The following is a 72,089-nucleotide window of genomic DNA, read 5'->3' as shown; positions in this document are numbered from 1 at the left end:
TCATTCCTGTCTCTGCTACTGTATCACAAATATCTTTCAGAGCAGTCTGAAATACCTAGATTAGGCTTTGTAGTGAGTAAATGATCTGATTAAATCAAAGAAATACTAAGATTGGAAAGAGAAATGAACTGGTAGATAATATGTGTCTTTTTTACTTGCATGATTTTAAATATAAAATCATTAGTAATTATTGATTTAGTGATTATTACGCCCAACCACTATACATGTCATTGTGGATAAAAGAGTTTTTATCTTTAAGAAACTCACTCTAGCAAAAATGTTAGAAAATAGAAATATTATTCAATGTGAAAAGTGTGAGAATAGAAATGTGCACTTGAAATCATAGGGAAACAATAGGAGGGCAAGTCTTTTACCTGGGATGAGTTAAGGCATGTCTTTAGCAGGAAATTTCATATAAATTTAGTTTTTAGTGTTGAATCTGAGTTGATGGGGTAGAGGGGAAATAAAAGGCATTCCAGTCAGGGAGAGATATCCAAGAAAAGTAAACTACTAACAGTAGCATTATGTGGGTTGACCTCAGTTATTTCCATCTTGCTTTACATATTCAGTGGCAAGAGATGATGTTGGAATGACAGGTAGGAACTGTAACATGGAGTGCCTTTAATCTTTTGCTAAGAAACATGGAATTTATTTTTTTTATAGGTTAAGTATTTAATTCCTATAGGTCTCTGAGACAAATGACATCACAAATACAAATACACAAAATGTGACTTCTGGTTTTCTTTTAACTAATTTGGATGACCTCCAGAAAGCTGTGAATTTTTTGATAATGGTGAAAACTCAATTGTTTCTGTTTCTGATTATTCAAGTTCAATTCTGATCTCTAATCTGTTTGTTCTATGTTGCTCTCACTCTCCTCAGTTCAAAATATTTATTGTTGCCAAGGTTTCCTTTTCTCTAACAACAGAAACATATCCATGAATACATATATAAACTTCCTTTCATTGATCTTTCACCTCCCTTCTCCTATACAACATTTATCTTTGTTTGCTGAAGATTCTATAGCCATATAAAACCTTGGCATATAAATTTTGCATCCCACTGTTTTCTAAGGATTTATTTTTTTTTTTGGTTTCTGTAGCTAAAAGGGGATTTATATTTCATTTCAGGTTTTTTTTTATCATATTATTGTTGTACTGTAGGTGCATTGTGACATTTACAAAAGTTCTTACAATATATCAGACTTGAATTAATCCCCTCCATCATTCTCCTCTATACTTCCCCCACCATTCCTTGAATAGTTTTAACATGTCTCAGTTTAACACTTTCATACACACATGCATAATACTTCCACTACCCAGACTTTATTATGCTGGCTACGCATTTCCTAAATATTCTCTATAAAATGCTGTAAGATACTGATAGATATTCACTACAAAGGGGTTATGTTTTCATAGATAGGAAATGTTCAGGGTGGACAAAATAAACAGTTGTCTTTTCTCTGGGACTCCTCAAGTTTCACTATGCTAATATGCATTGTAATTATCACAAAACCAAGCCTCATATTGAACATTTCACAAACACATTTGACCCCACATATGTCTTTCCTTTTTAATGAGCATAATATGTTCCTGAATTTCAGTAGGAAGAAACATACTAATATAAATGATGGGAAGTTATAAAAAAGTCAATTTCAATTGTAAATGGATCACATCATGTATGAAAATTAGAAATGAGGAAAAGGTGTAAAAAAAAGGTCACAGTACTATTGTGGAACTCCAAAAATTATGGAAGACTAAACTACTGTTATAAGAGATGGAGATGAAAGAATATATATGTGTCATGTCAAGGAAACAAAATCAAAAGAAGTATTAATCAATTGAATGAAACAAACAAACAATAAAAAGGTTCAAGAGTGAGATTTCTAATGTAGGTGATTGGTTGAATGTAGGTTGTCAATGGTAAGACTGGGGGAGTAGAAATTTATGTAAAGAAGAATGAAAGGTCATGTTGGTTTTTGAAATGTCAATTTTGAGCTTTTAGTGGAAATCCAGGTGGATATATGCAGTTTGAAGTGAGATTTTAGGACTCAAGAGTTTGGCAGATGGATCTCAACTCAAAAACAACATTTGCAAATCCATGAAACCTGTGAAAATTACCAATTACCAAAATAATATTTGTGTTGTTCCTTGGTTTCAAACTATTAATTCTTCTTTAATAATGATCATTGTGGACAATAAAATTTGAATTAAATAGTGCTTTTTAAGCATTTAAAAATGTTTGTGATTATCTTCAATTTGAAAATAAGAAAATGATAATAGCTGTTTTCAAACTCTTCTGACTAATATAAGGAAGCCAAATATTTGCCTAAAGTACATTTGTTGTTATGAAAAGGCTAAGTCTGGCCATCATGGATTAAGACATAAGTGGTTTTTCATATTGCTTGCTTTGTTTATACCTAGAGACCTGATAATGACTCATTAGAGATTCTTGTAGAGTAATTAAATATGGAGATAATAGGTACTTATCATGGTCAAACATAACTGTGTCCTAACACACATTACCAGCTATCCTGAGAAAAATGTCTAGTCCCAACTGTGATTTAAGAGTGACAGATTAGAGCAGTATAAGTTATTAATATCAACACTTCTTTCTTCATACACTATGTTTCTTATAATATTTAGAATGTATCAAGTGTAGTGATTTAGATTGCATGTGTTTAGAAATTTGCAATGGTTTCGTCTCACTTCTTTATTCCTCTGGAAAATGTCATTGCCATCTGAAACAAGTACATAATGCTTATCTAATACATTTTAAGATTATTAGTACAGGTTTTACTTGGCCCAAGTGACAATAAAAATAAGTCAGCAAAACCATTGCAATTTATTTGGGTTACTAAGATGTATAGTAAAGCTGTTTCATTTTCGTGTTCATGTACAGCATTTACTAACTTGGAGCTCTGTGAAGAAAATGAACTCATTGTATATTATCTATAAAAATAAAGTTGAAATAATAATGGATGAATATTAATGAAAAATTATTTTTTCTTATGTTAATTTGAATGTACTTCTTATTATCTGTTTCCTTATTCATTCTATAAATGCAGCATATTTAAGGATGGATTATGACTGATTGTAATACATGTAACAGTGGCATATTATTAAAAAGTTGAGATTTAGAAATAAAGAAAAAGAAATTTCTTGAAAATTGTATGAAACCAAGGTAAAGATTTAATACTTAAGGAACCACAACAATTAGTTCTGAGCACAATGGAGAGTTATCAAGCACTGTTTACTACATCCACCATGGAAATAATGCTGAATTGAGAGGTAGACTATAGTCCAACACAAAGCTGTATGAATCCTTGGGTATATTAACACTGGTTAGTCACACTGTGAACAAATGTCTTCTAGGATCAAAGATGACTGGGCACTAATGATAAAGGCACATTTTGAGAGAACTAAATGATGTTTCTGGTTGTGATATTTTTTATTCCCCCATTTTTGTAAGCTCATTAATGACTGCTAATGACTAAACAGCAGTAGTTTTTTAGTACCAGTCAGAAATAGTTGGTAATTTGTGGGTGATGCTATAGCTTGACTGAGGTCAACATACATTAATGTAATTAGAGAGGAGTATATACCCCTGATTGTTTCTTCCACTTAATAAGCAAAATATGTAATGATTATTAAAGTGTGATAACTGAGCAATCAGAACAGACATGGTTGTAATGGTAACCCACAAGGAGTTGTATATATCCCACTTCTCACCACTACAAATGATGTAGCTGCTCATGCAGATGCCTTTGTTCTAGCCAGTATTTCTTTATATCACTAGGGCAGATGGAGGTCTCAAAACATCTATTTACCATTTGTGACAGATTTTTTCCAATTGCTATAATTGTCATGGTGCCCACCAGCTGACTATAGCCTTGCTTCTATGTCAATCCAATTTCACCTCCAACCTCAACTCAGTGTGTTAGTAAATTAAAACACAGAGAAGAAAACTGCAATAAAAATCAGTAGCTGTGAAGAATTTCTGGGAAGTCTTCTACAAGGCAATATAGCCATGCTAAGTGTGAGGGGAATAGGGAGGACTGAGAATGGTTTCCTGACTCCATGGCTTTCTTCTGGGAAGACATACTAGTTTATTCTCTCTCTCTAAGTTCCCTATTCTCCAAGTTCCTTCTCCTGGAGGTATATAATTTAATATATAGATTTTTCATTTTTTAAATATGGGTGTGACTGATATATACCAGGAAAAAGAGAAATTAATGGACCAGACAAAACAGGTATTTAAAATAAGTGTTTTCAGAATTAATTGAACATATTCATACATTGGTTTCTTTGGAATCTTTAATGTACAAAATGTCTAATGGTGTTATAAGAAAACAGAAATCTCATCAGCATTTTAAAAAACTGTACTAAACTCAATTTCTTTTCCTCTTTCATTGAAATACAGCATTGTAATTTAAATAGTTTTTGTTCAAAATCATCAGGAAGTTTCTTAAAAATTGATGATCAATACCTAGACCTGAATTGGTCACAAAAGCATCTTATTACTTCAGATTTTAAAAATCAATTCTTAAGGATTTGACAATTTTTTCCTGCCTTCAGTTACATTGTTTGGCCTGTATAATGGTTAATTTCATTTGTCAACTCAGCTAGGATGTAGTGCTCCGTTGTTTGGTCAGACAGGACTTTAGGAATTGCTGTGAAGCTACTTTTTAGATGTAACAATCAAGTAAGTAGGTAATAAGTAAAGAAGATTACCTCCCAGAATGTGGAAGCTTTTATCCAATCATAATAGCTCTGACTGGTTTAAGATTGACACACCTTAATGTTAGAATTTCCAGCCTACCTGCTCTGAAAATTGTGGACTTGTCATCCCCACAATCATGTAAGCCAATTCCTTCAAATAAATATCTCTCACTCTCTCTCTATAATCCTATGTTTTCTACTTTTTCCAGAACTCTAATGAATACCACATGATTTCTACAAGTGTTTTTTGTTCATCTCAGTTACAAAATGTAACATAGTTTCCTTTATTGGAAGCTGTTTTCCTGTGTTAAAGTTCTTAAAGTACTTAGTTATTGTGCTGCTGAAGTTATTAAATTGTATTTATTACTTTAAAGATAAATATTTGCTTTATGAACAACTTGATCCTTATGTCATTGTTTCAGGGCCATGCTGTGTATACAGTAAATTTATAGGTCAGATTATGATGTCATATTTTTAATTTTAACCCCAAAAGAAATAAGTAAACCATACATGTGTTGTATTAATAGTGCAGAATTTTTTAAAAGGACAACCATATGAATATCTATGATCTAGTTCATGTGTGCCTAGGCAATAGCACCCACTGTATATAATGCCTGCTAATTGGCAGTGGGCTATTGTGAAATGGACTCAATCATTGGTTGTACCTTAGTTTCAGAAAGAAAATATGGACATATTAGAATTAATGGAATATAGTGTCTATTGAGTGATGTATGTATGGGCATAGTTAAAGGGCATAATGGTTATTCAAGGTGAGCACATTCTGTCTTGACCTTGCCCTGGAACATTTCGCGGTTGTTTGTCCCAATTTCTCCATCTCCAGCACAAGATGGCGCTGTCCCTGCTTCTCTTCCAGGAGTTTACCTTGCCTCCGGCGCAAACGGGCACCCTATAGCAGAACCAGCCAACCAGCCTGCACCTCGTCATACCCCTCACTCCCTCAGCACATAAATACCCCTGTGTGAACAATAAAATTTTGCAGCTTGATCAGAACTCTTGTCTTGCTGTCTCCTTCGTGTCTCTTGTCCCTTCATTCTTCCCCTTCTAGGTTCGCTACCCACGCTGATGTGTCCTGCAGGACGGGACAGTATATAATGCCTGCTAATTGGCAGTGGGCTATTGTGAAATGGACTCAATCATTGGTTGTACCTTAGTTTCAGAAAGAAAATATGGACATATTAGAATTAATGGAATATAGTGTCTATTGTGTGATGTATGTATGGGCATAGTTAAAGGGCATAATGGTTATTCAAGGTGAGCACTCTCCTGAAAAATTTCTGAAAGAAACATATTTTTTAAAATCAGAAAAGAGAAAAGAAATATGTAAAACCCCCATAAATGCTGTCATGTTTATTATAAAAGTTGTCCAGGAGTAAACAAAGATAAACCTGAAAAAAATTTAAAGAAGTAATGATTTAAAAATTCCTTCAATTAAATAAAAATATTGGGTCTTACATGAAAGGTTATCTACAGTTACAGAAGGCTGTTTCTTACAATAAAGAGAAAAAGAAACATTATATAACAAATATTTCAGAAAAATTTAAGTTTTAAAACAGAAAAATTATTTTTAAAAAACTGTCAAAGAGAATATGCGAACTACCTATGGAGGAACAAGTAATTACTATAAAGCTTTTCAATGCTGGGATGGATGAAGGATAATTGTGCAATAACATATTCAAATTGATAAAGAAAATGAACTTTGCATAAGAAATTTGATATTTTAATAACATACAATCAAAATCTGATAGGTAAATACATGCAGCTTAAATTTATTTATGCTATCTAGTAGGAATGGAGTTTGTATTTGGGACTCAAGCAAAATGGAGAATATACCAAACTATTTGTAGCATATTAATATGTACCTACTTGAGACACATCAATATCAATGAGTATGTGAAGATGGTAAAGAAAATTAAGAAAGAATATTTTTTAATTCCAGAGGCAAAAATTTGATTTATATAGTAGGAATCATGCAGTAGGAAAAGACACAATATTAAGCACAAAATAAGATGGCAGGAGTAATTTCTAATGTGACAGCAATTTTAAGAAATATAAATAGGCTAAACTCAGCCAGTGAGAAAGAGCCCCCCAGTGCTGAATCCAACAATATAATCCAATATTATTTTGCTAAGAAAATCCTACTTAAACAAGCACATAATAAAAAGTTTGACATAAAAAGGCAGCAAAACCTGTACTCATATAAAGCCTTAGGCCCCAAAGAGAAACTAAGATAAAAGCAATACAGAAGATAAAGAGGAGCAATACATAAGTAAAATTCTAGAACCTAGAAGGCAAAACTCTATCAACATATGAAGTGGGAATTTTAACACCATCGCCCAAATTATGAGATTGAAATTATATTTAATATCTAAAAAACAAAGCTATAAATAAGAAATTAAAATTGGGGTAATTCATATGAACGCAAACACATATTAATCCGACAAATAAACAACCATTCTTGTGGAATATTCACACACACACACATTGACCTTGGGGCATGCCATCTGCAGGGGAAACTAATACCTTTCAATTAATCATTATTAGGGAGATAACATTTTCAGACCATTCCACGAATAATACCACATCTTTATCCAAGTATCAAAAAAAGTAATATATATCTTGGGGATATTAATAGGGGATCCAGCAGCATTTTGTTTATAGTTTATTTATTTATGTTATATGCTAAATACTTCATCTTCCGTCTTCTCCTTATCCCCATATGATCTCCTCTCTACCAGATTCTTTGCTCTCAACCCCTGTTGATAATCCACAGCTCTTTGAAAAAGCCAGAGTTCTATCCTGCTGATGGCATCACACTAGCAGTTCTCTTGGTATGCGATTCTTCATCTTGTTATGAGTGGAACTGGAGGGGTAGGTGGACGGGGGGGGGAGAGAGAGAGAGAGATTACTTATATTGCTTACAGAAGTAACCTCCTTTCTGTTTTTCATTTGTCTTAGTTTGTTTCGTTTCTTTTTGTAAGATCCTGTTTTATTGACAGCCAACTCTACATTTCTTAGGAAGTAGGAGGAAGGCTTAGTGCCTTGAAACTTTCCTTTTGACTTAGCATAAATTGGAGACTATCAGATGGCTCTGGATTTTTTTCTGTGGAGTCATAGGTATGTAGCACAAGAAGCATTTACAGAACTTACATAGAGTATCAAGATTGTGAATCAACCATCGCATTCCTAAAACAGTGGAATAATTGGCTGGGGAATTTTATTTATTCTGGTGGCTGATACTAATAAACGAGTGTGTTTGTTAACAACTTATTTACAGAACCCATTGATTTCTGCATGGCCAGACACAGAAAAGAGAACGTAAATGATTTCTTCTAGATCTTTTAGGAATCTACTACCATAAGGAAGTACGTACACATTCAAGTGAATTTCAGGGTGCCCTAGTGAAATGATGAAAATGCAATAAAGAACACAAATAAGATCTGTCTGGGAAACAAACTAGCATATACTTTGATTTTTCAGATGAACAATGTAATCTGCATGTCTGATTTAAAGGAAAAAGAGCACAAGACCAAATAACATCAGCTACCTAATTTATGTGACTGACGTTGAAAATAACTGTAGTGCCTGGACTGTGTGTTGGTACAAAAGTGAAAGCTGGTTTAGTATTCCTAAATTAGTAAGGGTAATATTTATGCAAATGAATGGAACAGATGACAAATTAAGAGAAACTGCTATTTGAGTTTTTAATGTATGCCTTCTGAGGACAGTGATACACACATGAAAAGGATTAGGATAAAAAAGAAAGTATTGTATGTGTCTGGTTAGCCTTAATCAGGTGCAAATCCTAAGTTCATAGCAGGAAAAGAAACCTGTTTAAATATGTGAAAATATAAGGAAATAATTTTTATCAACTGCAACATCACTGTTTCAAATAATAAATCATTACCTGATTTTACAAATATAATGTTTGGGAAATGTTCCAATATAGGAAGAGATAGAACAGATGCAGATGAAAATAAATGGAAAGTGGGAGCAGGCAATATATAAAAAATGGCTGTTAGTACTGTTATAATATTTTTCCCTATGCTGGGGAATATACAAAAGTGATTTACCCAAAAGTATTAATAATTTGTAAAGTCTGAATTTTATTTTACTTTATGGCCAAAATGAATTATTAGTCTCTATGGTTTCTGTCAATTGTGAGCATATATCATTTCAGGAAGTAATTATGATGTGAAAATATAAAATTTTTCTAAATAAGGAAATTACTGGGAAAAGATTGTTGTTCAAGAGATTTAAAAGTCATGAAGGCATTATTCACTTTTGTTCCATGTTTATAAATATTTGAATCTAGAAACAGTGATGTGGTATTTATTATTATTCACTAAATGGCCAATTAGAACTGTTAAATCTTTTAAATACTGATCCATAGATGTTTTGAGCCAAATTTCACTGTATGTGCAAATGCAGTAATTTTCTCGCAGCTAAGCAAAGTTAAATTTCTTCACCTACACTTCACAATATGCAAACATATAAAAATACATGTACTTAATAGCATGAGGATTCTATTTGTAGTTATTTACTTTAGAGAAACTTATGCACATGTGCTTAAGGACACAAATGGATCATGATATTGTTTGTCATGATGAAAAATCAGAAACAACTTCAAGTTCCAGTGGTTACATTAATCGTGGTATATGCTTACTGTGGAGTAACATACAGTTTCAACGAGTGATCTAGATCTATGAATTAAGTTCATTTTTATTTTTATGGCTGTGTCTAAAAACAACACCTAGTGAAAAATGTTATATATCATTATTCATTATCCATTATTCATTATTCACACTCTTACACACAATATATTTATGGACATTCACAAACACACACAAACCCACACATTGGAAAGATACACACTGGCCTTCTAATGTTGGTTGAGTATGCCTCATCTGAAATGTCTGGAACTAGAAATCTAAATTTTTCAGATTTTGTAATATTTCCATATACATAATGAGATATCTTGGGAATGGTACCCAAGTACAAATCTGGAATTCATTTATGTTTCCTATAAAACCTATACACATAGAGTGAAGGTAATTTAGTACAGTATCTTTAGTTTTATTTTTTGGGGGTTTTAAAAAACTTTTTTTATTATTATTTTATTATTCATATGTGCATACAAGGCTTGGGTCATTTCTCCCCCCTGCCCCCACCCCCTCCCTTACCACCCACTCAGCCCCCTCCCTCTCCCCCCCCCCAATACGCAGCAGAAACTATTTTGCCCTTATTTCTAATTTTGTTGTACAGAGAGTATAAGCAATAATAGGAAGGAACAAGGGTTTTTGCTGGTTGAGATAAGGATAGCTATACAGGAGTTACAGTATCTTTAATAGTTTGCTGCATGAAACAAAGTTTGTGAATCCCAGCTCTAGGGGTTGAGAATTTTTATAATTTTCCCTTGGAGCACTAAGTGATCTATATACTGAGCATCTGTGCTTTGTCTATGATCCAACAGGTATGAAATTTTCTACTTGTGGCCATATAAAGTTCTGGAAAAGTTTTAAATTTAAGATAATTTGTGGATTTAGATTTTAGGTTTAAGGTTGCTTAACTTGCAGCACTTTCCTGTAACAGGGGAAGGGGAAACTAGCATGGTAAAATAAATAACTTTGTCTGTATAACATTTTCTATCTTTAATTTGAAAAAAGTGAAGGAACAATGCCAAAGAATCAACACTGCTCAATTACAAAGTGTAGGGACATGAGAATTATTGGGTTATTCTTTGAAATTATCCCATCTATTTGAATATTTTAAAGCTTGCTCTCTTAATCACCACCCACCTGAGTCATTTGTACAATATTACTAATATTATGAAAATTGCAGCATTATTGAAGCATAAAGATAAATATTAATTTAGAAATATTATAATTATAAAACAAATCCAAGAAACAAGATAAAAAAGATAATGGAGGTAAATTTTATGGAAATGACAAATCAATCTTGATATTCTAAAGGAATTTAAAGAAATAGAACAGGTGTTAGATGAACTAATATCCTGGCATTTCTTATGATTTCTTACAATTCCGGGTTTTGAATTGACCTGTTACATGTAGAATTAGACTTTCCTGCATTGGAGAGTTGCAGTGGAAACCCTTGTTGGAAACATAAGTAGTAAAGTCTTATTATTCATTGTGAAGACAAAGCCGATGTGTTCATATCAAGAAGACTGAGAAAGGATGGTTTTCAAGGTTTGTGAACTGGCATTCTCCTCACCTGCATGACCCTTAAAATGTTTAAGGAAATTTTGTTTGTGTGCTAAGGAGCAATAGATTCTAATAGAAGTACTTCACGATTCTATTATTAGAGGGAGGAATGTATGTACCACATATAACCCTTGGACCTCTAAACTTCCCTTGAAATTCTAAGGCAATATAATACAAAAAAGATGGCTATTAAGGGGGTAGGAGTTCTCTCTCTCTCTCTCTCTTTCTCTTTTTCTGTATGTGTGGGCACGTGTACAGGAAGGAGATAAACGATCTTATCTTGAAGAAGGAATGAAAATTCTTAATAGATATGTTAGTCCAGAAGAAGTGGGCACTAGTGCTAATTATATCAAAGAGATTTTAGACTTATCTGTCCATAAACCTGAAGGGATAGGGTAAAATTCATCATCAAACTAAATTAGGGTTCTGACAGGCAGAGTAGTTAGTGGTGTAACAATTACATATTATATCTGTGTTGCTTGAATATCTGCACCCAACTTACCTACTAAAGATTATTATCATCTAGACAGGCGCAGGTTGATGATATAAAGCATTTATTTTAATCTGAGAGTATCAGCTTAAATTTATGGCAAGTGGAGCTGCCTGGAATCCCAGTCTTTATTGGTAGGATTTATTGTATTTAACAATTCTATAAAAATTTCTGATGTGACTAAGTTATGTGACATATTCTACAAAAAAAAATCAGTTTTCCTTTGACTATTTCCAATATTCTCCATAATTCAGTATTATGATAAACTTTTGATATCAGAATGTATAGACAAAATATTATACATAAAATATATCAATAGCATGTCTTTTGAAGTGTGTGTAGGAAATTTTGGAATTTTCATGGCTCACTGGACAGCATAAGAAAAATACAACTACCAGTTAATTTTTTATTGGAATCAGGATATTGAGAAAGCAAATGTTTTTCTCCACGACATAATTTTTCAAAGTACTAAGTCAGCAAGAAGAAATGTATAGCATTGGTTAGTTTTTATATTTTCCCTTCTTATATTTGAAAATCTATAATTTCCCAGCAAAATGATATTTACATCTGATCTCACTAATTATTCACTTCACTGTGTTTTGCTTGCTTCTGCTGTAAAAAATAGTGAAGTATATTTTGTTTAATTTTGTTGTATTTTATTATACTTCTCACTTAGAATTAAATTTTTGTTTTGTCTTGTTTTATTTTGCTTGGATTGGGGTTTGAACTCAAGGCTTTTTGTAGAACAGGTGCTCTTCCACATGAGCCACACCTCCAGTCCGTTTTGCTCTGGATATTTTGGACATGGGGATCTCTAACTATTTGCCTGAGATGGCCTTGAACGATGATCCTCCTGATCTCAGTCTCCCAGGTAACTAGGATTTCAGATGTGAGACATTGGTGCCTGGCTCAGGATTAAGTTTATTCAAATAAAGCTCTTCCTGGTAAGGGGAGCGAGAACCCAGAGTACAAGTCCACAGGTACAACCACGAAGGAGAAAATGATTGTTGCTCCTGTTTCTCCTTGGAGTACTTCTATCTTCTTATGCTTCCAGATCAATTCGGAGGTCTGGCAAGCTCCTGTATTAGCTTCATCTGTAGATAATGCTGTGTTAGAGTGACCAGGTTCAATTTCAGGGGTCTTCATAAAGTAGACATCTACTTGATCAAAGCATGTAAATGTCAGGCTATGCACAAAGACAGGTTGGATCATGGTAGAGGGCAGAGCAAATATACTTACGAATTGAGAAAGCTTCAGTTTGCAGTTCTTAAAACAACACACTAAGCTTGATACCTGAAGAGATCTTGTCTTCTAAGTCAATTAATTTGGTTCCTAAATAATTGTAATGATTAAGGTAGAGGCTGAAGAATAGATATTTGTGAGACTTAGAAGTTAACCTTACACAAGAATCTGTTTGACATTAAACAATTTCATTTCAATTTTAATTTTGCATAAGAAAAGTTGGCTTTTTTCTTTTTATTTGTTGTGCTAGAGATTGAACCCAGGGCTTTCTGCACACTAGGCAATCTGCCTACCTCAGCTTAGATTGCTTGACAGTTATAGCACAATAGAGCTTTTATTCTTCTTTCAAGTAAATTGACAAGATAATAGCTGATGTAGTACTGAATATTGGACAAACTCGTATACATGTGTTTGTTTGTTCCATACCACTTAAGATTATTGTAAGAACAGACAGAAGAACCTTGAAGTCCAGACCACAGATAATGTTTGATGAAATTCATACTACTGAAGGTTAAACAAAAATTATAATAAAACTTAAATCCACGCCAAGCTCCATGGCTCATACGTATCATCCTAGCTACAGCAGAGGCAGAGATAGGGGGTTCACAGCTTGAGGCCTGCCTGTGAAAACATTAGCAAGACCTCATCTCAACCAACAAAAGCTGGGCATGATGGTGGGTGCCTGTCATTCCAGCTAAGAAGGAAGTGTACATAGAGGGACTGGGCATAAACATAAGATCCTATTAAAAAAAAAACCTAAATCACAGAAGAAAGAGCTGGGGGAGGGGTTCAATTAGTAGAGCACTTGCCTAGTAAGTTCAAAGCCCTGAGCTCAAACCCCAATACTGCCCCAAAAAAACCCCACTTAAATTCAAAGCATGTTCTTCAAATTGCTGGGAATTATTTTAAACCAATAACTTTAGTATATACCTCTATCTCTCCCTATCAAGAAAAATTTACAAAACATTGATTTTTTTCATACATGTGTATGTGTGCTTATGTGTATGTATATGTGAATCACCCTTTTGTGTTCTATTTGTGTTTCCTTTGGGTTGCAGCCTTTTGAATCCATATTCTCTAAATTAGCTTTTGTATTTCCAAACTTGGTAGTTATATTTACACAGTTGTTGCAATGATTAATCAGTAGGTCCTTCTTTAGCCTGACCTAAAAGACTACTGTTTTTGCTGCTGAAAATAGGCATATGGTTTCACTCCATCTTTAAGTCATATATGATGTTCACTTTAGATAAATAAAACATTGCAGTCTAACCACAGCCTACAATTTAGCTCCTGGCATTTGTCTTGCCAGATCTTCCCTTTGACCTTCTCAGGTGGTCCAGGCATAAAAGAGGCACAAAGGAAGCCAGAAGTGTAAAGGTGAGGGTTCTCTTAACCTCTGTGTAAAGTGATTCAAAAATATGGCTGAGAACTGGTAAGGAAAAATAAAACCATTAAACACTTTTAAAATGTATATTCCAGTGACCATGAGCATCTTAAATTCTCCATTTAGTGTTGAAAACACTAAGGTAGAAGAAATAGGTGGATAGAAAAAGAAATACTTTAGCTTAACTTCCACTCACATGTAGAGGCAAAAGCAAGTATAAAACAAATTAAAAAACGGAATGGAAAAATTTAAGTGCTGAAAAATTAGGGAAAACCAATTGGTTTCTTCTGAATGTGACTGAGTCTTATTGTTCAATATTAGTAAGACCTGTGAAATATTTCTAAGCACAGGGGCAGTTACCATTCTGTAGTGTTCCTTTTTTATTTTAAATTATTGGGCAGGACATAACATAGCACCTATGTGGTACACAGTAATATACATATTTTTTCATTATGTAATAGTGACTAAAATAGATTTTCAGACCATGTTAAAGACTGAATTTTCAGCAATTAGAAACTAAAAAATATCATCAAAAGAGCTTTCTATATTTCCTTCCTCACTTTTTAACCTATTCATTCACTTTGCAACTACTCTCTTTTTAATTCCAGCTTTTACATGGATCAATAATTAATTATGCTCTTGTCTCTTAGTTTAATATGAGCATAATTATTCACTTTAAATGAAGCCTTAGTAACACCTATATTTTTGAATCCTCCTTCTTTGAAATATCCCTTCCCCATGTATATTGTTTTCTAGAATTTCCTCTGACATTTATGGTCATTTTTTAGGCTCTCTTTTGGAAATGTCCCCTGCATATGTCTAATAATATAGGAACTACTCACTTTTTACTCCTAGGTCTTCTTATTTTCTCATTGTACACTCTCTCCCCTAATGGAGTGTATGAATATCTTGAATTTCCAATGATGTCTCATCAGTTCTCACCATTAAGCCACAAGTCTAGCTTTCACATGTGCCTAAAACTTAGTGTGTTGAATACTGGATTCACATTGCATCCTTTGCTATGGCTTACATATGGTTTGAGTGCGTCCCCAAGGGTCCGTGAGCTGGATGTCTGGTCCCAGATATAGTTATGTTGGAGGTGGTAGAATTTTTATGAAGTGAAGTCTACTGTGAGGTCTTTGTGTAACTGGTAACTGGTGTACGGTCCTCAGAATGGATTAGTTCTCCTGGAACTCTTAGTTAGTTCTCACGGGAACTATTATAGAAAAAGCCTATCTGGTCCCTTGTTCCTTGCCTGGTAGTGGGATCTCTTTCTTCAGCAGTTGCTTCTTGCAATGCCATCTGTTGTTACTTAGGCTCTTAGCAGAGTCAAACGAATGGGGTCCCCTGACTAGAATTCCAGCCTCCCAAACTGTGAGCTAACTCAACCTCTTTTCTTCAGGCATTTCATTATTCTGACTTCTTTGAGGTATCCTCACCAAAAGAATACTTGATACATCCATCTCTCATACCTTGTATGGATGAATCACCTTTATTTATTAATGTTGTTTTCCTTTACTGAAAAAAATTTTAAGATCAGTTTTTGTTGTACTGAGGGTACACTGTGACATCCACAAAAGTTTACAATATATCCCAGTTAAATTCACTTCCATCATTCTCCTTTAGTCTTCCTTTTCCCTGTTCTTAAAATAGTTTCAACAGACCTCATTTTTCCATTGCCATACATCAGTACATAACATTTCCACCATATTTACCCACAGTCATGGTCACATGGACCATGTATTCAGATGGACCACTGTCTCAGTCTTTGTTTGTAGAGGGGTTCCTGAGAAGTTACTATTGCTGTCATCAATTTCCTCCATTCCTGTTTTCAAACATATTATTAATAAGTTGTGTCCTTCCTGGAAACCAAGGTGACTGTAAGGTGAATGACTTAGACAAAGACATACAAAATGGAGGTTGGGATGCCAAGCTTTCTCCTGTTTTTAATTTATGAAATTAAGTAAGAAGTCAGTGCTTTTCAGCAAAAGCAGTTTAAGTGCCTGTTTACAAAATTACTTACCAATGGTTTTTACTGTCTAGCAAAGCCCTGGCACTTGGCAGGCATTTATATATTTGCTGATAAACTATAAAACACAATTAAAATACAATCTAGAGCTGTTTGAAATACTGTGCAGAATGAGATGGCAGGTCAGCAGATGCAGATTACCCAATAAAAAAGAGGAAAAGGACACAGGGCCACAGTAAATAGAGGGTGTAGATTAAAATTAAGTGTATGTTTACCTTAGCTTTAATTAAACCTATGTTATTGATATAAGCATATGAATTGTAATATAGATATACAATAGCATGCAGAATATAGAAAAATCAACTCACTGTTCAGTGAATCTCATGTAGACTACACTGCATATTTACCAATTCACTTTAAAAGTAGTTTTTGTCTGTTTAAAAATGTGACACACAGATATGGAAGTGCCACAAGGAAATTCCCTGTGTAGCTATCTGCAACAAGCAAAAATATCATTTTTTTCTTCCTTTCACAAAATCACAGAACAAGAGTGGTGGGGTGGGGGAGTGAGGGCTGGGGGTTTGATACCAGTTGGAGTGGGGAGGATGGGGGTGGGTATAAGAGGGTGGATGTGGTGCGAACACTGTTTACACATGTATATAAATGGAAAAATGATACCTGTTGAAATTATTCCAGGAATGAGGGGAGGGGAGATAAAGGAGAATGGTAGCTGGAGCTAATTCAAGTATGATATATTTGATATATTCTAAGAACTTTTGTAAACATTACAATTTACCCCAACCAACACAACGGTTAAAAAAAATGCTTCTCAAAATTTTATAAATATATGTCCACTACATCAACAATTTGGACTATGGAGTGAATAGACTTTATAAGGAATATATACTGCTAAATGATGTTTACATAATTCTCTCTCAGTTTGGAAGCTTAGAGTAGCTGACCTAGGGTTTTGGATTTTTAGGTAGAAATTTTAAATCTGTCTAAACCTCATTGTAGATTAGCATTATTGATAGCACCATGTTATCCTTGAGCAGTAAGAAAACGTTGAAGATATGTTCTACATTTGTATTGTGAATATACACACATTATTTTCTTTGGACTGCTTTCTATTCTATTGTCTTATTGGCAGAAACATGGTGTGTACTAAATTTCTACCTGTAAAGCCACGGTTGCCGCACTTTTTTAATTGTCAAGGCTTAATAAAAACAATAAAAAATCATTGAAGACAAAGGAAAAATGGAGCAAAAGGATTTGACTGCTGTTAGTTTTAAAAATCATTTTAAATCTATTTGTTCTTCTTTGTATTACCACAGTGCATAATGGCAGTACTTGGAATTAATGTACGTCCACGTGCATTACAATGGATATTCACTGTAACTTAGCAACAGCTAACTGTGGCTTCTTCAGCTTGTTGATTTCCATTGATGGACCTAGGAGGCCATAGAAAATTCAATTTACTCTAAATTTCTTATGAGCAGTTAAATGTTAAGCTTCTGTTTACAGAAAGCTCTTTTGTGAATTGCCAGTTAGAATTCAGCAAGCTCTGTTCTACACCATAGGAAATATTAGTCATTTTTTAGGGTGAATGTAGAAGAAAAGATGTTTGCTCTGTCATTTTCTTCCACCTCATATACTCTCTCCTTAAACCATGTTGGTTCCAGAATAGAATGAGAAGAATTATATCAAATAATAATATTTAGACTAGACCTTTATTGCATGTAAATTTCCTAATTCTATATGAAATAAGCATGAAAATTAATTCAGTAAAAAGATTGTCCCAGGAAAAAAGAAACTGTGTCACAGAACTTGTAGATCAGCATTAGTACTCCTCATCATTGGGCCACTGGTAGGACCCAAATTTACAGATATTTTAATTGTGTTGGTGGCACCCAGGAGATTCATAAGATTGTTAATTTTTAACCAGTAAATGTATTAAGAAAAAAGTTTACTTAATCTATATCAGCATATCCCCAAAACAAATGTTTACATACACACATAAATACATAAAAGAAATAATTAAGCTAAATATTTAATAAGGACCTTTAAATTTAATATTTTTGGTTTAGACATAAATTCCATACTTTGTTGTATTTTACTTCCAGAACAACATTGATATGTGATCTAAATTGAGAGTCCGCTGCTTGAGGGCACACCTGATTCATTTAACAGTCCCAGGAGAGATAATTCACAAATTGTACAATTTACGCAGGTAAAGTGCACAGTACAATGATGTTAATATTATTACAGGTATGCAATCAGCAACAAAATTTAATTTTGGAACACTTTTGTCACCCTAAATTGAGATTTCTTCTTATTTAATAATCCCTTCCCAATCCCAGAACTCACTTGTTTCCATTGGGGTTGTAATCCTGGAGAACTTTTCCCTACTGGAAAGGAATATTTTAATTCTAAAGGTGAAAATTATTCTCTCTCTGTCTTTCACAGGAAAAGAAGATTTTCCAGCCTACATAAACTCTGAGATTCAAAATGTTGGACGTCCTCTTTGTGCTTCAATCAACAATGTGCCCAGTGGTGAAACATGCACTCAGGGTGTAATTTCATGGTGGAATTGGAGCTTGAGGGACTAATGCATAGTAACTCTTCTGTTAGCAATTAAAAGCTTGTCTCTAATCTGGGGTCTTTTTGTTGTGATTGTGCATGCTTGTGTGTATAGTTTTCTAATCCTCTTTACTTTCTTTTAAATTAAATGAATGGTTTATAATGTGACAATGTATTTTATTGATTTTAAAATATTTTTTTCATTTTATAATATTTGTACAAGGTTTTTCCTGTGGTATTTCCATATATGTGTACAATGTACCCTGGTTTGGTTCATCCTCTCCATTATTCTCCCTATTCCCCCTCCCACTTCTTAAATTAACTTCCACAGGTTTCAATGTTCCATATTCATACATGTGTGTAGAAAAAAAGTCAACCATTTTCTCCCTCCTTTACCCTCTTTATTTACCCTCCCCTTCCAACTAGTACCTTCTCTTATACATGACCTGTTTTTCATTCCTGTCCTTCATTGTTTAAGTGTTTGTCATTGTCCAGTATGGTTTTGCCTCAGTATTTTACCTGTAAATATACTGCACTTTAATCACTCTTCACCCTCTGGTCTCTTAGTGTTTGCTCTCAGGCTGACAGTATATACTTTATTGTATCATAATCCAGATTTTTTTACTAATTTAATTCCAGACAGCTACAGGAACTACCCTTCTATAGAGTTCTTTTTTCTTCTTTCTTTTTATGTTTTTAATGTTATAATACAGAATGTTAATTGTTACATATTTAGGTATTAAAAGTTAACAATGCATTGCTATAGCTGTTACTAAATACAGTTGTATGCCTTTTGAATAAACTGAGAAAAAGGAAATTTGAAGTATGAATATGCATATATTCATGCCAATAATATTGCTAAACTAATAATTGTATTCACCCTGATTCTATTTATTTCTTCCTGACTTTATGTTTACCATCTGCTGCCAATTCCTTATTGCAAAACAGCTTCATTTGCACTTTGCTCCTATTGTGCTATTATTGTTAAATATATTATATTTCTATATGTTATAAACCCAACAATATAACTATACACATATTACATTATATAATTGCATTTAAATAGGTTATGAGAGAAAAGAATATGCAATTATAACATAATTATCCTTACTGGCACTCTTTGTTTCTAGTAGTATATTTGAAATATTGTCTATTATCACTTTTGTTTTCAGTCTGAGAAAATTCTTAACACTTGTCTTAATGCGATTCTGGCAGCAAGAAATTCTTTCAGTGTTTATCTGGGAATACCTCTATTTTCCTTCAGTTTTGAAAATTAGTTTTGCTGAATATAGTATTCTTAATTGACAGATTTTGCCTTTAATTACTTTAAATATATTATCCCATTGCCATCTGCCTCTACTTTTTTCTTATGAAGTTAGATGTTTATGTATTAATGTTCCATGGTTTGTTTTCATACACCACTTTTAAGATAGTCTTTGATTTTCAAACATATGACTATGCTTATCTAGATGTGGCTCTCCTTGCATTTATCTCAGAATTTGTGGAACCTCTTGATCATACACATTTATACTTCCAAACCAAGTTTGGGAAATTTCAGCTATTATTGCTACAATTTTGTTTTGTTTTGTTTTCTGTAAGGTTTGTCTCACTAGGCTTATTACTGTGTTAAATAGAGCTATACATTTGTCAGAGGTTGTTTTTCTTCATCTTTCCTCTTTATTCTTTAAATTACATTAGCTCTATTAATCTATCTTTAAGTTTGCTGACTCTTCTGCCCCCTCAAAACTAGTGTTGAGTCTCTAGTAAGTTTTTCATTTGGTTTGTTGTAATTCTTTAATTCAAATTTCAAATGTAATTTATCATATTTTCCTTTAAGTTTTAAAAGCTGGTTTTCTTTAGATAGTAGAGTATATTTACAGCTTAAAGTCTACTTTGAAGTCATTGTCTGCTAAGTATAAATTCTAGCTCATTTAATCACAGTTTCTATTTTTTGTTTTTGTTTGTTTCCCTGTGCACATACTTTCAATTTTATATCCATGTCTCATAATTAGTGTTGATAGCACACATCTTAGATAATAGGATGTAGCATGTATAGTTTCTGAGCTTCCTTGCTCACAGAGCTTGTTGTTTGCTTCTTTATTTTTATTGACTTGTCTAGCCTACTTAGGCTTAGTCTTTCTCCTTAGCTGTGTGTGACTGTGGAAGACACATTCATGCCCAATGATCTCCTCACCACCAAAACTGAAGACTGTAGTTTTAGCTGGAATCTCTTTGTTGTCTCTTTCCTCAGTCCTTGCATTGAGATTTGGTTGGTTTTTGTCTATTGATATTGCACTCAGCTGGAACCTACACTTATTGCTAGTTCATGACTCTATTGTTTATGACAACATCCTGGTGCACATATTACTCCATGCTCTAGTTCAGTTGAAGTCAGTCCTCCTAAGCAAGGTAGACTTTTACCAGTTTTAAAGCTTGCTTTCACCATTCTCAGAGTAGGACTCCACACTATAGAGTGGGAGCTAAAGATAGGGGCAGTTAATTTGCTCTTCATTCTGGTTCCAACTAGATGCTCCTTATGAAGCTGGAGCTATGTGTTTGTGTGTATTGAGGATTTAAAAAAAAGTACTGCCATTGGCTGGAGCCACTGCTCCATAGTCTCCCACAGTCTCAATCTAAAAAAAGGAATACACACACACACACACACACACACACACACACACAGTCAATGTTTACTGAATATTGGCATAGGCTAAAATTTACCCAGCTTAGCCTTTCTTTGAGACTGGATGATATGAACATGGCTGTTAAGTAACGATTAGACATGAGCAAAGGGAACCTAAAATAGCTAATCCTTAGTTCAGTTCATATGTGCTAAGAACTCTGTTCTCTCTTAATCCACTGCTTGCTTACATGCTGCAAGCTACACTAGAAATGCTGAGACTTAGGCTTTTCTCTGCAGCACATCCTTTTAAAGCACCTTCGAAATCTAAAAGAAATCCTAGTATTACCAATAGGGAGAAGACCTGGTACAAATTGATTAAGAGAAGGCCTTGTATGGCCAGGTTCTTCACAAGATGAGCTTTGCTCGGGAATGAATACAAATCATTTATGGCCCACTGCATATGGAAGTGAAGAACAAAAAGCTCTGGTCTAATCTGATTACGGTGGGCTACTTTGTCAGAGAGTTGACTTTTATGCATTGCCATGTCATTATAATCTCATTGTACTTCTAAATTTTTTTTTTACCACCCTGGGACTCTTATGTGGTCATGGGTAATCATATACACTGAGTGATTCTTAAGACATGTTGTAATTCTTTCACAATTTTCATGTTAATCATTCCCCATTAGCTGGGAAGGGACTTAATGCTGCAAGCCCCTAAAATTTCAATAAAAACCTCTGCCAAGGTGTTTGTGGTCACCATTCTCAGTCTCCCTTTCTGAGATGACCTACTTTCACCTCTGAAGGAAAGTTCCTTTTTATTCCAATAAACTTTATTATTCTCAATAAATTTTGCTATTACTCTATGCTTTCACTACTTGCCTGAAATCTCTCTCTTGACTCATGAATCAAGATAGCTGTGCTGAACCTCTGGAAACAGTTTCTTGACTGCCAAGCCCACCAGAACTGTTTTCTTGCAACTCAGAGGAGAGAGGGAAAGGAACACTGCTCTCTCCCTCAGTCATCCTGCCTAGATTATTTCTAAGTAATGATAATTGGAAGGGAGAAATGGTACCTCTTGGATGCAGCCACTTTCTTGATATTAACTTCCTGAAACTGTGTAAAGTGGATCTACTGATGCCACCAGCAGCTGAAATCACTTGCAATAGCTCTTTCATTTCAGGTAATGAGGAGAAACAGGAATTACTGATTGTCTGCTGAGCCATATGAAGCAGTATTTCTTTGAGACAGAGCTGTGTTAGAAAGGACATCATCTCTAGCTTAAACAACACAGCCTCTGATTCCCTTTATTGAACTTCCAGAAGTTTGTTGAATAACTGTTTCTCAATTTAACTAGGTCATTTGATTAATCATAAGAGACTTTACAAGATTGCTTTTGTTAATTCTGACCAACTTAATATGCTTTTCACTGGGTTTGTTTGTATTTTTAAGTTTCTGGCATTCCAGAAGTCACACCCGGTCATATATACCTGAGTTTGAGTGCCTTTTTAAAATAGATCTGTAACCATATTTTTATCAGGATCTCACACATTTCTTAATGAGCCTTATATGAAAAATTTCATGTGAGATCCTTCAAGAAACATTTTCAAATTTATTTTAGAGGCTTTATATGTGTGTGTGTGTGTGTGTGTGTGTATTAAAATACTTTATCTTTAATACTAAGCTGCATCTTTATGTCTCTTTCATGAGAAAAGTAGCAAAACAGAAAGGGGTATAAATAAATTTCACTTTAAGTTTATCTTGGTGAGGAAGCATATTATGCTACTATGCTGTTGCTATGTATGCTATGAACAGTGATAATTTATCACTGAGTTCTACCAAGTAAATAGAATATGTGTTTTCGTAGAGTATAAATAAAATCTTGAAAAATTAATGTAGAATTAATTTTTGGTTTATGAAAAAGTATTAATTAAACAAAAGGATTATTTCTTATAGCACTCTTTAGATTCTTATTGGGTCCTAAGAGAATGAAAGAAAATTGAACATGTCACTCGTTTGACCCAATTTATTGTATGTACATTGCTTTTTGTATCATCTCATAGAATACTGGGAAAAGATTCTCTCTCTTTACGAAAAGAAGAAATTCCCATAAGTAAAGATTTTAATTCACTCACAGTTTGCCTGTGTAGGTGTGTTCTATTTTTGAAATGATTGTATTATGTAGTCTGTAATTTTTCTACTTGAATATTCCGTTTGAACCAGCATATCTCATTGTAAATATATCTGCCAATACATCTGTCAATATATCTTTAAGGAAAAATGAAAAAATATTTTTGTATTCTTTTTCTTTCTTCAGAAACCAATTTAAAAGGTGGGGCAAAATCTTCCCTAGAGTCTTTCTGCATAATTTGATTTGGTTGTTCCCTCAAATTTTCTTGAATCTTTGTTTTGATTCTCTATAAAATATGACAAAGAAAGATGCAAGAAAGAAGGCAAGATGGAGTCAATAGGATACCTAGGGATTACACATCAAATGACATAAATTAGTAAGAGAAATCTCATTGACAGAGTAGTAGAAAAGGTTTAAAATTACGTAATTTTTTGAAAATGAAAAACCTAAGTTGTACAAAGTATTATCTGATTACTATACAATAGCTAAAATTCAATAATTAATGGAGAAAACAAAATATTTCCTTCACTTAGAAAATAAACCAGTTGATCAACCAAACAAAAATAAACTCCCAAACAAAATACAATCTTCAATTAATAGAAATCAGACTCCTCTAAATAATAGAGAGAATAAACAGTGAAAAATGTTTAGGAATGAATGCAAGGAAAGTTCTACATAGATTAGCATGCAGGATGTTTTCTCAGAAGAAAATTTATTAGGGGCACAAAAGCATTGATAACATAGCCATTTAACACAAGAAGTAAAGAAAGCAAAGAAAAAAAAGCCATCTGAAGTTGATTGGTCCAAATTAAGGTAGAAATAACTTTTGAAAAAAAATCAAATAATTAAAGCTATGAAAAAATGATGCTAAATCAAGAGGAATGATAAGAGAACATAAATAATCTGAATGAGAGTAAGTAGTTACAAATTTTCAGCATTTCATTTAGGGCACAAACATTGAACAACTAGCAGGCTCTACACATAACTCTGTGTTCTAAGATTTCGGGAGAAGCCAATCCAACAAAATCCCTATCTTTGTGAAACCTACAATCTAACATGGAGAGATAGAAATATCAATAAGGAAGATGAGTTAATAAATCTTATACCTCACAGGAAGAAGTACTATAGAGAAAAAGTAATTTTCTGTTTTTAGATAGTGTAGAAAAGGGAGATGTCACTGAGAAGTAAACTTGACTAAAGACCTAAAGTAAGTGTATGTGAAATCATTCAGATAACTTGGGAAGTACATTTATGCAATGGAACCAGGTCCCTGACCCAGCAGTTCACCTAGTATCCTTAAGGAAAAGCAGCAATTGCTAGAGTGAAATTGAGCAGGTGATTGTGCAAAGTAGAAAATAAGACTAGAGAAGTAGCAAAACACCTGTCCTATGTGACCAAGTGTGTTATTTTAAGGATGAAGTACAATTGAATTAGATAAAGTAGCCATTCAGAGCTGTAGTATGAATAAACACAACCTGAACAAGAGTTAAGGTAGGTTTGTGTGTGTGTGTGTGTGTGTGTGTGTGTGTGTGTGTACAAAACAATGAACAACAGGGTCAGAAAAAAATAAATCATTAAAAACCTTTCTTCAATAACACAATCAAGAAATAAAAGTGACTATCACCAAACTAGTGACAGTAGAACAAAGAAGTAGTGAATCATATATTTATATATACATATGTCATAACTATATATGTATTATATATAGTTATACAATATATAATATATATATATTATATAGTCATGATACAGGCTATATAATTTTTCTAGTTCATTTGAGGTAGTGCATAAGAGAAATAACAGAAGTAAAATTGATTCCAATATTTGGTTAGCAAACAGAAGAATTGGGATTCCATTTACTGACATGGGGATGATAATATGATGTAAAGAATTTGTAGGTGGTGGTTTCATGAGCTTCGTTTGAACATATTTGAATTGAAATGTCTATTGTATCTCCAAATGTAAATCTTATAAGCATACAGTTTCATATATATATATATACACATATATATGTATATTAGTCTGGAGTTGAGGAGAGATGATTCTACTGGAGGTATAAATTTGGGATTCAATATATAATATTGAGGTCATCAAAGGAGTAAGTACAGTAAAAATGGTCTAAAATCCTGGCCATTCCAAAAGTAGGGAAGGGTTGGTAAGAAGCAGTCTGTAAATGACACCACCCAGGAATGATCACAGTGTTAAAAGGAGCCAGGTAAGTGTGTGGCCATGAAGGTCAAGTGAAGTAAGCTGAGTCAAATTTTGCTGAGAGAAATGTTTCTTGGTTTAATGGAAAATCTTGTGATTTTGACAAAAGTAGTTTTAGTGTAGTGGTTGTGGAGAAGATGTCATCCAAAAGGTTTTTGTGTTAAAATTTGAGAATAAAACTAGAAAATGAGTACATAATGATAAACTTTTCAAATAATATCACTATAAAATGAAGAAAAATATGTTGGTGACAACAGGTTGGATTTTTCATACAGAAGAATGTTTTAAAGATGGTTATAATAGTATGATTTTTGTATATCTATGGAAAGCATAAAGTGGAACAATAATTGAATTGGTAATGGAGGAACAAGAGGAGAATTTCTGGATAGTCTTAAATTAGTAAAAGTGTCTGTGAACTAGAGTCTACAATAATTTTATACAAGAGTAGATAAAGACTATGATTTCAGAGATAATCAGTATAAGACACAGCAGTAAGAGAAATACAAGTCATTTTAGCAGCTGAGTATGCATGCAATGTAGAAACACAATAATTGACTAAAGAATGGGAATTTTAAAGGACTAAGGAGATGAAGTATGCTTAAGATTTGTAAGCAGGGATTTAGAATATAAATGTTTAGCCAAATTAAATGTCATTATTTAGCTGCATTAAATTTTCTGAGTGACAATAAAAAGTAAAGAGTTAAAAATAACTGAGTTTTGGTTTATCTAAATAAATAAAAGAAAGTAAGAAAGATATTATGGAGCTGAAGTTACCTGTAATTAATTATTATAGCTAGCTATAATAATTGACTATGGAGATTTAATTTAGAAAAGGAAAGAAATGAGTACATTAATTATTGAGATATAGTGCTGAGGTGATAGAAGCAATGGACTAAAGATCTTTTAGGTTTGGATAAGTTTGTAGATACAAGTGTCAGAGGAAGTAGACTGGAAAGATAATGAGATGGAAGTCAGAGGGTAGAATGTATGAAATCAAATGGATTGAATCCTCTTAGCTAAAATAATAATAATAGGTAAAGGATATACAATGATGGAAGTAAAAATTGAAGGAAATATGGAAGATATATTAATATAACTATGTGTGATTATACAAAATATATTTGAAACTATACAAAGTAGTTGGAATTTCTATGAACCTAAGCACATATTTGACTCAAAATATATGGGAAACATATCATTAATTTGAACAAAAACATATAAATATTTGACATTAAAATAAAAGATTATAAAGAAAAAGATGTGTGGGAAATATTTCATGGGTACGTTCTAAGTAATCTTCAAAATAAATATAATAAATTTAAATACATCATGCTACAACTATACACAAAACATTATGGAACCATTGAAAGAGTAAGGTAAGTTTGTAAAACAGAATGGTAATTGGAAAAATAAAATATGTTAGAATGAAAGGGTACTATCATAACAGTTGGGTTACAACATAAAGAATATAAAAACATATGAATGATATTTTATGAGATGCAAAAACTTTTCAAGTTATTCTGTTGAGAATGGATTTGGGAATCTGAAATAAAAGAAACATTCATTCAATGCAAACACATTTATTTTTATGAAATTTTTATCATGTTATTTTGATGATAATTTTTTTTTTGTGGTACTGGAGCTTGAACTCAGGGCCTACAACTTGAGACACTTCACCAATCCTTTTTTGTGATGGGTTTTTTTGAGATACTATCTTGGGAACTGTTTGCCTGAGCTGGCTTCAAACTGTGATCCTCCTGATCTCTACCTCCTGAGTGGCTAGCATTATAGGTGTCAGCCACCATGCCAGGTATGATAAATATTAATAATCAAAAACTTTTGCTATACATTCTCATTGCCTAGATTTTACACATAAATAGATAGATAGATACATACATACATACATATAAGGACAGATGATACTTAACTGAGAGGATCTTTTGGCAAATGAGCTTATAAGTTCTAGAAAATTTAATTCCTTCAATAAGTTGAAGTACATCTCTCTCATAGACTACCTTCCCTTAAACCCACTTTGAAAAAATCAATTTCTTTTTTGAATTTCCCACTGTTGACATTTTTTTCTTCCTACAAAATAATGGTGATCAATTTCAAATAACAATCATAAATTATTTTTATTCCTCTGCATTCTGAGGGTCCTATTGGGAAAAATATGAGGTTCTATTCTCTAGCATTTCAAAACATAAAGAGTTTACAGTTGAATTTAAACACTTGTACTGTTGGGCAATTATTATATTTGTTACTGATCAACTCCAGGCAATAAAACTGACATTTAATACTCTAATCACATTTGCTAATACCATCAATTTATTTCTAGCAAATGCTCATTCTTCCTGTTTTACAGAGGAATGATAGGCATTGAATTAATTTCTTATCTTCACTAATTCATTCATTGAACAGTAGAGTTTACTCTGACCTCTGGAAAATGTCAATATCATATATTGGAGAAGCAAGAAAAGAATATAGCTTCTCCTTGGATGATTAGGAGACTGACCAAAGCACATATATAAGTGCTGTATGTTTCACAGTAAATTTGTAAAAGGTATGTAGCATATATGCTGTATATACAGAGTTAGACACAAAATAATTCTGGTAGAGGACATGTGGATTATGTGTATTTATTTGGCACATATTTTGGAGCCACTGACGTGGAAAGTCACAAGTGTTGAAAACGTATACCAAGATCCAGTAATTATAGCAGTTATTTATTATCAAATCAAGGAATAACAGTTTCAACTGTGTATGTCAAAAAAGTCAATCTGAGAATTAGTATAGTGTGGCTTAGAATGTGAAAAATTGGAATAGGAATATCAGCTTGAGAAATTTTCAAATAGTTGAGAGACTAAATAATGTCTAAAATGAGAAAGACACTTAGAAAGGAAAATGAGCTATAATAGATACTGAGGAGCTAAATGGAGAAATTTAAAACTAATCAGATATAGGAGAAGAAGAGAAATAGGTCAATATTGTTGCTGTTTGCTGAGATTGGAGTACAGTAAAGAGATCTTCTTTTTCAAGGAAAGATAATGAGTTTTTTTGGCCATATTGAATTTGAGTGAGGGGATTGAGGGGAAGAGATGATGAAGGCAGTGTAAATAATGTCCAATATAAGTCTAATCAGAACTGTCACTATGATTCCCTCTTGTATAATGAATATATCCTAATAAGGAACAAAGAATATTTAAAAGAATATTTAAAAAAAGAGCTGAGCAAAATCACACACAAAAAAAGGAATTTAAACACTCAGAAGAGGCTTATAAGCACATGAATACTTTATGCCCCTAAATATAACAAGAGTCTTTCTCTCCTCAAAAATAGTTTTTAAGCAACAAAGATCTATTTTCTATTTAAATTCTCACCATTTCATACCCTATCATACTATAAGAGCTTCTTGTTTTATTTTCTTCTATTGCTTTATTTGGTGTATCAAAGTGATGTTGACAGAATGCACATCAATCTGAAGTAACTTCAGTATTAAGACTGGGATACTTGCAGAGGTCATCAATAAAAAAGTTTTAAAAAATGAAGCTTAAAAATTAACACCAAGATGGTGACTAGGGCACAGAAGCAGAAAGCATGAATTCCATATATCAAAAATCTTGGAGAGACACTGGAGCCACACTTGGTGGAATTAAAACAACAAGGAGAATCAAAACTTTGACACCCTGAACCCCTAGCCATTAGAAAGCTTCTGCACAACATGTTACACTGAGAAAAGAGGAGGGCTCCCGCCACCACCACATGTCAACTCCAAACCTGCTTGGGAGACATTCAGCAGATCAAACAGGTGAACACCAAGCATCATGAGGTATTCCCCTAGCCACCCCTGGGATAAACCAGCATAGCCACTTGGGCAGACTAACCCCCCCAAAATAAAAACCTGAACAATAAACAAGTGACTGAAAACTAACACACAGCAGAGCAGGCAGGATGCTGAAAGTGCGCCAGAGAAGGGGGTAGGGCAAGGAGCTAATCTCCATGTGAACTTCAGTAAACAAATGGTGGAAAGGCAGGAGGGCTGCCAGCGGGTTGGTGATAAGCCACTGCTTGAAACTGGGCAGGCAATGTTACAAAAAGCTCATTTCCTGAGCCAGTGAGAAACATCCAAAGTCAAACAACACTGCAAAATTGAAAAACAATCAGCAAAACATCACAACATGCTGACAGCAGGGGGCCAGCTGATGGATAACTGTCCATGCCCCAGAGAAAGGGGGCAAGGCAAAGAAACAGGCCCCTAGCAAACAAGCACAGTGAAAACTCAACTCCAAAGGAGGACAGCTGGTGGAATACAGAGCTGATCTTCAGAAACTGAGAACAACATGAAAATTTAAACTGCCACACCTCAATGAGGGCAGAGCTGACTAAGCAGCTACCACTAAAAGACAGCAGTAAAAAAGCATGACCCAACCACCTGGTGAGAAAATGAGAGATCTTCTGCTTAAATACCAACACCAGGACTGGATGCTGGAGGAGTAACACCAGCACTTAAACTAAGACTGAAATTCTATTGTTCATGAACCTGTAGGATTTTTTTTTTGTGTGTTTGTTTGTTTTCTTTTTTGTTTGTGTTTGTTTGTTCATCTCTTCTGTTGATTTCTTTGGGGTTTTTTTGTTGTTGTTATTGTCAGTTTTACTAGTGTGAATTAGTTAATACTAAATTACTCCCACACCAGGGAAAGAATTCGCACACACACACAAAGCTAAAAACCTAATACAGCCACAAAACACAATTAAGCCAGGGAAAGAAAACAGGTGGCAGAAACCACCAACTGGTCTATCAAGAACTTAGTTACACAATACAAAGTAGAGCAATGGGAAGATGAAAAAGGGATGGAAACCATTCTCCCCCAAAAATAATTTATTCCAGGATTCAGAAGGAAATGAAGAAAATGAAAACCTACTTCCAGACTTCAACAAAACAAAGATAAATGACACCAAGGAACCCAACAAACAAAGCCCACAAGAACACCTTCAAGAACAAATCCTGCAAGTAATCACTGAGAATTTCATGGAGATGTTACTAGACATATTCAATCAAAACATACAGGAGGAACACAAGAAATTCCAAAACAACAAAAATAAAGAATATGGGAAGACAAACAAACAAATAAATGAACTCATAGGAACCCTAAATAAACACCAAAGCGAAACAGAGAACACTATAAATACAGAGACAAATGAATTAAAGACAAAAATTGCCAATATAATGAGGAAGTAACTCATGATATGGAAAATCTCAGAATAAAGAATGAAACAAAAACAGAAAACACAATGGAAGGTTACTCCAGCAGACTAGAACAAGAGGAAGACAGAATCTCAGAATTTGAAGATTAAATAGAAATTAAAGGAACAACTGAAGAGCTATTAGTCAAACAACTCATGACCTCTGATAGGAATATGCAAGAACTCACCACCTCCATCAAAAGACCAAACCTGAGAATCATGGGCATTGAAGAAAAAGAAGAGGTACAAGCAAAAGGAATTCATAATATATTCAACAAAATAATAACAAAATTTCCCAAACCTAGAGAAAGCTATGTCCATTCATTTACAGGAAGCCTCCAGAATACCAAATAGACTTCACCAAAATAGAACATCCCCATGACATATTATCATTAAAACAGCAAGCATAGAGAATAGAGAAAGAAACTTTAAGGTCATAAGAGAGAAAAAACAAATAACATACAAAGGTAAACCCATCAAAAACACAGCAGATTTCTCAACAGAAACCTTAAAAGCAAGAAGGGCATGGAGTGTGGTATTCTGGGTATGAATGAAAATAACTTCAACCCTAGGATACTCTACTCAGCAAAACTGTCATTCAAAATAGATGGAGCAATAAAAGTCTTCCATGATAAGCAGAAATTAAAATAATATATAACCACCAAGCCACCGCTACTAAAGATTTTGCAAGGAATTTTGCACACAGAAAATGAAAGCAAACCAAACCATGAGAGGACAAGCAGAACAAAAGCACAGGAGAAGAGAAGACAAGGAATCAGAGAGTAAATTGATTCAGCTGCACACTCTTAAACAACAAAGACAACTATATGACAGGAATCATGACATACCTATCAATATTAAAACAATAAAGAATCGCCCAAAAAAGAAAAGTCCAGGACTTGATGGATTCTCTGCTGAATTCTATCAGACCTTTAAAGAAGAAATAATACCAACTCTCCTTAAACTTTTCCATGAAATAGAAAGAGAAGGAATACTGCATAATTCATTTTATGAAACCAGTATTACACTCATTCCAAAACCAGACAAAGACACCTCCAAAAAGGAGAACTATAGGCCAATCTCCTTAATGAACATCAATGCAAAAATCCTCAATAAAATAATGGTAAACCAAGTCCAATAACACATCAGAAAGATCATTCACCACAACCAAGTCAGCTTCACCCCAGGGATGCAGGGGTGGTTCAACATACATAAATCTATAAATGTAATACAGCACATTGACAGAAGCAAGAAAAAAAAAAACACTTGATCATCTCAATAGATGCAGAAAAAGGCTTTGATAAGATTCAACACCACTTCATAGTAAAAGTTCCAAGAAAACTGGGAATCAAAGGAACGTACCTCAACATTGTAAAGGCTATACATGACAAAGCTACAGCCAACATCATACTCAATGGAGAAAAACTGAAACCATTTCCCCTAAAATCATGAATGAGACAAGGGTGCCCACTCTCCTCTCTCTTATTCAACATAGTACTGGAATTTCTAGCCAGAACAATTAGGCAAGAAGAAGGAATAAAAGGAATACAAATAGGTAAAGAAATGGTCAAAATATCCCTATTTGCTGATGACATGATCCTATACCTTAGTGACCCAAAAAACTCTACCCCAAATCTCCTAGACACCATAGACAGCTAAAACAAGGTTGTACAATACAAATCAACTTACAAAAATTATTAGCTTTTCTATACACCAACAACAAACAAATTGAGAACGAATATATGGAAACAATTCCATTTACAGTAGCCTCAAAAAAATCAAATACCTAGGAGTAAACTTAACAAAGGATGTGAATGACCTCTACAAGGAGAACTACAAACCCCTGAAGAAAGAGATTAAGGAAAGTCTTTCCAGAAGGTGGAAAGATCTTTCCAGAAGGTGGAAAGATCTTTCCAGAAGGTGGAAAGATCTTTCCAGAAGGTGGAAAGATCTCCCATGCTCATGGATTGATAGAATCAACATAGTAAAAATGGCTACACTACCAAAAGCAATCTACATGTTTAATGCAATTCCCATCAAAATCCCAATGACATTCATCACAAAGACTGAAAAATCTACACTAAATTTCATTTGGAAACACAAGAGACTGTGAATAGCCAAGGCAATACTCAGCAAAAAGAGCAATACTGGAGGTATCACAATACCTGACTTCAAACTATGTTACAAAGCCATAGCAATAAACACAGCATGGTACTGACCAAAAAACAGACATGAAGACCAGAATAAGGGACCTGGATATGAATCCTCATGGCTATGCCCATCTTATTTTTGATAAAGTTGCCAAAAATATCTGATGGAGGAAAGACAGCCTCTTTAACAATTGTTGCTTGGAAAAGTGGTTATCTGCCTGCAAAAAACTGAAACTAGATCCACATTAATCACCCTGTACTTGTGTCAACTCAAAATGGATCAAGGACTTTCACATCAGACCCGAAACTCTGAAGTTAGTACAGGAAAGAGCAGGCAAGGACTTCCTCAATAGAACCCCAGCAGCTCAGCAACTAAGAGAAAGAATGAACAAATGGGACTACATGAAATTAAAAAGCTTCTGCACAACAAAGAAATTGTCTCTAAAGTAAAGAGACTACCCACAGAGTGGGAGAAAATATTTGCCAGCTATACATCAGACAAAGGACTGATAACCAGATTATACAGGGAACTTAAGAAACTAAACTCTCCCAAAATCAATGAACCAATAAAGAAATGGGCAACTGAACTAAATAGAACTTTCTCAAAAAAAAAAGATATTCAAATGGCTAAAAAACACATGATAAAATGCTCACCACTCTGGCCATAAAGGAAATGCAAATCAAAATCACACTAAGATTCCACCTCACCCCTGTTAGAATAGCCATCATGAAAAACTCCACCAACAGCAAGTGTTGGCGAGGATGTGGGGATAAACTAACCCTCGTACACTGGTAGGCATGAAAGCTAGTGCAACCACTCTGGAAGACAACATGGAGGCTTCTTAAAAATCTAAACATAGATCTGTCATATGATCCAGCAATCCCATTCCTGGGGATATACCCAATGGAATGTGACTCAGGTTATTGCAGAGGCACTGTACACCCATGTTTATTGCAGTGCTATTCAAAATAGCCAAGTTATGGAAATAACCACAATGCCCCACTACTGATGAATGGATGAAGAAATTGTGCATTTATACACAATGGAGTTTTACTCAGCCTGAAGAAGAATGAAATCTTATCATTCGAAAGTAAATGGATGGAACTGGAGATCATCATCTTGAGTGAGATTAGCTAGGCTCAGAAGACCAAAAATCATATGTTCTTTCTCATATGTGGATTTTAGATCTATGGCAAATGCAGCATTGTTGGACTTGGGTACCACGCTAAGGGGAGGCACATATGGGAGGAATGGGAATAAGTAGGAAACCCAAAACTTGAAAGTGTTTGATGTCCCCACTGCAGAGGAGCTAATACAGTAACCTTAAAGCAACAGAGCTCACTATGGGAAGGTGACCGGGAAGTATTGAAGAGGTCAGGTAGAGATGAATCAGTTTGGGTTGTAATATAGTTGTGCATTGAAGCAATGCTTGGAATCTCTTTGTATAGCTATCCATATCTCAACTACCAAAAATGCTATGTCTTTCTTATTATTGCTTATGTCTTCTCTTCAACCAACTTGGAGAAAAGGCAGAACAGGTTCTGCCTGGAAGGGAGGGGGTGAGGGCCTAGGAAGAGGGTGGCGGGCAGGGGGAAGAAATGACCCAAAAAATGTATGCCCATATGAATAAATGAATAAAAAAAGTAGAAAAAAAAAGAGTCAAAAAGAAGCTAGAAAGTATAGTACATTGTTGGCTTACATGTGAAAAAAAAATGAACACCAATTAGTCATTATTCCTGGAAGAGTAACCTCACAGATTTAAAGGCCACATGTCATTTTAAACGTTATTAAAAATTTAAAGAAGTAATAGAAAAAATTTATTATGTAGCAAAGATCACAAAAGTATTCCAAAAAGAAGTTAAGAAAAATAGGTGTTCTAATCTTGTACAAATGGCTTACTTTTGGCTTTGGATACAATTGGAAAAAATAGCATAATCCATGAATTCAACATTGACTACTTTTCAAATAACTCAGATGCTCATGAAGATGATATGTAAAGAAATCTGCGTGACATAAATACAAAGACTCCTTCTGATAAAATAGAATCTCATGTTGAAAATTCAAGTTTGTATAAAATCATTTCATTACTATTTATGTAATATGCAGTTTAATTATATATGTATAACCAAATTAAATAATTATGATTAGACTTGAGTATTTGATCTGTGGTCTGGAAGTAGACTACATATTTAAAATTCCCTTTGGGAATTTAGGGAATTTCTGTTTACCTTATCTGTCAGCATATACATTAAATAGATGGGAGCTCCTAACATTGGTATGTATTATATATGTGTGAAATATGGTTCCAAAGTACATGAGTATTGAATTATCAGCCTTCATTTTCCCATCACACAAGTTTTATCCTTCCAGGCATGTCAGTTCAAGCAATTGAGTTATTTCAAGTTATTATTTTCCCTTCAGTTTCCTACTATAATACAAGCCCAGCCTTAAAGTTACATAACAGAGCTAGAGTCCATAATTCTTAGCATTTTATCATCTCCTGCCCAGTTTGTTACAATTGTAAGACATAATATTTCCAACTGCTAACTGGTATTCTCCTCTAAATTAAATACGACTCTGTCGATTAAAAATATAATTGCCTTGTTAATGAAAATACAGACATTGGTCAGAGGCAACTGCTGGTATGTGTCATTCACAAATTAATTTTTTTCAGGTATTGTGGGGGCCATTGTAGCTGCATAATGAGATGTGATGCACAGACTGTCTTGGACAAGCATCTTGCAACCCTTATGAGGATGCAGGGACACTATGGAATAAAAAAGTAGAGAGATAATAAGAAACTAAGTCTATAAAAATGTTCACTTGAATTCCTAAAGTCTATTTTACTCCTTGCTATGAAAGTCAAGCAAACTTCTTTATTATTTAAGCTATTTTGAGTTCAATTTTCTTTTATATGTAACCTAATTAAACTGTATTAATTTTTAACACTCTGCATTCTTCCTTGAATATAGTCATTTTCCCTTTCCAATTGTTAAGGTATTTTCCCTGGTCTTAGTTCTTCTACATTTAGGGTACTTCTCAGGTAAGTTTGTGTGGGCATTTTATTTATTTGACTCAGGGTATCACTATGTAGCTCAGGCTGGCTTCAAGCTAGCTGCCTTCCTGTCTCTGCCTCCTGAGTGCTGGGATTAGAGACATAAGCAAACCAAGCCTGAACTTAGATGGATATTCTTTGAACATCTGTACACTCTGTTCTCTAGTAACAGTGGGTCTATATTTTATGCCAAGGCTTTTGCCATGTAGTTCCCAAGACATTCCTGGGCATTTTCTGTACCTCTGTCTAGGTTCTAGGTACACTTCCCAAAGTGCATTTAGTACATACTTTGTGGTTTCATACCTTGACCTCTGTATCAGATGTCTTTTATTCACTTTTAGAAAGTTGTCTTCTACTTATTTTTTAATACTCAGTTCAAATTTCAATTCCACTAGGATCCTCATTATCTCATGTGGAGAAAATGATTTCTCTCAGTGTGTTTCCATTGCACTCTTAGACATTTCACAGCCAGTCAATTGTCTTTTATCTACACATATTTGTTATATTATAGCTTCTGTGATTGCAGGGATTGTTTATTATCCATCTTTGTGTTCTAAGAACCTAGCACACTACTTGGCAGATCTCCATGTGTATGTAGCAAATACAGAATAAATGTTACATGACAGAAAAAGGAAGACAAAGGAAGGAAGAAAAGAAGGGATATAAAACAGGTTTTAAGGAAGGAATAAAATATGAGCATAAGAGACAGTTTTTATAAATGAGGAGTATGATAGATGACTTTTAGGAGATATTTTATGAAATATGTAAATATTCCTCCACTGGAATCAGAAGTAGATTTCACTATTTTGCCTATTTCATAATAACCAATATAATACATCTCACTCATTTGAGGGTTATAAAAATCTATTTAGTTTTAGTTTAGAGGACAAAGCATGAAGAAATCTCAAATATATTTCTTTGGATCTAATACAGATTCCAGCAATGTTATGAAAAATGAGTCATGCTAAGGGGAGGTCGCCTACAAGAAAAGGAGGGTAACAGAAGGAAGATAAGAAGGTGAATATGGTTGATGTACTTCTTACACAAGAATGAGTACAGAATTTTTAAGCCTGTTGAAATTACTGAAAGAAGGGACTAAGGTAGAAAGGAGAAAAATAGAAGAGATGAAGCAATTGTGGCTATATATATGACAATGTCACAAGGAAACCAATGTGTATCTATCTTAAACTAACAGAAATGTTATTTTTTAAATAAAAATGGAGAACTGGAAAACAGAAAGTCAGAACAGGTCCTGTCTGGTGGGTTGGTACCAGTGGAAGGGAGGATGATGTGAGAAGAAGGTTTACAAGGGTGAATATGGCACAAATATTGTGTACACATGTATGTAAATGGAAAAATTATACCTATTGAAGCTATCCCAGGAATGGGTGAGGGGGGATAAAGGAGAATGATGGAGGGGGTGTGTTCAACTATCATATATTTTAGGCACTTTTGTAAATGTCACAATGTATCCCAAGCACAATAATAATTTAAAAATCTTAAAAATAAATAAAATAAAAATGCAAAGCTGGGAAAAATATTATTTTGAAAAGTCAATTTAAAGAACCTCTGCTATGGTGCTATTATGGTTTGGATCTTCTGAAACTCATGTTGGAGTCTAATCCCCACTATGGGGTATTAAAAGGATGAAAACTGGCATAGAAGTGCATGAAAGCCTATAATTCCAGCATTTGGGAAGCTGAAGCAGGAGGATCAAGAGTTGGAGGCAAGTCTAGGCTAAAAATCTGTAAAAAAAAAAAAGGATTTGGACAGTATGGTGCTTAGAAGTGGGGCCTTAGCAAAGTTATTAAGGTAAGATAAAGTCATCAGTTTGGGGCCCCTATAATTGAACACTGGCTTTACAAGGAGAGGAGGAGGCCAAATGGATACACATGCATGCTCCTTACTTCTCATGATGGAAAGCCCTCACTTATTGGGATTCTGACAGGAAGGCCATTCATGAGATGCAGTTGTTGGCTTTGGGCCAGAACGTGAAACAGAACAAACTTGCTTTCTTTATTGCGTACCCAGTGCATGGTATTGTTATTTACAACAGAAAACAGACTAAGAGGATACCTTTCTCATTTTGAGAACTGGGTATTTCTTTGGATGATTTCAAGGTTTATAACCTTAGTCTTGGGTCCTATGATGCTTATCAAATATAATTAGAATAATAATCTCTGTATGTCTAAATTGAGAGTGTTTTTAAGTATTCTAAAGGACACCTACATGGATTGTACCAATGAATATCCTTGCCTGATGTAGAAAACTAATGTTCAAAGGAGAATTATTGGAGAACCTATTTATCAGCACTCTGGCAGGAGCTGTCTAGCCTCTTATTAGTGGCTCTGTGCACATCCACATTTTCAACCTTGGTACATTCTTCCTTCTAGGGAAGCATGGGTGGACCTATATAATTCAGTAATATTTAGTAATCCAAAGATAAAGACTTTAAATTACAAAAGTTAAATTTAATTAAAATGAGTTCCTATAAAATTCAAACTTCCAAAGGTTATACCTTCCTGTTTTAATAAATGGCTTGTTTTCAGATTCAACCAAGCCAGAAAGCAAAGTCATCCTACACTCTTCCTGCTTACATTGTTTCTACTTCCTAATTATTCTTTACATTCAACACCTCCTCATTTTTACTATCACTCTATGAAATCTCTAAATTACATTCTATAGCTGTTTTTGTTCCTTGTGAACTGATTTTCTGTATGAGACTTTCAGACATCACCCCTTCCTTATTGGGTCAAAACCTTAATTTTTTCCACATATTTCATATGTCCCTATCTCAAACTGTTCTATCCTATTAAATGACAACTGCATTCTTCAATTTATTAGTTAAAAGTCTCACCCTGCATCAAATTCATGAGTGGGTTCAACTTTTTAAATGCACTCTTGATCAGCCATTTCTCACAATCTCATCCTACTCATAGGTGACATCTTGTACAACCCAACATTAATGACTGTCTTGCTTGTTGGAATATGCCTTTGGCAGTTCTGTTTCCAGGCTTGGCTTATTTCAATCTATTCTCCAAACAAAATCTAGTAAATTCTTTTGTAAAAGCATAACTCAGATCATATCACTCTTGACTCAATGATTTCCACATCACTAAATGCCTTTTATATCACTAAATCCTTAACAAGGTTTACAAACACCTGTGTGCTCTTTCCTAGGCTGCTCTTCTGAATTTATTTCCTAATATGCTTCCTCTTATTTCATTCCAGCACTTTGGCCTCCCATACTTCTTGCACATGTCAAACCCATTCCTAACTCAAGGTCTGTGCACTTGGTATCACTTCAGCTTGGAACACTTGCCCCTCAGACAACCACTTGACTTCTCATTTCATATACACAAATATCCCTTCATTGGAAAATTCTTCTCTGAACATCTTTTTACAAAAAAACTCATTTCCTTATTTTCTGTCTCTTACCATTATTTATGTGTATTCATACTAATAACTACCTGATTTTTATTTGTTAATTTCTTCCCTCACTAGAATATATGTATGTTTCAAAGAGCCAGAAATTCACTATGATATTCACTGTATCTTTAGTTGATAATGGAACAGTACTTGCCATATAGTAGAAATTGATCAGAGTTCTTAACTTTGTCAAATCTCTTTAAAAATAATCTTTCTCATATATGTGTGTAATTATAATTATGGTAATGTATATGTATGCATATGTAACCATGTTAATTTCATCAGTGGGATTGATTATCAGCATATCAGTATGAAAACTCCTATTCACCTGTCCTCCAATGAACTTTGAGAAAATTATAAGATAGTAAGCAACATTGAAATGTTTTTGAAGTAGTAGTAATAAAAAACATTCTTAAACATCTGTTTAAGAAAACCTATGACTGGAGTGGGGGCATGGCTCATGTGGTAGAGTTCATGTGTAATAAGCACAAAGCCCTCAGCTCAAACTCCAGTACGGTGTAAAGAAAAATAAAAAAGAAAGAAAACCTATGAAAATTTGCTAGGAAAGGCAAGAGTCTATGGTATTAAAATCATGCTCTCTCCCTATCCCATTTTTACTCTGCTACATCAGGACTCCACTCCAGACAACTCCAGTCAAATAAGTAAGTCTATTTCCCTAGATTCTTTTCTTTTGTGGGGTGAGTGGGGCAAATATCAGTATTCTTTATCCTTACTTACTGGGACTCAGTTTCAGGCCTGTGGACAAGTGGTGAGAGTTCACTTTTTCTTGTCAGACCTTACTCAACTCATAAAATGGCCTGGGCCTGGCTCATGAAGTTCCATGACAAAAGAGTGAAGTCAAATGAACCTCAGGCTGCTGATCCTGCTCTCCACTGAGTTCTCAGCTCTAGGAATGGGATGTCACCCAGAGAAGTTTGCCAGCATCCTGACACCACCTCCTGAGCTTGCTTAAAAGATTTTACTTCAGTGCAAAATTATATGACATGAGATTTACATTGCAAGTAAAGCAGTTACAAAATTCAATATATCTTCTCAAAATACTGAATTCAAAAATTAATAGTAAATTCCAAAATAGATTATCATGATTTATCTCCTATCTTATTCCATCAATCATCTTAATGATCCTCTAGATATACTGTTTCATTTTATAATTCTAGGTTTTTGCACATTATTATTTTTCTTTAATTTGAATATTATTTATGATTTCAAAAGAACATTTTAGTATATATTAGTAGTACAAGTTTATAGGTTTATTATGACATTTTTATACATTTATATAAGGTACTTTGATCACATTTAATCACATCCCCTGTTATTCTACCTTACCCAGCCTTCTGGTCACCCACTGTTTTATTTTAAGATTCCATATATGACAGGAAATGTAATATTTTCTATCAAAGTATAGCTTATTTTGCTTAGGATAATGATCTGTACTTCCATCAGCTTCCAACAAATGACACGATTTCAATCTTCATAATGGCTAACTAATACTCCATTGAGTATATATGCTACATTTTCTTTCTTCAAATATTTTTATTTTTTATTATTGTTCTACTGGAGGTACACTGGGACATTTACCAAAGTTCTTACAACACACCATAGTTGGAGTCACCTCTCCATCATTCTCTTTTATCCCCCCCATTCCTGGAATAGTTTCAGCAGGTCTCATTTTTCCATTTTCATACATGAGTACATAATATTTCCACCATATTTACCCCCTTAACTCTTTCCCTACACAGGTACCAATTCCCTGTTTTACTTTCCTGTTTTGTTTTTGAAAAAGACATTTGTGTTTGTACAAGATAGGTACACAGAGAGTTTCATTATGACTTTTTCATGTATATATGTATTATAATCTGAATTGGTTCATCCCCCTATTTGTCTATTTTTTATTTTAGTCTCCCCTTTATATAGAAAGTACATCAACCACATTTGCCTTAACTTCCTTCTTGTATCTTCCCTTTCCCATTGGTGACTGCCCCTAAGAGGTGTGACCCTTTTTTCATAACATTGCTTGTAATTTTTAAAAATGTCTTGTTTCAAAATCAGAGATTAGGATGGTAAAACAGGTCCTGTCCGGGAGTTATTTCCAGTGGGTGAGGGGAAGATATAAGGAAAGGGTATAGGATGATGAATGTGGTTGAATATTTTGTTCTCATGTATGAAAATGGAAATATGAGACCTGTTGAAACTGTTCCAGGAATGGGGGAAGGAGGAAAAAGAAGAATGATGGAGAAGGTGAATTCTACTATGATATATTGTAAGAACTTTTATAAATGTCACAATGTACCCTCAATACAACTGCAATATGGTAATAATAAAAGTCCTGTTTTTAGGTGCATCCCACATCCTATTTCATGAGATACAGGGTGTCGCTATTCTTGAAATTTTATGCTTTTTGAAATTAAAATCAGCTGATTTCCATGTTTCTGTTACTACCAGGTTTTGCTTCCCTTTCTGTGACCTATTTAAATGTGTAACTCACACTTCTCTATAGTGTATCAAGAAATTATGAACAACACCTTCTCTTTATTTTCCTAGCTGCCTTATTATTATTACTATTATTATTATTGTTGTTACTATTTCTTGGCTCTCATTTTATAGAGTTTTCAGATGGAATTGTGATTAATATTTATGTACAATCCATTATGTTTACTGAAAGTTGAGTCCATGTGTTTGGATAGTTTTTATGTTATTACTATTTCTATGATATATTAGAGTGAGCATACATCTAACCAAGCACATGTTATCAAATCTTGTATTACTATAGTTCTGAAAACCCTGTTGAGTACCTATAGGATACCAAGTAATATTTTATGCATGTTAGACATATCATTAGAAAAGAGAGAGAAATAATGTTCCTCTACAAAGAGCAATTTTTTTTAACCATTAGTTGGCTATTAATGGTGATAGTAATAATAGTGATATTTTTAAGAAGCAGAAAGTAAGAATTGAAGAGAAGGTGAGACATTGGAACTCCTCTTCATTTCTGGTGATAGTATAAAGTAGGAAAGCCACTATAGAAAGTTGTATGGTGAGTCCTCAAAAAATTGAACAAAATCAACATATGACCTAGCAGTTTCACAGTTTCACTTCTGAGTATATATATATATATATGTAATATATATATGTACATGTAATATATATATAATATATATATGTGTGAATAAGAATGGAAAACATCCTCAAAGACATACTTTCATACACATTTTTTTATTATTCATTTATTCACATGTGCATACATTGTTTATGTCATTTCTCCCCCTGTCCCCCTTCCCACAGACGCTCTCCCCTTTCCCTCCTCACTTCCAAGCAGATCCTGTTCTTCCCTTATCACTAATTTTGTTGAAGAAAAGACATAAGCATAATAAGGAAGACAAAGCATTTTTGCTAGTTGAGTTAAGGATAGCTATACAGAGATTCTTAGCATTGCTTTCTTGTACCCATGTGTTATGACCCATGTTGATTCATCTCTACGTACTCACATTTTTATGTATTATCTTTAATAGTGAAAAGATGAAAGCAACCCAAGTGTCCTTCAACAAATGAATGGATCAAGATAATGCATTACATAATATATAAATATACATACATAAATATATTTATACCATATGTATGGTGTATATATATGTATTTATAGATATATATTTTTATACATATATATCATGGAATGCCATTGAGCTTTAAAATAAAGAAATTCTGATACTGGGTATAGCATGGACAAAATGTAGTGAAATTTTGTTGAGTGAAATAAGCCAGTTACAAAAAGATAGATATTGTGTGATTCCACTTACATTAAGTACCTACAGTAATTAAATTCAAGACAGAAAGTCAAGTCTTAGGTGGCTGCTATGAGAAGGGAAATGAGCAGTTAATTTTTAATGTGTACAGAGTTTAAATGGAAAGATGAAATTGTTCTTGAAGACAGATTATGTTGATGGCTGACAACCATGTGAATGTACTCAATGTTACCAAACTTTGATAACTTGTATGTATATTCTTATACAAAAACATATGCACACAATGTTTATGGTGGCACTCACGAAGAAGATGCCATATGAGCAAATACTTGACAATATGAACAGCTTAGTCAAGTCAACACTCCCAAAGAAGAAGGACTATGTCACTGGAGTGGAGTAAAGAGAAAGGAGGTAATGCACATGTGAATAAATGAATAATAAAAAGTAAAAAAGAAAAAAGAAAGAAGAAAGAAGAAAGACACATCAAGTAGACCCAGACATGGTGACAAGCAGTGCCAATGCCACAGAGTCTAAGCCATTCAGCAGGTAACAGTATCCTTTGTGCTGCTCTCAGAGGGTGCTGAGGTAGGTTCTCTTAGAAAGGGTAAATTCGTAGACTTAATGCTTTGAAAGATTAACTTAATCTCCCAAGAGATTTCTCTCAAATGAGTTTATAGGCTCAGGACAACTGATGTCAATTCACTGGCATCTTGAGAAGAAAAAACGCAAGATTTTCTTCAGCTGTTTTAATTTTCTCCAGACATTATTAGCTTGTTTTCTGCATTTTTGTGGGTGTGGAGTCAGTGTTGTGATAATAGTGTTTTTTAAAGTCTTTGAACTCTTAAAAAAAAAAGAAAGCTATGTATGTGGATCATATGTCATGTACTCTTGTGCCTGCCTTCTTTTACTCAACATTATGGAAGATTCCATATTATGAATATGTCACTTTTCCTTAAATTGATTTTGAACTAATATAATTATGTGACATTATAAAATAAATATTTGATCTTTGAAAAGAAAGAGTGAAGTCAGAGATGTAATGGAGAGTGGGGTGCATATTGTGAAGGACTTTAAAGCTAAGCACTGAAATAAACATTGGATTTGGCAATGTATCAGTCATTGTAGCAAGCAGTAGTTATTGGAAAAGAATTGGCCTCATGGACTGAATGCTGAAATACTGTTTTTAGGAGGCATACAGGAGACATTGAAGAGAATATATCCTAAAATATTAAATAAAAAAGAACCATAAATTTGGAGTTAAAATTTTTTCATTTCTTCTATCCCCACTTAAGAGAAAAAGTTAAAGAGTTCTGTGATATACTAAAGGTTTTTAGATTTGCCTAAGATTTTAAAACATAAATATGCTGTACAATGATTAATCATTTCCTGACTTTAACACAGACTTTACTGCACCAGTGATCGCACATTTTCCAATTTACCGAAGGGCTGTCTCAGTTAACTCATTTTAGTTCTTGAATTAGATCATAATTTCCTCTTTATTGTTTCCAGGGTTAATAAAATAAGGCCAAATTTTGACTTTATGTTTTAACATTAAAAGAGTCTTGAGTCTTATTTCAAATTTGTTAAAGACTTCCCTTACTTCTTCAACACTAAAAAATAAATTAAATATTCTGCAAGATTATTAATATTAACAGACTGTGCCAGAGCACAGAGTATTATACTAAAATCTACATTTGTCCTATTAGAACTATGTCATTCTTAGTGTTGTGCTGTGGTTAGACAATTAGACACAAATTTTTTTAATAGATTTACTCCAAAACATTAGCAGAGAAAAATTTCATTTTAGTTCTGTTCTCTTCCCTTGGAAGTGTAAATTATTAACTATTCTAAAAATCCATTAATTTGAATACCCTTTCAATGTCACAAGATTTTTGGTGATAATACTGAGAGATGTCAGTAAACTGACAGATAAATAGGGGTCTATACTTTTTTCTTTGTGTTTAATTGCTAGTACCATATTAAAAAGCTTTGTCAAGCATACCTGGATTAAGGCAATAGTGTCCTATTTGATTTATTTTACCTCTAGATTCCTCCCTCTCCATGACAAGGCACACATTTCTGTGTGATTAATCTTATTAAATCACAGTGCTCACTGAATCACCTCCTTTCTTTAAAAGTAGGGTTTGAAAACCAAATGCTTGCTTCCATGAATTAAATAAGGATGTAAATGTGTGTCCATTTAAAAATGGACAATTGTTTCTCTATTTAACTTCTAGACATATTTTTCACTAAATTTATAATGTCCTTAAACTCTGTTTTTCATGTCACTATTTTTTACTTTGTTTTTTTCCTCTCTCAAGTACTAGATTTCTTGTTAAAATTACAATGTGTCTTTAATGGGTAAAGATCACATATTTACAACCTGAGTAATGACTTCTGGAAGATTCGTGACTTATAAAAAGTTATTTGCAGTATCCGTTACATTTTTATTATATACACATATGCATGTATTTTTGTGTGTACACACTCATGTATGTTAAATCATGTATACACATGACTTTTCTACACTTTATCATGAAATTGTGTTTAGTTAAAATCCCACAAAACTCCATGTTAGCTATGATACTTGAGCTTCCCCTTAATTCCATCAAAGCTGTAAAGAAAGGGAAAACTGAAAAATAAGTATAAAAATTATGAAACAATCATTTTCATGCATCCAATATCATGCAGAGCAAAGGTCTGATCACTTGAATAATGGAAGTGAATGAGACTATTGTTATAATGATTTTGGCTTTCTGCCTAAATGTACTTTCCAGATAGTGAAATTTGATCCGAAGGAGAATTTTGCAATTTTGCTCAGATAATGAAATAAATACTGATTTTGAGTCAATGGGTACATCTGGAGCTAGTGAGGCAGTTAGGTACGAGGGAGAAAAAATAACTCAGAGAAACAACATAGAGAAGTCTGCCAGAGGTTCACTAGGATCATTATCTAAATATTCATCTGCGTATGTGTAGGTTGAAAACTTATGAAATTGAGCAAAATAGCAACTATCAAGAAGCTGTCAAAGGATGAAGAATTCCCAGAACAGCAGAAGTCAGAAAGACATTTGAATTCCATCAGTTCAGCACACTGAAAATTATTTTAATGCTTTGGAAAACCAGTACAGATCACAAAAAGAGTCATGTCTTAATAATTGGGTTCAGTTTGATAACACCTAAAAGAATGGAAAATAACTTTTGAATATATAATCTTACTTTGCAAGTAAGACAACTGCTTGCCAAGTAAACCCAGCATTCTTTTAAAAAAGAAACTAATTAAAACATTCAATGATATAACATACAGTGTCCAGCTACAAATAAAAATCTACTGGAAATGTGTGTTATGTCTTCTCTTACGGTTGCAAGACATTATTACAAACATAGTGATTTGCAGTATATGAATTTACTATTTTATAATGTTATATGTCACAAGTCTGCTAAGGATTTCTCCAGAATGAAATCTAGGTGTTACCAGGCTACATTCCTTTCTGAAGGCCCTGGGATAGAAATAGTTTCTGGTTTATTTGAGTTGTTAGAAAACTCAGGTGTTTATAGCTTAAGAGCTGAGGTATCGCTCCATCAGCCCCATTTATAATCACACTGGCTGTATAAATTCATAGTTATTCCCAGCTTCTAAGGTACTGGGATATCAGGTTCTTTGGTACCTGGTCCCTTTTTTCATCTACAAAGCCAGAAATTGGTGAAAATTTGCTTCTTATGTTGTATCTTCCCTGTTCTAATAAAAATGGTATCCACTAAGGACTCCTTTTATTAAAATTTCCTACCCAGCAAATAAAAGACAATCTCTTCCTCTCATGGTTTATAACCTTACGGAAAACACACCTTTACCATGTGAATTAGCATATTCATTGATTCCAGAGATAGGGTCATGAACACTTTGGAGAGACTAGTGACATTTTCCAATCACAGTATGTGAAGAGTTGAAAATGCAGTTCCTACAGGATGATAATCTGTCATAGATACAGTTCCAGCAATGAGAGATAACTTCCTATTAAATCATTGACAGGTGTGTATACATAAATAGTTACATGATAACTTCTCAAAAGAAAACATGAAAATACTAGGAAAAGAAAATGAAGTCACAAAGAGATTAATTTGAAATCATGGGAACAAATACATAATGCCATCAAGGAAAAACATATGTAAATTAATAGCAGTATAGATACTATTCTAGAAAATATGACTCAATTTTAATATAAGAAATTACTTATACTGAGCCTCATAAAGGGAGGAAAGAAGTTTTAAAAAAGGAGTAAGATTTCAATGACTTGTGACACTAATGTTGGGGTTTTTAGAATATGTAGAGTTAGAACCGTAGAAAGAGCTGGGGAGAGGAAAAAAATTAACACCGTGTTTTCTCTAAATGGGATAAAAGGTATAAGTTGACAGAAATAGAAAACTCACTGATGCTATGATGTTAATAATAAAATACCACACCAAGGTACAAGAAATTGTTGAAAATCAGTAATAAAAAGATGATAAAGATACCAAGAAGCAGAGTCCACATGAAAAAGAACAGGAAGGTAATGACTGTAATGAAAGTAATGATTAGATTGTAAAGTCTTTCATTAGAATCTTTGCTGGTCACAGGCAGTCATAATATATCTGTGTGATGCTGAAAAATTTCTGTCAGCCTACATTGTTTCAGAATATTTTTAAAAGAAAAAATGTAGAAAGTTTCATCACTGGTCCAACTATTTGGAAGCTGAAGAACAGAGTTGAAAACAAGGAATCTCAAATTCAAAATCCAAGTTCAAAGAACAACATTCAAGGAGTGAATGGAGAAAACACAAAATTTCAAAGGAAAAGTTTATGGGATGGAACTTAAACACTGCTTCAACAGAAACCTACATTCTTAAATATTTATATTAAGAAAGAAGAACTATTTACAATCAAGCACCTCAACTTACAAATGAAGAAATTAGAAAAAAGTAAAGAGATTACCCAAAGTAACCAGGAGAATGGAAATAATAAAAGTATAACCTGAAGTTAATATAGTAAAAACAAAAAATGTGAAATATCTATAAAAGTATAAACTGATTCAAATAAAAGATCAGTAAAACTGGTGAGGACAAAAAAGGAAAATACAAATTGTCAATATAAAGATTAAGAAAGGGGATATCATTACAGATGGTAACACATTTAAAGGGTTTAGAAAGATATATGATTAATATAAAAACCACCTATTTCCATATATGAGACCACATAATTAGAAAAACTAATGTTGTTAAAATAAATATTTATACTAGCATAAAAGCCTGAAAGACTTAACAAATTATGTATATAAATGTATATTAGAAACCTTAGAAATTGTTAATATTTAGTCAATTTTATTTTTAATACATAAAGGAGCTTCATGTCTATAAGGATTGTCATGATAAAAATATCTTCCAAAGTCTTTGATCTCTGTGGTTGATACATTTTAGCAGTATCAGTCCAAATGTAAGTAAATATTTTCTGTTATTAACTCATCTAGAAGAATCTTAGAGCACATCAACTTTAAAATGCACTTCAACTCACATCAGCTGTGATGGGGTAGATCACATAGCATCTCAGTAGTGCAACCAGAAAAATCTTTTACCTCAGCTGGCTACGGATGACCAATAGCTTCCCCGATAGTCATTAAGAAAGAGTAACACAGATGAGGTGAACTTTATTAAAGAACATTATATGCATGTTGTAAATATCACAATGAAACCACTTTGTGCAATTAATTTACACTGATACATTTTTAAGAGAACCATTAAAAAAATAATAGAATCATTGGACCTGCAAATTCTGGATTCAAATTCAAGTGCTTTCAATCAAACTATAACAAATGAATGAAAACTCAAAATTTTCCATTTCTGAGGGTTAGTCAACTAGTATATGGAAGAAAATTAATCCTTTATGAAGTTTTCTCAATCTGATTTTCATGTGTTTGGCAATCATCTACAAAGCACATGTTCCTTATCCAGAGAGAGAGAGAGAGAGCCAGAGAGCCAGAGAGACAGAGAGACAGAGAGACAGACAGACACAGGGAGATATAGGGAGATTTGAAGTACAGATCATATTAGTTTGGTATGGGACTTCCTAAATAGTACTGAAAATTTTCATTTTCACTGGAGTTACATCATTACTGTCTATAAATGTGTTTGCTTGTAAAAGAATTTAATTACATACAGACTGTTGTAGCTGTCAGAAAATATTGGACCATGAGATACTGCCTTAAAAATGTCAGGATATCATCAGTTGATGAAGGTAAATGAACCTTCTGAATGACCAAAGTATTATTTTGTATTTGGTGTCACATTTTCAGTTATGTGATTCATTACTGCTATATGCAAAAGAGATTGGATGAAGCAAATGACAGTGCATATTTTTTTCATTAGTGAGAGAAAATGAATTTGACAAGGTATCTTTAACTCCATATTAACTTTACCATGCAATCCAATATGACAGTTTTATAGATTAATAAACTTAAAGCATTTCTATTTGATCTAAACTTATATTGTTCATGGAAGGCAGAATATTATAAATTACCTGTGCTCAAACTCTACTCTGGGTTTGCATAAAGTAACTTCAAACCTTACCACTTTGTCCATGTTACTTAAGAGATTATTAAATTATATTTGACCTTTGCTAAAAGGCCAAGAACGAATAAAATACTGTCAAATTATTTTCTTTGGTATAATGAACGTTACTCTGACTAGCCAGAAAGGAATTACCTTAATCTATCAGACTTATAAACATTCAGCAATGTACAAATGTGGTTTTTCCATTTTAAAAAGTTTTTCCTTATGATTTAAATGGAATCAGTATTACATACACTTGATCTTAGCCAAAACGCCAAGATCTTATTAGTCAGCATTAGATACAGAGCCTATAAGGTCAAATTTACACACATAAGGGATATTAAGAATGTCTCAATTACTTGTCCTAAATTTTACCAAAGGCCTCTGATGCTAAAAATATTACCATTGTGTTTAATTTGTTTTGTCAAAGGATTACATTCCTATTAAAATGCAAATGCATCCTGTGAAATCATTTCATATTTAAGCTTCAGTATAAATGAATTTATCTGAACCATTTGAATTGACTTCTATACCAAATAATTGTTGAGAAGAATGATGTGAATATAGTAAAAAGAGAATAATATATAAATATATATATGTCTTCTCTTCAACAAAATTAGAGACAAGGGGAGAATAGGCTCTGCCTGGAAGCAAGTGGGGAGGGAGGAGAATGGGGGAGAGGGGCAGGGGGGAGAAATGACCCAAACAATGTACGCGCATGTAAGTAAATGAATAATAATAATAAAAAAGAAAACCTGAAGTTCATTATGTGCATTTAAAAAATGAGTAAATTGGATGAGGGAAACATGTAAGATATCAAAAATCTTAATTTGTTGGCTGGTAATAGATTTTTATATCTGGCAAAGAACGAGTATGCCTTTATAATCTTGTATGCTTCTGAATATTACCTGCTATTCTAACTCAATATCAGTGTTGGAGATCAGTATTTCTCCAATAGTCTTAATCTTTTCTTCTGCTTAATAAAGGAACCCCAAAGATTTATCTAGGTCCAATGATGCATGTGTAAAGACTTCACTTCTACCTCATTTACTTATGCTACTGTACCCCAAAGACAATTGCTTGCATTGTTCCTTGTTTGTGTTTACTATGCATAATCCTTCAATGAGCAAGCTAGTGCATAAATATGGTATCCAAGTCCTTCATTAGTGTAGGACTCATCTTTAGGAATGAAAATTCTTGGCAATGTAACATGTTTGGCATTCATAGGTTTTATTAGAATGTGGCATAGTGAAAGACCATTTTTCTCCCTCACCAACAGTACAGGATAGCATCTTCTGCCACAAAAAATCTCTCTGACACTTTGTATCACCAGACTATTAATTCTCTTTAGATTGTGAATCTATCTAGTGTCTACTTGGAGATGTCTCATTGTGCTTTAATTTTCATTTCTTGGTGATTACAATTATCTTCTTTTGTAAAGTATCTGTTGAAGACTTGCCTATTTTAGTAACTTGGTTCTTTTCTTTCCTGATTTAAAAGAAGAAAAATGTGCACAAATGTAATACTAAGCAAAATATTAGCAAACAAATTATAGCAAAGTAGAAATACAGAAAATACTATTTGCTTTATTACAGGACAATAAAGTTGAGCCAAATCTAGTAAACTATTTAATGCAAATAAAGTATTTCAGCACATTAAAAAATGTCTAATTATTATGAAAACATTAGAAACCTAATAAAATTTAATCTCCATAACTTGTAAATTAGGAAAAAGTAAAAAAACCAACTATCATACCTCACATAATTACCATTCATTATTGTATGGACTTTTTAAATAGCAAGTAACATAAAAATATAAACATACTATAAAATATTTTTAAAGCAACAATTATTTTCAGATTAATAATGCCAACTGCATAAAAATATTAATAATTTATATGAAACATCTATACTATTAGGTAGTTTAAAAACTATGTATGCTGTTCACATATTAACTGCATTTATGTAGAGGATATATAATTTAACAAATAACACATTAGGAAATAATAATATATGCAAATAAAATGCAATAAATGTTTTAAGACCTTTGTATAAAAATTCATATGTAAAACATAAAAATAATTCTATGCTTACAAAATATATATTAGTTATACTTATCATTGTAAGTATAAATTCCCACAATTTTCTGTAACATTAAATCCTCTGCAATAAAAATACATCAGATTCTTGAAAATAACTTCACTAAAGAACAAAATGCTCAAGAGAAACCAGCAAAGATATTCTTGAAGAACAACATGGTAGAGGTCCTTATGTTTTTAATTATTACGAATATTGACGAAGTTATAGTAATTATCTGTGAAATTTTGGCAGAATGATTGACAAGGAGACCAGTGGACTAGCACAAAATGCAGAGAACAATTCACATGTGTATTAGAACCAGCTCTCTGAAAGAAATTGCACTGTGAATCACTTAGGGAAAGCAACCTCATTAGAACATGGTGCTGAAAAAATGTTATGCAAATGAAAAGAGTTATAATGAATTTTATCTTACAGCTTGTGCAAAAATCAATTCAAAATGGGTTCATTCAAATGCAAAAGAATAAGTTCAAAATCAAAATTATATATATATATTATATATAAAACTTTGAATTAGAGATACTTTTCTTAAACAAAACCCATTGGCAGTAACCATCATTGAAAAGACTGATACCTTTGAATGCATTGAAATGAAGAACTCTTCTTATTCAGAAGCCACCATGTTAGAGAAAGTACAATTTGCAAATCAAGAAAAGGCAAATTGCATTTGTATAACAAATATTTTCTATGAAGGATTTATAGGAGAAAACATGAAACATTCTTTGAATCTATGATAATCTTATAAATATGTTTTAAGGAAATAACTGAAAATGTTCATCAGTAGATACAAATATAGCTGTCCAGCATCATAACTGGAAGTAATAATCGATAATAAGTAAAAAGAAAAAAAGTGGCAAAAAATCAATTTCAATGAATAAGAGAATAGTCAAACACATTGTTTCCATTGATACAATAGAATATTGTTGTAAATCACTTTGAATCAATAAATGAATTACATATATATGTATATACATCTAAATGGGTGATGATAAAAACCAGAATTTTGAGGAAGCAAAGCAAATCATAAATAATGTGCATAACATTTTATTTATAATAAATTATCTTTAAAACTCAAAACTATAACTGTGGCTTTTATTGGTTTGTTTCTTCTCCATTTTGTTTTGTTGGGAGAGGGTCTCACTATGTAGTCCAGTCTAGTATGAGCTTGCAATCCTCTTGCCTCAGTCTCCCTTGTCCTGGGATTATAGGCATGTACTACCATTTCTAGCTTAAAATTATGTTTTTAAGTACACTTACAATAATGTGTTTCTATTTTACAAAATTAAAAATGAGTAGCAAAACAACAACAGAGTACATGGCTACCTCCAGAGGAAGAAGGATTCATAATTTTATCTAGAGTGAATACATAGTAGTTTTCAAAGTACTAGAAATATTGCCTTTCTTAAGCGGAGACATCATGGGTATTTATTTTATTATTTTCCTTGTTGTAGTGTTTACCCTAAAAACTACAATGAGTTAGTGAAAAGCCAGATCACTTCAGGATGTCAGAAATTATGAGAGGAATATGTCTCAAACTGATTCTTTTGATTGAGATTGGTTTGTTTCCATGCATAATTGAATACTTCTTAGATTTTCAAACATGTTTCACTTAACATGAAATCACATTAGAACTTACACCAGTAACTTTTTTCTTTACTAGAAATATCTTTTGCCAAAAATACATCCACCTAAACAAAAACTACCTGTATTTTGATATTTCCTTAATGATATTTGGATACTTTGTATGCAATAAATATGTTGTTAGGGGATATTTTCTCATGATGAATAAAATACTCATTCACTAAAGATTAGTTGATTAAAGAAAAAAGAATGCAGCAAGAGTGGAAAAATTATGTCAGACTATGAAATGTTCTTGGTCATGTTCAATGTATTCCCTTAGCAATAGAACCACCCAACACCAGTCTGGAAGCTCTGTATTTGGAGTACACAGAACTATAAGCAGATCTCCAGGGGATTTTCAAAGACAAGTTCTTCATCTTCCAAATACTCAAGATCTCTTACAATGCTATTTTATTTTTAAATCATTTGTTTAATTATGTCATTTTGTGCTCATCTGTATTCTAATTGTAAGCAATTACTCATGAAACTATTAGTCACAAGAATGAAAGTATAAAACAATGGAATACCTTTTACTTTAATTATCATATTTATTTAAAAGTATCATTAATTAAAAAATAATAAATATTAACATAAATTGTGAGACAATTTTGTACCATTATTAGCATATTTATTAGAGGCTAGGTCAAAAGGGCACAAAACTAAATGGATAAACAATAAAAACTTTTCTTGGTTATCTGATTCTATGTCACATATAACATCTCACAAGCTTCATTGACATTCTGAAACACATCAGCTTCAATATGATACATGTTAAAGAATTACTAGTCTTTTGGGAGTTATGAGACTGAAGTTGTCTCTACATCCAAAAATTCAGTTATTAAGGTAACCTTAAAACACATCTTCTTATACCTGTAGCCAACACATGGCCCAGAGAAAATGACCCCAATATTTTTCCCCCAAATAAGTAACAACTAAGCCCAACAAAGAGCATACTTTTTAAAATGCTGCTAGCACCTACTTAAACATCAAAAAAACTTCAACTGTAAGCAAGAAATGGTATCCTTCTTTCCAGACTTACTTGATTTAAGGAAAAAGCTGAGCAGTATCAGTTTGGTTCACCCTGCTGAATTCTTTTTGTTCCTCCCTCTTTTCAGCTCAAAATTCTGCCCTGCTCAATTTCTTTTTTAGTAGATTCTTCTCTCTCTGAATCCCTTGTTCCTCCTCCCTTCATTCATGCATTAACCTCTCTAGAGAAATGGTCCCAACAGTCAGTCAGGAAAATGCCTAATGGTTACATTAGTTTTTATGTACTAAATAGATGAAATAGCTATTTGGTTGAAATGTTTTAAATTCCATCTTCTAGTTCTGAATAGATTTATAGAATTGTAGTTTGTGGAGATAGCAGTTTATTTCTGGTTTTCTGTTTAACTTTAAAGAAGCAAAGTCTGTAAACTAACTCTAAATTGATGGAAATAAGTAATATTGCTATATGTTAAAATATATTCAAGGACAGAAATTCACAAACAACTATTTTTAAACATGAGTTTTCCTCAACAGCTGACTTGTTATCAAGAGAAAGCTAGAATACTAAAAGCCAGTTGGAGCTCAGAGATAGTTTCAACTGAGTTTAAAATTGAAAATGGGGAAATTATAGATATACTTTTTAACTTCATTCATGAGTTTACTATTTCTGACTTTCAAATATTTAATTCAAGTGATTTAAATTATTTAGCATTTCTATAGTTGTCATGTTAGAGTATATTCCAGGGATTACTTGATCCTGCCTAACTGTTGAAAGAGTTATAAAGGTGAATTCATTACATGGTAATGAAAAGTTTATTTACAGATTTATTATTGATTGTGAAATATTCTGAGCCATCTTATTTATGTGGAGTTTTATCAGCAACTACATTTAAGCACTAATGCTCCAGGAAAAAGCCAAGATGCCCCACTACTGATGAATGGATCAAGAAAATGAGGCATTTATATACAGTGGAATTTAATTTAATCACAAAGAAGAATGAAATTTTTTCATTTACAGGTAAATCGAAGAAACTAGAGAACACATTTTAAGTGAAGTTAGCCAGGTGCAGAAGACCAAAAGTCGCTTTTTTTTCTCTCATATGTGGAATATAGACCTTATACACAAAAAGCAATACTATGAAAAATAAGTCACACTAGAGGTTACATACAATAGGGGGAGGGTAAAAGAAGGAAGTTAAGGTGCATATGTTTGATGTACTCTCCATAAAAGAATGAATACAGAATTTTTTAACGAACTTTTATTAGGGTATATTCATTATATGTGGGGGATTCATAGTGACAATTCTGATTAGACTTATATTGCAAATTACTTACATTGTTCCCATCATTTCACCCTGTCTACTCCCTCCCTGTCCCACTTAAAGCAATTGCAAGAGGTTTCTTAGTTCTATTTCGCATAGGTATCTGAAATCCAGCTACTATATACCATCATCTAAATGCAGAATTTTTAAACCTGTTGAAACCACTGTAAGAAAGGGACTAAGGTAGAAAGAAGAAAAATAGAGGAGATGAATCAAATTGGGCTGTTATACATACAAACATGGAAGTGCCAGAAAGAAACTCCCGGCATAGCTATCTAAACAACAAAAAAGTCATTTTTTTCTTCTTTTATTTATATAACAGTAGGGCAGAACAGGACCTGCCTGGGGGCGTTGCTAACAGTGGGAGGGGAGGAGGAGGTGGGAAAATCATTAAGGTGGGTGAATATACGTGCAAATACTGTGTACATATGTATGTAAATGGATGAAGGAAAATGATGGAGGGAGTGAATGATATATTTAATACATTGTAAGAACTTTTGTAAATGCCACAGTGCAACCCCACCAAGCACAACAAAAAAGAAGAATGAATAAAAGGCAAAGATTGGCAGCAAAGATTTAAAATGCACATACGTATATACCTGCATGCAACCCCCACACACACTCATTGATTCTATTATATTCTGAATAGAAGAGATGATTCTATATCCAAAGACAAAACTAGGTAAATTTTGAAACGGTAGAAACGGATATTCCTTGCAAAACATTGAACAAACTGCATGTGGAGTAACTACACTGACAACACATGGAGCATATTTTAAAAGAATAGCTGTAACAAGAGACAGGCATTATAGAATCAATCACAAGTGCATACCTGTTGTAAACTTATATACTTAACAACAGAGACTCAAAATACATGAAACAAAACTGTCAGCACTGAATGAGGAAATAGTTCAATATTAATAGCTATAAATTTCATAAAGCAAAATTTAAAAATTGGTTGCATAATATCCATATTTTTCCTGCCAGTATTATGCTGTTTTTGCTACTATGACCCTGTAGTATTGTGTTGTTGTGATGCTGCCAGCTTTGCACTACTTTGTTCAGGATTGCTTTGGTTGTTCCGTGCATTATCTGCTTCCATATGCATTGTAGGATTGATTTCTCTATTTCTCTGATGAATAGCATTGGAATTTTGATAGGGATTACATAGAACAGTAATGGTAGTTTTGCTATTTTCACATTTAATTCTGTGATCCAGATCCATAGGCATGGGAGGTCTTTCAATCTTCTACTGTCTTCTTCAAGTTTTTCTTAAAAGTTTTGCAATTTTCTTTGTAGACATCTTTCATCTCTTTGGTTAGGTTTATTCCTAGATGTTTAATTTCTTTTTGTTGTTGTTTTTTTGCTTGGGTCATTTCTCCCCCCTGCCCCCACCTCCTCCCTTACTACCCACTCCAGCCCCTCCCTCTCCCCCCACCGCCTCAATACCCAGCAGAAACTATTTTGCCCTTATTTCTAATTTTGTTGTAGAGATAGTATAAGCAATAATAGGAAGGAACAAGGGTTTTTGCTGGTTGAGATAAGGATAGCTATACAGGGAGTTGACTCACATTAATTTCCTGTGCGTGTGTGTTACCTTTTAGGTTAATTCTTTTTGATCTCACCTTTTCTCTAGTTCCTGGTCCCCTTTTCCTATTGGCCTCAGTTGCATTTAAGGTATCTGCTTTAGTTTCTCTGTGTTAAGGGCAACAAATGCTAGCTAATTTTTTAGGTGTCTTACCTATCCTTACCCCTCCCTTGTGTGCTCTCGCTTTTATCATGTGCTCAAAGTCCAATCCCATTATTGTGTTTGCCCTTGATCTAATGTCCACATATGAGGGAGAACATATGATTTTTGGTTTTTTGAGCCATGCTAACCTCACTCAGAATGATGTTCTCCAATTCCATCCATTTACCAGCGAATGATAACATTTCATTCTTCTTCATGGCTGCATAAAATTCCATCATGTATAGATACCACATTTTCTTAATCCATTTGTCAGTGATGGGGCATCTTGGCTGTTTTTACAACTTGGCTATTGTGAATAGTGCCACAATAACATGGGTGTGCAGGTGCCTCTGGAGTAACCTGTGTCACAGTTTTTTGGGTATATCCCCAAGAATGGTATAGCTGGATCAAATGGTAGATCGATGTCCAGCTTTTTAAGTAGCCTCCAAATTTTTTTCCAGAGTGGTTGTACTGGTTTACATTCCCACCAACAGTGTAAGAGGGTTCCTTTTTCCCCACATCCTTGCCAATACCTGTTTTGGTGGAGTTGCTAATGATGGCTATTCTAACAGGGGTGAGGTGGAATCTTAGTGTGGTTTTAATTTTCATTTCCTTTATTGCTAGAGATAGTGAGCATTTTTTCATGTGTTTTTTGGCCATTTGAATTTCTTCTTTTGAGAAAGTTCTGTTTAGTTCACTTGCCCATTTCTTTATTGGTTCATTAGTTTTGGGAGAATTTAATTTTTTAAGTTCCCTATATATTCTGGTTATCAGTCCTTTGTCTGATGTATAATTGGCAAATATTTTCTCCCACTCTGTGGGTGTTCTCTTCAGTTTAGAGACCATTTCTTTTGATGAACAGAAGCTTTTTAGCTTTATGAGGTCCCATTTATCTATGCTATCTCTTAGTTGCTGTGCTGCTGGGGTTTCATTGAGAAAGTTCTTACCTATACCTACTAACTCCAGAGTATTTTCAACTCTTTCCTGTATCAACTTAAGAGTTTGTGGTCTGATATTAAGATCCTTGATCCATTTTGAGTTAATATTGGTATAGGGTGATATACATGGATCTAGTTTCAGCTTTTTGCAGACTGCTAACCAGTTTTCCCAGCAGTTTTTGTTGAAGAGGCTGCTATTTCTCCATTGTATATTTTTAGCTCCTTTTTCAAAGGCAAGTTGGTTATACTTGTGTGGCTTCATATCTGGGTCCTCTATTCTGTTCTACTGGTCTTCATGTCTGTTTTTGTGCCAGTACCATGCTGTTTTTATTGTTATTGCTTTGTAATATAGTTTGAAGTCAGGTATTGTGATACCTCCTGCATTGTTCTTTTGACTGAGTATTGCCTTGGCTATTCGTGGCCTCTTGTGTTTCCATATAAATTTAACGGTAGATTTTTCAATCTCTTTAATGAATGTCATTGGAATTTTGATGGGAATTGCATTAAACATGTAGATTACTTTTGGGAGTATCGACATTTTTACTATGTTGATTCTACCAATCCATGAGCATGGGAGATCGCTCCACTTTCTATAGTCTTCCTCAATCTCTTTCTTCAGAAGTGTGTAGTTTTCCTTGTAGAGGTCTTTCACATCTTTTGTTAGGTTTACACCTAGGTATTAGATTTTTTTTTGAGGCTATTGTAAATGGAATTGTTTTCATACATTCTTTTTCAGTTTGCTCATTGTTATTGTTTAGAAGTGCTAATGATTTTTCTATGTTCATTTTATATCCTGCTACCTTGCTATAGCTATTGATGATGTCTAGAAGCTTCTGAGTAGAGTTTTTTGGGTCTTTAAGGTATAGGATCATGTTGTCTGCAAATAGGGATATTTTGACAGTTTCTTTACCTATTTGTATTCCTTTTATTCCTTCTTCTTGCCTAATTTCTCTGGCTAGGAATTCCAGTACTATGTTGAATAGGAGTGGAGATAGTGGGCATCCTTGTCTGGTTCCTGATTTTAGAGGGAATTGTTTCAGTTTTTCTCCATTAAGTATAATGCTGGCTGTAGGTTTGTTATATATAGCTTTTATACTGTTTAGGTACTTTCCTTCTATTCCTAGTTTTCATAGAGCTTTTATTATGAAATGATGTTGGATCTTATCAAAGGCTTTTTCTGCATCTATTGAGATGATCAAGTGGCTTTTGTCTTTGCTTCTGTTAATGTGGTTTATTACATTTATTGATTTCCGTATGTTGAACCACCCTTGCATCCCTGGGATGAAGCCTACTTGGTCATGGTGAATAATCTTTTTGATGTGTTGTTGAATTCGGTTTGCCATTATTTTGTTGAGGATTTTTGTGTCAATGTTCATTAAGGAGATTGGCCTATAGTTCTCCTTTTTGGAGGTATCTTTGCCTGGTTTTGGGATAAGTGTAAACTGACTTCATAAAATGTATTAGACAGTTTTCCTTCCCTTTCTATTTCGTGGAACAGTTTAAGGAGGGTTGGTATCAGTTCTTCTTTAAAGGTCCGATAGAATTCAGCAGAGAATCCATCAGTTCCTGGACTTTTCTTTTTAGGGAGACTCTTGATTGCTGCTTCATATCATTTTGTGTTTGAAGTCTATTCAGGTGATTAATTTACTCTTGGTTCAGTTGTGGATGATCACATGTATCTAGAAATCTATCCATTTCTTTAAGATTTTCAAATTTATTTGAATATAGGTTCTCAAAGTAGTCTCTGATGATTTCCTGGACTTCTATAGTGTTTGCTGTTATCTCCCCTTTTGCATTCTTGATTCTACTAATTTGGATTTTTTCGGTCCTCATTTTAGTCAGGTTTGCCAGGGGTCTATCAATCTTGTTTATTTTTTCAAAGAACCAACTTTTTGTTTCATTAATTCTTTGTATGGTATTTTGATTTCTATTTCATTGATTTCAGCTCTTATTTTAATTATTTCTCTCCTATTTGTTTTGGGATTTGCTTGTTCTTGTTTTTCTAGGAGTTTGAGATGTATCATTAGGTCATTGATTTGGAATCTTTCAGTCTTTTAAATATATGCACTCATGGCTATAAATTTTCATCTCTGGACTGCCTTAGCTGTGTCCCATAGGTTCCGGTAGGTTGCGTTTTCATTTTCATTGACTTCCAGGAACTTTTTAATTTCCTCTTTTATTTCATCGATGATCCATTCTTCATTAAGTAATGAGTTATTTAGTTTCCACTATTTGCATGTTTTTTGTCTTTACTTTTGTTGTTGAGTTCTACTTTTACTGCCTTGTGATCAGATAGTATGCACGGTATAATTTCTATTTTCTTATATTTGCTGAGACTTGCTTTGTGCCCTAGGATATGATCTATTTTGGAGAGGGTTCCATCAGCTGCTGAGAAGAATGTATATTGTGTATTGGATGCAATGTTCTGTAGACATCAACTAGGTCCATTTGATCTATTGCATATTTTAGATCTTGGAATTCTTTATTGATTTTTTGTTTGGATGACCTATCTATTGATGATAATGGAGTGTTAAAGTCTCCCACAACCACTGTGTTGGCGTTTATATAAGCTTTTAGGTCTTTCAGGGTATGTTTGATGAAATTTTGTGCATTGACATTGGGTGCATACAGATTGATGATTATTATTTCCTTTTGGCCTATTTCCCATTTTATTAGTATGGAATGTCCTTCTTTATCTCGTTTGATCAATGTAGGTTTGAAGTCTACTTTGTCAGAGATAAGTATTGCTACTCCTGCCTGTTTTCGGAGGCCATTGGCTTGGTAAATCTTCTTCCTGCCTTTCATCCTAAGCCTATGCTTATTTCTGTCTGTGAGATGGGTCTCCTGTAAGCAACAAATTGTTGGATCTTCCTTTTTAATCCATTTCATCAAGCGGTGCCTTTTGATGGGTGAATTAAGTCCGTTAACATTAAGTGTTAGTACTGATAGGTATGTGGTGATTCCTGTCATTTAGTTGTCTTAGTTGTTTGAAGGTTTGATTGTGTGTACCTAAGTTGAGGTTACTCTCTACTGTCTTGCTTTTTCTTTTCTTGTGGTTTGGTGTTGCCGGTCTTTTCATGGTTAAGTTGGGTTTCACTTCCTGTGTGCAGAATCCCTTGCAGAATCTTTTGTAATGGTGGCTTTGTGGTCACATATTGTTTTAGTTTCTGCTTATAATGGAAGACTTTTATTTCTCCATCTATTTTGAATGATAGCTTTGCTGGGTAGAGTATCCTGGGGTTGAAGTTACTTTCATTCAGTGCCCGGAAGATCTCACCCCATGCTCTTCTTGTTTTTAATGTTTGCCTCTTGAGAAGTTTTTTTCGATTTTGAGGGTTTACCTTTGTATGTTACTTGTTTTTTCTCTCTTATAGCCTTCAATATTCTTTCCTTAGTTTCTGAACTTGTTGTTTTAATGATGATATGTCGTGGGGTAGTTCTATTTTGATCTGGTCTGTTTGGTGTCCTGGAGGCCTCTTGCATCTGTACGGGAATATCTTTCTCTAGATTTGGGAAATTTTCTGTTATTATTTTGTTGAATATATTAAGCATTCCCTTCTCTTGCACCTCTTCTCCTTCTTCAATTCCCATGATTCTCAAGTTTGGTCTTTTGATGGAGTCGGTGAGTTCTTGCATTTTCTTTTCACAGGTCTTCAGTTGTTTAATTAATAGTTCTTCAGTTTTTCCTTTAATTACTATTTCATCTTCAAGTTCTGAGATTCTGTCTTCTGTTTGTTCTACTCTGCTGGATTGGCCTTCCATTTTGTTTTGCAGTTCTGTTTTGTTCTTTTTTCTGAGGTTTTCCATATCCTGGCTAGTTTCCTCTTTAATGTTGTCTATTTTTGTCCTGAGTTCATTTATCCGTTTATTCATTGTGTTGTGTAGAGTTTCACTTTGGGGTTTATGCAGTGCTTCTATGGTTTCCTTTATTTCTTCTTTTCCTTTTTCAAATTCTCTATTTTTGTTGCCTTGGAATTTCTTGAGTGTCTCCTGTACATTTTGGTTGACCCTATCCAGTATCATCTCTATAAAATTCTCATTGAGTACCTGTAGTATGTCTTCTTTTAAATTATTCTTGTGGGCTTCATTTGGTCCTTTGGCATAGTTTACCTTCATTTTGTTGGAGTCTGGATCTGAGTACCTGTTTTCTTCATTCCCCTCTGGTTCCTGTACTAATTTTTTGCTGTGGAGAAACTGGTTTCCATGTTTTTTCTGTTTTCCCATAATTGTCTTTGGTGTTGTTACTGTCCCTGTACTGTGTGCAATTAAGTATTTTCTAGCTTGTAATAATAACAATGGTAATATTTAGAATGGAAGGGTAAGCTGAGATGGAATTCAAGAAGTTAAAGAAAAGGGGAAAACAAATACACAGACAAGAGGAAGAAAGCAGAACAAGGTTTCAGACAAGAAAGTTTCAAAGGTATAAAGAGGGAGCATTAGTGTACTAATTGACAGTAAGCTGAACAGACATTAGAGAGGCAGAGAGAGGATTGAAAATCAAAAATAAAAAAAATAGATAGGAATAAAAATAAAAAGTAAGTAAATGAAAGAAATATCTATATATAAAAATGAATCAAAATAAAATGGAAAATAGAAAATTAAAAAAAAAAACACCAAAAAACCAAAAAACCAAAAAACCTCCAAGTTCAAATGCAATGAAGTTTCAGTCTTAATAATTTGGGTGTCTGTCTCAGTCTCCAATCGTGGAGATGGTGCCTCAGATGTTGTTCTGTAATTGTCTCATCAAAGGGGATGCATGAAGTAGAACAGAAGTACACACACACACACACACACAAAAACCCCACCAAGTGTCCCAAGTTCAAATGCAATACAGTTTCATTAAGTTTTCCTGCTTGCATGTGCAATTCGGTTGTTCTCTCATCAAAGGTAGGGAGAAAAAGAAAAAAAAAGAGTCTGGAGACAGTTCTGAGAATAGTATCTGCAGCTGTGGCTTGCCTGCCTGCTGCTCTCAGCCTGTTGTTGCTGGAGGCATTATTTATGCAGATCTCTGGGGTGAGCTTAGCACTCACCTGGCCCTGCAGGCTTTGTTTGTTCAGAGTTCTCCTGTGTGGGAGCTGCTGCTACAAGCTTTCCCCTTTCCAAGCACTGGGAAAAGTGACACTGCACCTGCATTGTCAGGCCTGCATGTTTATTTACAGTTCATGTGGGAGGTGGGTCTTCTCCCCTCTCCTGGGGAGTTTTCCTCCCACCACCAATTTCACAAGCTTTACTGCTCCTGATTACTGGGCGGTGCTGCTGCTCCTGCCAGCTGCCCTGTTTGTCTACAGTTCATGTGGGAAGTGGGTCTTCCCTCCTCTCCTGTGGAGCTTTCCTCCTTCCGCCACTCTCACCAGATTTCCCACTCCTGGTTGCTGGGTGCGCGCCCTGCACCCACTCCCGCCAGAGCCTCTCAGGCCCTCCCGTCTTGTTTATTTACAGTCCCGGGAAGGATTCCCTTCCCCCAATCTTCGGTGCTCCGTGCGCCCTACCCTCTTTCCCACGTGTCTTATTTGTTCTTATTGCTTATTACTCAGTTTCTTTTTTTTCCCCAGGTGGAGGTCAGTCTGTCCAGGGGACTATGCTGCTCTGGCCCAGGCTTGTCTGTGGGATTACTGCGGTACCACAAAGCTCACCTGGTCCACGTCTTCCCCCAGGCCATCTGGGAGTGGGCGACTGGCAGCCTGGGAGCCCTCCTGGTTTCTCCGTTTAATGTGAAGTGGAGATTCTCTGCGCTGGCTGGAGGTGTGGAGGGGTCACAGTTATGCCTCTTCTCAGTGATTATGCCTGCAAAGTGTGTCTCCAGCGTCTCTCCAAGATTTCACTATAGGAGGCTCGCTTTCTGCTTCCTCCCTCTAGCCACCATCTTGGAATCCTCTAGATGCTTAATTTTTTGAAGCTATTGTGACTGGGTTTTTTTTTCTGATTTATTTCTCAATCTATGCATTATTGGTATATAGGAGAGCTACTGATTTTTGTATGTTGAGTTTGCATTCTGCTATTTTTCAAAAGTGTTTATCAGATTTAAGAGACTTTTTGTGGAATTTTTAGGGTCTTTTAAGCATAGAATCATAACATCTGCAAATAGGGATATTTTAACCTCTTCTTTTCCTAATTGTATCCCTTTTATTTCTTTCTCTTGCATTATTTCTCTAGTTAAGTTTATATAAGCACTAAATTGAATGAGAGTGGTGAGAGTGGACACACATATCCTGTTTCTAGCTTTAGAGAAAATGGTTTCAGTTTTTTCCCATGTAGTATGATGCTGGATTTAGTTTTGTCATATATGGCCTTTAGTACGTTGAGGTACATTTTTTGTATTCCTAGTTTCTTCAAGACTTTTATTATGAAGGAATGTTAAATTTTTTTCAAGGGCTTTTCCTACCTCTATTGAGATGATCAAATGAATATTATTCTCTATTCTCTATCATTTATGGATTTTAACCTTATAATGAAACCAACTTGATCATAGTCTATGATATTTTCAATGTGATGTTGAATTTGATTTGCAAATATATTACTAACAATATTTGCATCTATGTTTATCAAAGAAATTGGGAAATTCATCTATAGTTTTCTTTTATGCTGTGTCCTTATCTGTTTTGGAATAAGTGTGATTATGGCTTTATTGAATGAGTTTGATTGTGTTCCTTCCCATTCTATTTCATGGAAAAGTTTGAGGAATATTTGTGGTAGTTCTTTAATGGTCTGGTAGAATTCAAAAGTGAATCCATTGGATCTTGGACTTTTCTTTATTGAGAGAATATTACTGCTTTTCATTGCTTTTAGTAGATCCATTTATGTTGTTTATCTTTTTGACTCAATATTAGTAGGTCATATGCATCAGAAATTTATCTGTTTCTTGGGCAACTGAATTAAACAGAAAATTTTCAAAGTAAGAAGTACAAATGGCTAAAACAACACATGACAAAAGGCTCACCATCCCTGGCCATAAAGGAAATACAAGTCAAAACCACACTTAGATTCCACCTCACTCCTGTTAGCACAGCTACCATTAAGAACACCACAAACAACAAATGTTGGCGAGGATTGGGGAAAAAAGAAATCTCCATACACTGCTGGTGGGAATGTAAGCTAGTACAAAAACTACGGGAAATAATAGGGAAGTTCCTTAAAAAACTAAAAATAGATCTACCATAAGATCCAGCAATACCACTGTTGGATCTACCTGAAGGAATGTGACTCAGGTTACTACAAATGTATCTGCACATCCATGTTTATTGCAGCACTATTCTCAATAGCCAAGCTATGGAAACAGCCATGATGCCACACTACTGATGAATGGAGTAAGAAAATTTGGTAATTATACACAATGGAATTTTACTCAGCCACAAAGGAGAATGAAATTTTGTCATTCACAGGTAAATGAATGGAACTGGAAAACCTTATCTTAACTGAAGTTAGGCTCAGAAGGCCATAAATTGCATGTTCTCCCTCATATGGGGATGGATTATAGACCTAAAACATGCAGCAATATTATTGGACAGGTCACAGTAAGGGGGGACTGTGCACGGGAGGGATAAGGCACAGGGAGGAAACCAAAAACTTGAATGTGGTTGATGTGCTTACTGTATAGGAACAAATACAGTAATATTAAACTGGCCGAGGTCACAATGGGAAGGGAACTAGGAAGTAGTGAAGAGGTCTGGTAGAGATTAACCAATTTGGGTTGTAATACACATATGTGTAGAAACAACACAAGGAATTTCCCTGTATATCTATCTTTATCTAAAACTAGCAAAAAGGCCATGTTTTTCTTATTATCTTTTATGTTTTTTCTTCTACAAAATTGGAGAACAGGAGGGCAGAACAGGTTCGCCTGGAGGCCTGGGAAGGAGGTGATACTGGGGGAAGAAGAAGGCAGCACAAATAATGTATCCACATTAATTAAATGCAAAAAGGATACCTGTTGAAACTGTTCCAGTAATTGGAGGAGGGGGTGAATTCAAGTATAATATATTTAATACATTGTAAGAACTTTTGTAAATACTCCAATATACCCCTACACAGCAAAACAATAATAAAAAAAGAAATTTGTCTATTTCTTTCTGATTTGGCAGTTTATTCAAATATAAGTTATCAAAGTAGTCTCTAAATTATCCTCTGAATACAATTGACATTTGTTGTGATAGTCCCTTTCTCATCTCTAATTTTATTAATTTTGGTGTATTTCTACTAAGTTTGGCTAAGGACATGCCGATCTTGCTTACCTTTCAAGTAACAAACTCTTTGAATCATTGATTCTTTGCATTGTTCTTTTAGTTTCCATTTAAAAATGTTTCTGCAGTCTATGGCCATATCATCCTAAACACACCTGATCTCATATAAAATGTTTCTGCCCTGATTGGGGTTTGAACTCCTGTGGGAGGAAAAAAGTTATTGGCAGCACATATTTCTAAGGTTTGGCAGCCAACACGTGTCAAGATTCAGTTCCCAGAGGTACGTCTAAATGCTTTGAGACCATGTCCAGATGTTCATATCTCAGAGGTTGTGGAAATCATTAGTTTTGGAGGATGTTGGGCAGGCTTTCAGACACACCTGGCAGTTAACACATATAGCTAGGAGGCAGTTCTCAGGAATTGAACACAATGACAGCCTCAGGCTTAGTGCTCTGTTTCTCTTGGCCCTCAGGTGATGGTACATGGTCCTCAATAGGGCATGCAAAGCCATGCCCATCACTGCTAGAGCTTCTCACTGTTTGGATAACTCTGTAGTCCATGTCAGCCCCTCTTCCTCAGGACAACCACCTCTCATGGCTGTCTCCCAACTAGACCTATGCAGGGTTTCCCAAGTCTTCCAGCTATGTGATTTTTTTGTTTGTTTGTTTCAAACCCCCTCAGTATCTTGTATCAACAAGAGGCCCTTGTACAGGACAGTGTGTTGATATAGCTCTCCAAGCAAAGGAGAAAGACAGATTGTCTTACTTGACTGCAGATTTTCTTTCACACCAGAGCGTTCACTGTATCACCAAATCCTCCCTCTGACTAAAAGGCTTGTGGGATGTTTGATAATTTTATAGATTTACATTGTATTAATGGTACTTTAGCATTAAAGAGTTCCAAAGAAAAAATATCTTGCAAATGCATTTTTCCTATTTTAAAATATTTTTGAAAATCTAGAATTAAACCATATGTTTTCATCAATTCATTCAATAAATGCTGTATATTTCTCAAAGTTTTCAGAAACACTAAGTATGTCAGAAGGATTTAAGGAGCTGTTTATCACAACCAATACCACAAAATAACACACATACGCATGCATACACAAACACCACACATCCTCTTAAGTACCACCAAGATAAGGTTAATAGTGATTTTAAGAAAAACTGCTTGGAAAATTAGTTTCTAGAGAGTTGCTTTAGAAAATTGATCTAAACATATGCATTATATTCTGTTCATCAGCATAAAATGTCACAGTATATAATACATAAGTCATATTTATCATAAAAGTAATAGCATGTTAAAGTTGTTATGAATTTAGAATATTAAAAATTAACAATATGTTCTACTCTTCCTCACGTTTCACCATTTTACATGTAACAGCAACCTCAATAAGCAAGATGAATAGAAAAATGAGTTCAAAGTAAATAAAAATAGATATTAGTTGCTTTGAAGGTTTTGTGGAAACTATGCTGGTGGTATATGTCTATGTGTAGAAGAATATCATATACTGTCAGAAGCAAGTTCTGGAACACTTTTGGTAGTATATTTATTAGAAATTAAATGTCAATAGATTCATCTATCAAATTTAAATTCTAAGTTAATTTAAAAATATTTTTTTAATACAAAATATACTATAAATTTTTAGGAATCCACTTATTATATTGAGCAAATTCTTGGAGCAAAGGCATTGATATAGAATCTACACCTAGAATATACTAATATAAACCAGTCACTGAAGCTAGTTGTGTATAATTGATATTTTATGCTACAAAATTCAGTTGAATCTTTAAAATACAGCCTATGAGATGAACAATGGGTTAACCTAAGAAATGAATTACTTTTGCTAGTTAAACCACAGTGAATGGGAAAGTAGCTGTTAGAAAGAACAGTTGGTCTGCTCACTGGAAACAAATTGTTATTTACTGTGTTCATTCCAAATATGGTAACCATATACTCTACTAGCAATTGTTTCCTTTACAATCATTCTGAACTATAGTTTTAATGGAATCATATGGGCAATATTTTTTTCCAAAGTGGATATATTCCCTTTGTACTAACTATATTCAGCAAAAATTAAAATCTTCAAGATAGTTCAATTTTATTCTCATTACTGAAAACTGCAGTGAACACTTGTACTTTTCATGTATCATCTCCATTATTCTTTTTAAAGTTAATAATTTTTATAAATTCAGCGACTCTAGCTTTTATTTTTATTATGTTTATAAGATATCTAAAGGGCAAAGATTTTTTTTCTGAATGCACACTTATTTATTACACTTCTCAGTGAAAATATTATAGTCATTTTAACTTAGTACTGATTATGTCCTTTTATTAAAATACATATTACTCAAGCATAAGGACACCTGTGGATAGTTCCATTTAAAAACATTTGAATGTAATTTTACTAGGGTTGGGTACCAGTGGGAAAGATGTGGACGTAAGGAAACAGTTAATGAGGGTGAATATGGTGTATGCACTTTGTATTCATATATGAAAATAGAAGAGTGAACCCTGTTGAAATGGTTTTTAAAAAGGGAGAGAGGGGGATGAGGGAAAATGATGGAGGAGGTAAATCTAAGATATATTATAAGCACATATGTAAATATCACATTGTATCCTGTACAACTATTACATGCTAATAAAATAGAAAATATTATTTTCTGCTGGTTTTACAGGCATTCAACCTTATGAATAGTTTTTTCTTACAAGTGAAATTATGGGTAATAATCAAGGGGCTTCTCAACCAATAACATTGAACTAACTAATTTTGGTGTTAATTTTCTTTCATATATCATTAATCAAGGGTTACTAGGAAAATGTGTACATATATGAACTATGCTTTGTATTCCTAAAAAGCAGCTAGATACAAAACCTTTAAAATCTACTCTTTTGTAAAAGTACAAAATCCTAATATAAGGGTAGAGTAATCAGAGGCGATCTGTGATAGTCAAATCTATATTATGCTCAAGGATCTTCACAAGAAATATAGGTGCATGTCACACAGGAAATTAATGTGAGTCAACTCCCTGTATAGCTATCCTTATCTCAACCAGCAAAAACTGGTTGTTCCTTCCTATTATGGCTTATACTCTCTCTACAACAAAATTAGAAATAAGGGCAAAATAGTTTCTGCTGGGTATTGAGGGGGTGAGGGGGAGAGGGAGGGAGTGGAGTGGATGGTAAGGGAGGGGTTGGGGGCAGGGGGGAGAAATGACCCAAGCCTTGTATGCACATATGAATAATAAAATAAAAAAATTAAAAAAAAGAAATATAGGTGCTTAAGTAAAGGAAGCCTATAGAAAAGCCTCATGTAGCTTCTACTTACAAGCATGGCTGCAGTTTCCATGGAAATCACTTCAAGAAGAATTATGCCCCACTATTGATGAATGGATTAAGAACATGTGGCATTTATATACAATGGAATTTTGTTCAGCCATTAACAAGAACAAAATTTTGTCTTTTACAAGTAAATGGGTAGGCCTGGAGAATGCCATCTTAAGTGAGGTGAGTCAGTTTCAGAAAGCCAAAAGCCACATGCTTTTTCTCACATATGGAATATAAACCCAACACAGTGCAGTAATATTATGAAAAACTGGTCAAGCCAAGTTGAGGTCACATACAAGAAAGGGAGAGTAAAGGATGGAAATTAAGAAGATGAATGTGGTTGATGTACTTCCTATATAAGAATGAATACAGATTTTTTAAACCTCTTTAAGTCACCATAAGAATGGAACTAAGGTAGAATGGAGAAAAATAGAGAGGATAAACCAATTTAGGTTATGGAAATATCACAAGGAAACTCCCTGTATAGTTATCTTAAACAAAAAAGTATGTTAATTATCTTTGTTTTTTTTTTTTTTTTTAAATCAGAGAACAGGAGGTCAGAACAGGTCCTTTCTGGGGAGGGGGTAGGATGTAAGGAAAAGATGTAGGAGGGTGAATATGGTGCAAATTCTGAGTACACATGTATTTAAATGGAAAAATGTGACCTATTGAAACTATACCATGAATGGGGGAGGTAGAATAAAGGAGAATGATGGAGGGGATGAATTCAAGTATGATATATTTAATATATTGTAAGAACTTTTATAAATGCCACAATGTACCCCAAACACAATTTGAAAAAATTGAAGAACTTTCTTTTTGTGTAGTGTGCATAGGTGTGTGTGTGTGTGTGTGTGTGTGTGTGTATTGCCAGTAAAGGACCCTTCAAGAAGGAGCCATTTCAGTTTTATAAAATGCTATTAATGGCACAATTTACTACCTCCACACACAGTCTTTGAACCAGAGTCATATTTATTACATAATTCAGACTATTTTGGAATGATGTCCCTATTTCAACTGAGACATTTGTCATCTTGAGTGTTTCAGCTAATAAACTCATAATGTACAATCATTCTAGACTTGCAATTATCAAACTACAAAACATTGTTTTATAGCAGAGTGTATACTGATAATGTAGAGGTGATTAATCTCTTCTATATTATCCATTTGTTGCTATGGAAATTTTGCTATTCTACAGGGTTATTAATAAACACTATATTAAGACTGCTGCCAACAACAGAGTAAGTCTTGGTGAATTCTGCCACAAATGCAAAGCACTGTTACTGCAGTCATGTTCTGACTCCATGACTCCATGCAGCAGTGTGTTTTTATTGGTAAGACATTGTTTCAGTGAGAAAATAAAACTTACTTCTTTTAAAGAAAACACTGACAGAAGGTTGACAACGCCTTGGTTCTGGGAACACATACAATTACAGTTGCAAAAATAATTTTATAATTCTAATATTTTAAAATGAATTTTACATGGAGATTTTATTAGTAAGGTTGAATACTTTTAAGATTAAAATAGACACATGCTTTATTTCTTGTTTTTCAAGCTTAACAAAATATATTTATTTTTTTTTTAGAGACCCCATAATGATAAAAATAATATTAACTGTTGAATAAATGTTAGGGTAGCACACCGTATGTGAGCTTGGAAGGAAGACAGAACCCATATGATTATATGCAGCATATTTCATTATATTTGACTAAAACAACACACTGAGCATATATGAAAAATTTACTTTCTTCTGCTATTAATCATAGCCATAATTATTTAAACACATTTTATTTGTGCATAAGATGAATGAAAGCGTTTTCTATTACCAGGAAGTATACAGTCATGTGTTGCTTGATGTGAGGATGTGTTCTGATAAATGTGTCATTATTGCCATTATGTGTTTTTCTTCTTTTATGAACATAGTAGAGTATATTTACACAAGCCTAGCTAGTATAGACTGGGGCACACCTAGGATAAATACATAAAGAATTCCTATATATATATATATATATATATATATATATATATATATATATATATATATAGTCTCATGTTACTTCTAGGGCCATGATGAACAAAAAACATGAGATTAAA

This window comes from Castor canadensis, chromosome 4, assembly GCF_047511655.1.
Source record: "Castor canadensis chromosome 4, mCasCan1.hap1v2, whole genome shotgun sequence".
Taxonomy (NCBI): domain Eukaryota; kingdom Metazoa; phylum Chordata; class Mammalia; order Rodentia; family Castoridae; genus Castor; species Castor canadensis.
This window is presented reverse-complemented; position numbering follows the sequence as displayed.